Raw genomic sequence first — 60,948 nt, 5'->3', positions numbered from 1 at the left:
GTGTCGGGCAAAATTTTTGGGCAGAAATTGTTTAATATATTTTTTAACAAATTCAAAACATCACCTTTTTATTTCCGCGAAAATATGTTTTTAGCATTTTTGGGTCATCTTAAATAAAAAAGATCTGTCATTTTATTAAAACTTCAAAAGTTCAAAAACTTCAAAAGTTTTCAAGTATCGCAAATGCATATTTTCGCATTTTCAGATTTTAAATCGCTTATAACTCGAAAACTATCAACTTTTCAGAAATATGACAAGAGACCTTTATTGTTTATAATTACCCAAGAAGCCTAAAAATACATTTTTCGAGGCCAAAAAGTAATTTTGAATTTGCTTAAAAAATTGTTTCACCCGGCACCCTTCTGATTTGTTTAAAGGGGACAGTTTTGCACAGGAATACGCAAAGAAATCGAGTCAGAAACATTTTTCATACGAAAGTGGCCTCATACATGGACTAATATGGAAAGGAAAACTAATAATATCTGATTGTTTTTTGGTTACTGTATACTTTTCTGTAAGTTTTCCTGGTACAATAAATAAAATATAAATTCATTGTGTATTGTTTTGATATTCATCATCATTCTCTTTGCCTTATCCCTATGCGGGGTCGGCTTCCCTAATTGCATTTCTCCACACAATTCTATCTTGGGTCATATCAATGTTAATCCCCTTTACCAACATGTCCTGCCTTATCGTCTCCCCCCAGGTCTTCTTTGGTCTTCCTCTCCTACTCCTTCCAGGAATCTGCACTTCAGCTATTCTTCGTATTGGGTGATTAACGTCTAGACGTTGAACATGACCAAACCATCTTAACCTATGCTCTCTCATTTTGGCATCAATTGGTGCCACACCTAGACTTCCCCTAATATACTCATTTCTATAATTTTATCCTTCTTTGTCACTCCACTGATCCATCTAAGCATTCTCATTTCCGCCACATGCATTCGTTGTTCCTCTTTCTTTTTCACTGCCCAACATTCAGTTCCGTACATCATAGCCGGTCTTATGGCTGTTTTATAAAATTTTCCCTTCAGCTTCATTGGAATTTTTCTGTCACACAACACACCACTCGCTTCTTTCCACTTCATCCATCCAGCCCTAATTCTACTGCATGCATCTCCATCTATTTCTCCATTACTCTGTAATACCGATCCTAGGTACTTAAAACTATTGGTTTTCAAAATCATTTCACCATCCAAAGATACCATTTTATTTGTAGTGGCTCCATCTTTAAATGAACATTCCAAATACTCTGTTTTTGTCCTACTGAGTTTTAAACCTTTTTCCTCCAGAGCTTGTCTCCACTGTTCCAGTTTTTCTTCTAAGTCTCTTTCACTATTTCCTACTAACACTACATCATCAGCATATATTAAGCACCATATGGAATGTTACCCTGTAGTTTCGCTGTTATCTGGTCCAAAACTAATGAGAATAAATACGGACTAAGCACAGAGCTTTGGTGCAATCCTACTTTCACATGAAATTTATCAGTCTCTCCCACACCTGTCCTAACACTAGTCGTGTAGTCGTTACTCCCTCATACATATCCCTCACAATCTTTACATATTCACCAGGGACTCCTTTCTTATTGAGTGCCCACCACAGAATCTCTCGAGGAACTCTATCATATGCTTTCTCAAGATCAATACCATATGAGCGTTTGTTTCTTTACTCCTACTCCTGTATTTTTCCATCAACTGCCTTATAATGAAAATTGCATCTGTTGTTGATCTACCCTGCATCCTGCATAAAGCCAAATTGATTCTCGGATATTTCGGTCTCTTCACGTATCCGTCTATTAATTACTCTTTCCCATATTTTCATGGTGTGGCTAAGCAGTTTTATAGCCCTGTAGTTTGTACATTGTGTATTGTTTTGATTGTGTACTGTGTATTGTTTTATATTATTATCAGTATATTTTGAAAACGGCAGTATTGTAAATTGTTACTGAGAATATTTTAAAAATTAGGAATTTATATTTTGAATGCTAATGAAGTTTTTGGACATCTTCAATTTTGTAGAAAAGAAACCGAGGAATTTAAAATAAATAATCGTAGTAAAAATGCTAATTAACATGTTATCTTGTCTACATTAGTTTCGATGCAAGGTGTTTGTTGCAAACTTATTAAATCAGAGAATTATTTTAATTAAATGCACATCTGAAAAGTACTCACTCCTACTTAATATCGTAGAGGGGAAAGGAATATAAAAAAATGCACATGATAATTTTATATTACAGCTTATTTAATTTCAAAATTAATGATTAGTAATAGAGTAAGTATAACAATAAGGGGGAAAAAAACTCTTTACAAAATTAAATTATCAGAGAAAAAAATGACATTTTTTTATGTACAACCTGTCTGAAGTGAGTTTAGTGCAACCGAGTCTCATTAGGGAGTCGAGATATTCAATCAACTGTTAAGTGAGATCTCTACCGATTTTTAATTCATGTAAGTTCATTCTTGATAAAGCGGCTTCGTACACATAAATTGAGCCAAACATGGTACACAATTTCATGGCCAAACGCCAAACATTTTCAAAATTGCGAAACACTACTACTAATATAGTCCATAGTATTCCAGGTATATTCTGATTTTATTAACGGTCCGCACAAAACTAGCTCACGGTCCGGACGCGGACCGCGGTCCGTTATGATTGGTGACCCCTGATTTAGGCAACAAGGCAACCCAAACCAAAATTACACGGCACAACACAAAGTATGGGGCATGGGGCAGGATTTAGATAAAAATTAAGGGATTTTGTTTAGTTATTTTTGGTGGGCCGCCCTTCCAAACTCGGCGGCGGCCCTTTGTTAGGGTAGGGGTTAGGGTCTACTTTTTCCTCGTCCAACAGTCCAGGAAATTCACTAGCAAAAAATCTACCCTGCCCTACTCCTTTGTTGAAGTAAAATGTAGATTAATCTACATTTTACTTGTATTAGAGGATCAAACCAATACGACATTCTTCCAATCAGTTATCGGAGATTGTGATATTAGTCTTAAGTCCATACATAGCGTTTAACATACCAGTGTGCGGTACGCTACTAGCGACCTCTAGTAAATGCGAAGGCAACCTTGATAAAACCCTGCACACAGAATAGGAAACCCCTTGATGTAGTATGTTTATTTAAAAAACATAAATTGCTTATTAACTATTTATAATTAGATTGTATTGGTAAGAAAATCATGTTTGATATACCTAATCTAAAAAAACCTATCAAAGTGTTAAGAAGCTTCAATAAAAAAATCATCTGAAAAATTAAAATAAAAATTTCAAATTACCACATATTTTTATAAAGTTGGTAGTACTGACAGGTAGGAATGACAGAATATGACAATTTTGAAGGGTTCAATTTTTTATAAAACCCATTGACATTGCCGAGTTCTGAATTTGATTCATAAACATCTCGCATTAAAAAAGAAACGTAGTTAAGAAAAAAATGTTCGTTACAAGAATACTTAGACCAGCTGTTGTGCAGTAAGTATAATTTGAGTTTAAAGACATACCTAAGTACAAGAATTAAGTCCGATAATATAAATGGTGACATACACCTGTAAAAATTACGTAATTTTTTCTTTTTTTTCTTCTAATTTTGTTACGTATTTTAGGAATGTCCGCTTCATGTCACAATTAGGAGACCTAGGAAGCGGTGCCGGCAAAGGAGGCGGTGGAGGTGGTTCCATTAGGGAAGCCGGTGGTGCCTTCGGCAAACAAGAAGCCGCAAGAGAGGAGGAATACTTCTACAAAAAGGTTAGATATACTTTATGTTTTACTAATTCTATAGAGTTTGAGGGCACTTTATTATCATAATCTTGACTCTAAAACTGTTGAAAGCTCATACAACTACTTATAGACCATTTCCATTTTTGTGTCATTTTCCTTGTTAAGTTTTGGCCTACCAGGCTTAATACTCCTCATAAATATCATTTGCTTACCTAACCATTTACCTATTAATGACCACAACTTTGAAGTAGTAAAAGAGTTTAAATATCTGGGAGCAGTAATCACAGAGGACAATCACATAGAAAAAGAGGTCTCAGCAAGAATAGCTGCGGGAAATAGAGCATTATACTCCCTATCATTGTTATTAAGATCTAAGCTGCTGAAAAGACAATCTAAATTAAGACTGTACATGTCAATTATTCGCCCAGTTGTTACATATGGGAGTGAAACATGGACTATACATCAGCGAGAAATAAATAAATTGCTGATATTTGAAAGGAAAGTCCTCAGAATGATATTTGGTCCTCAAATAGATGAATTGACAGGAGAGTGGAGAAGGCGCCGCAATGCTGAATTGGTGACTCTATATGGTACGGAAAACATCGTCAGACATATAAAAGCTAATCGGATAAGATGGGCAGGTCATGTAGTAAGATCAGAGGAAGACAGAGTGCTAAAGACAGTGTTCTTCGAGAGACCAGACGGTAGAAGATCAGTGGGCCGTCCCAGAAAAAGATGGAAGGAGGATGTTGAAACCGATCTATCTAGGATTGGGGTACAACAATGGCAAATCGAAGCGCAAGATCGCAGACGATGGAGGGCCATAGTGGATGCGGCGAGGACTCACCCCGAGTTGTAAAGCCAGTCAAGAAGAAGAAGAACATTTAGCCAATGATAATATATATTGCTCTATACACATCCTGGACACACCTTATCAGTTATCAAAAATGTATTAGTAGTTCGGCTGCCCCAAGTAAAAACACTGTATATCCCATTTTTTCAAAATCGCTTTTATTGTATTTGTTGATTTAGGGTGTTGTTATCTATCATTTACCAAGGAAGAAAAAAATAAAAAATGAGTAGAACCACAATTTAACATTGCTATGAAACACATTATATCACATTCCATCTTCACTTCACCAATTTAAAACACATTATATCCATATCCCCAAGTGTGAAGAAGAAGAAAACTAGACAAACAAAAAAGAACTACGGAGAAAATGATAACACTACCGACTTAGGAGTTCAACAAAAGGCTTGGCTTTACCTTTCTAGAGTTAAACGAAGTGTCACAACAGAAACTATTTTTGATTATCTAAAAGATCAGGAAGTGTTTAAGACGTTCGCACCTAACCTATTGATACTAGACGTTCCTCAGAAACGGATATGGGTTTTTAGGTAAAAAACAAGAATATCGGATTAAAAATCGGACACTGGATTAGTATATAGATATTTAAACATTTTTTTTTGGTTTACTTAGCCTGTCAGTATACCGGTAGTCAGGATATAGATGTACGTTTTTAACTATATACTGAATACCAGTATACTGGCAGGCTAATCTAGACAAAATAAACAACAATAATCGCTGTATAATTGGGAAAAAAATTGGTCTTTTTTTCCCAATTTTATCATTTTTTTATTACAAAAGAAACATAATTATCATTCTAAACTTAGAACTATAAGAAATAAATTTATTAACTAACTACTAACGAAAGTTTTACTTTTAATATTAATAATATTAGAACTAATCTTCTGGTTAAACTATTCGTGGCTTCTAAAAATTTGCAAGCCAACGAATCGCCAGAGCAAAGAAAGCCGAGGGAGATCTATCAAGTTGTATCTCACTACTCTCCTCTAGCACGGTAAAATTCCAACAAAGATTAGTTCCCAATACCACCCAATACTCAGAATAGGAGTAAGACTAATAAAAATAATAAATAATCATTTCGTTGTGAATCTAAACAAGAGCAGTCTTATTTTAGTTAGTTCAGAGAGCGCCAAAAGTGCTCTAACTAGTTTCAACTCTTGTTAGAGTTTCTTCAGAGAGCACATATTTGATTCTCTCTGAACCACCAAAATTCTGGTCGTCAGCCTCGATCAGGTGGTTCAGAGAGAATCAATTATATTTTTCACATTGGTCCACATTTTTCATATTGGGCTGGTTTCTGAGTCTGTGTACCTTCATACACTGTCCCACAAGCCCGCTGGCTCCAGTGTAGTTTAGAGATAGTTATTTGTAAACTACATTGGTGTCAGCAGATTTGTGCAGTGGTGTATGAAGGTACACAGACACAGAAACCAGCCCAATATCACTAAGAGTGAAAAATGGAGTTAGCAGGTTAACACTCTTAGCCGACAATGCTCTGAAGAAACTCTAACAAAAGTTAAAACTATTTAGAGGACTTTTGGCGCTTTCTGAACTAACTAAAATAAGACTGTTCTTGTTTCGACTCACAACGAAATGATTATTTATTATTTTTATTAGTTTTACTCCTTAGGAACGAACTACCAGTATACTGGCAAAGATTACAATATTAGAGACTACATACATACACAGCGTCTACATCTCATTCCTTTTCTCCTGGTCTGTGTAAACATATAAAGCATTGAAATTAGTAGAGCTGGGAGCCAGTAAAGTGGTAGTCAGTATATTATGGAAAACTCGAACTACCAGTATATTGGTAGTCAGGTGCGAACGTGTTAAAGAGGCTGATATTATTATTAGAGAACTACCAACTAACGAAAACCAAAACAAATGTTTTATGTGTGGTGTCAACTTTGAATTAAAAGACGAAATCTATAAACCATCTACTTGGCCAAGATCTATCGCTTACAAGCGTTTCGATTTTCGGAAATACCAACAATATAATCGTCGCTCCGAGGATTTTTAAATAATTTCTTCGTTAGGGACTCTCAAACCCAAAGTAAATGTCAAACTTCCATAGTTCACCAAAATATCCGAAGTATTAATGCAAGTAAACCGACGAACTTATATTTCCCTATTTTACACTGCAATATACAGGGAGGACTTGCACGTAAATCTCACGATATAAATTTGATACTTCAAAGTAATAATGTGAATGTTTTATGCCTTAGTGAACACTGGTTGAAAGAAGATAAAATTAGGGTAACCAATATTGAAAACTTTAATTTAGTGTCTTATTTCGCAAGAAATGATAAAGAAATTGGAGGCGTATGTATATTTGTAAATAATAAGTTCAGTTGTGAACAGCTAAATTTCGGTCAATGGTGTATTGAAAGCAAAGTTGAAATATGTGGAGTAAAATTTAAAGTTCATGGAAGTAAAAAATATTTATTTATTGTAACTATATACAGACCTCCTTATAGTGTGAATTTTAATGCTTTTATTGCGAAGTTAGAACTGTTGTTGCAGAGTATTTATAATAATAATGATTTTTACATTATATGTGGAAATTTTAATATCAATTTTTTAGAAAACAGCAATCAGAAAAATATTTTAATAAACTTATTATTAGAATACAACATTAAATTTCACATAAATGTACCTACTAGAGTTACTAAAAATTCTTCAACATGTATTGACAATTTTTTTCCAATTTAGATGTTTAAAAGGTGAGTGTATGTGACACATTTCTATCAGATCATACTTATCAATTATGTGCTTTTGATATGAAACTTACTGGACAAAATCCTCAAACTATTTTTACCAGAAACTTATGTGATGCCAACTTAATAACTTTTCAAAATATTTTAGCTAATATTGATTGGAGTGATCTATATGTGGCTAGTAGTTTTGAAGAAAAATTTTCAATATTTTATGATACTTTCTTATATTATTATAATACTACTTTCTTAAAACGTAGAGTAACTACCAAACCAAAACAAAAAACGTGGTTTGCACCTCATATTAAGGGTTTGCATGATCAATTGTGTCAGATGAATCGATTAAGAAAACAACTCAATAATCCACAGTATTCGAAACGATACAAGAAATTTAAACAAGAATATCAAAAAATTGTTAAAAAACATAGAAGGGAACAATAGGATAATCAATTTAGAAATAGCAATAATGTAATGAAGGAAAGTTGGAAAATAATTAATAAAAATAGAGGTAAAAACTGTCAATCAAATCAAAATTTAATATCTTTTAGTAACAACGGCGACTTACAAAATATCATAAAGCTGATCAAATCAACAATTATTTTATTAATGCTGTAAAAAATAATGAACTATCAGTTGTTAACGGTACTATACAAATTGACCAATTCAATTCAAGTTTCTTTTCATCACCAACCACTGAAAAAGAAGTTATATCTATTGTGTTAAAAACTGCTTCTAAAACAGCTGCAGGGGTTGACGAAATTGATGGAAAAGCTTTGAAACAAATTGCCGCTTATTTAGCTCTACCACTATCTTATCTCATAAATGAATCATTTACATGCGGAATATTTCCAGATATAAAGGAATCCCTATTTTTAAAAATAAAGGATCTGCAACGGATATTGCAAACTATAGGCTGATTTGTGTGTCAAGTCAGTTCTCTAAAATATTTGAAGCAGCCTATGCAAATAAATTAACAGATTATTTAGAACATTTTAAAATTCTTCCTGTTATTCAAAACGGGTTTAGAAAAAAGAAATCTACAAATACTGCTATTTCTGACTGTCTTCAATTTATTTATAAAGCATTAAATGATAAATTAAATGTATTGGGTCTTTTTTATGACCTTAGTCGTGCATTTGATACGGTTGATCGTGAACTCTTATTACAAAAATTGCTGGGTATGGGTATTGGAGTACGTGGTATACCGTACAATTGGGCCCTATCTTATCTAAGTAATAGAACTCAAGTAGTCATAGTCATACTTTATTGATCCTTTAAGACATTCAAAATAAATGTATAGGATACGTCAATGCGGAATTCAGTATAAAAAAAAAACATCAATGTGTATAATACAATATTCACAGTGTAACAAAATTGACAAAACATAAAATATATAAAATAACATTCTTACAAGTAAAATATGAAGCTACTGCAGTTTGTCCTCCAGATATTCATTTATAGAATAATATGCTTTTTTTATGAGTAAATCTTTAACATTTTTTTTTAAATTTAGTGGAGAGTGGTATTTCTTTCACAGCTGTTGGCAAATGGTTGTATAAGGTCAGACCCATATATCTGAAGCTATTTTGAAATTTGGATATTCTGTGTTTAGGAACTCGTAAAGATTCAGCACTTCTTGTATTGTAATAGTGATTGTCTGCATTTACTGGAAATGTATTTATTTCCTCTTTTACATAGAGTAAACATTTATAGATATATAGGCAGTAGAAAGTTAAAATTTGATGTTTAATAAAAATTGGTTTACAAGATTGTTGATAATCCAAATTAAAAATTTTACGGATAATTTTTTTTGGGTAATGAACACTTTGGCACTATCTACTGAGTTCCCCCATAAAATTACATTATAGCACATGTGGCTGTAAGCAAGGCTATAATAAACGTTTATTAATGCCAATATGGGTAGTGTGTTTTTAATTCTAGATATAGCATAAAAAGCTTTATTCAATTTCATGTTCACTGAATTCACTTGCTCTGACCATTTCAGATTACAATCAATGAACACACCCAAAAACTTTGTAGAGTGAGTGGAAGATAACATATTGTTTCTATCATGGATGGTTAAGTTATAGTCATTGGTAGATGAGTTGTATGAATGAAAATAAATAATTTCTGTCTTGTCAATGTTTAATATTAGTCTGTTGGTATTACACCAGCATCTAAAGCAGTCAACAACAGTCTTCATTGCCATTTTTAATTCCTCGAGTGTATGTTCAGAGACTATTAACAAGGTATCGTCAGCAAACATTGATATTATAAGTGCCCTTATGTGATCTGGTAGATCGTTAATAAAAATTAGGAATAATAATGGTCCCAGCACGGATCCCTGTGGTACTCCTTTGTTTGTCGTGTATGGTTCTGAGCTTGATTCTTTAATTTTCACAACACTCTTCCTGTCACTTAAGAAATTTATTACCCATTCTAGAAATATCCCTCTAAAACCAGTGTTATATAATTTATTGCGAATAAATGTTATGTCTAAGCAGTCAAAAGCTCGTGATAGATCAAAAAATAGTCCTGCCACATGGTTTCTACTATCTAAATCATCATAAATACGCTCAAACAAGTTGCATGCGGCCGTGAGTGTCGACTTTTTTGGTCTAAATCCGTGTTGGTTTGGAGTTAATAAATTGAATTCTTCTATAAAATTTAACATTCTGTTGTATACAACCTTCTCTATTACTTTGGAAATTATGCTAGGGACAGATACTGGTCTATAATTTGAAATATCATGAGGGTCATTCTTTTTGAAGATTGGAATAACTTTTGCCATTTTAAATATGGATGGAAATTGGCTGGTTGTTATTGAGAGATTAACTAAATGGGTTAAAGGATTCGATATATGCTCACTAATCAGTTTTATTATTTTTACAGATATGTTATCAATACCAGTACTAGGCTTATTTTTTAATTGATCGATTGTATTTTTTATTTCAATTGGAGTTACGGGTAAAAAGAAAAATGTTTGGTTACACATTTTTGAGGTAGTACAAGAAGAAGGCAACGATGTGCCAAAATGAGTTTGAAGATTGTATTCTGTAATTGTAGCAAAATATGAGGAACGAATTAGCAATATCACAAGACTTGGTAATAATTTTATTATCATAATGTAGAATAATATCAGACCTGTTCTTTTGCCTACCAGTTTCCCTGTTTACTAAATTCCAAATTGTTTTTGGTATATTGTAAGATTGATTAATTAAGTCACTATGAAAGTTTTTTTAGTATTTATTAATAGATAATTATATTCTTTTTTTGCCTGTTTATAGGTATCTTGAGACTCGAGACTCCCTATATTTTTTGCTATCCAGTGTAGATTTTTTAGCTTTTCACTAGCATGTCTTACCTCATTTGTTACCCATGTAGCCTTATTCATTTTGAGTGTTTTATACCGTGTTTTTATTGGACAATATAAATTTAGATTGTAATCTAAAATGCCAACAAATGAATTTGTGGCATATTCAGCATTCAATTGGGAATAAACTTCATCAAAAGCTGTAGAAGAAATCCCTGCTTTAAACATCATCATATTTTCATCTGACATATCCCTGTAACTGATGGGTTTTTTATCTTTTTTCGATACTTTATTGGCTTGCAAATTTACACTAAGTGAAAATGCTTTATGGTCACTGAAGTGCCCCTCGAAAACATTTGACTTATAAAGATGTGGTTCGATATTTGTCAATATGTAGTCCAATTTAGAAGATGATGTTTTACCCACTTTATCTACGAAAACTCTTGTAGGAACCTCAGACGTGACTCTCAGATTATAACTTACTAAAAACTCGTTAAAAGATTGCTTATTATTAGACATGACAAGATAATCGATGTTTAGATCCCCCAAATATAAATATCATGATGTGACTTACTGCATAGCTCCAATATATTATGTAATTTATACAGAAAACTCTGAACTTCTCCTGATGGCGAACGATAAACACTAATAACACAAATTTTCCTATTGGCTATAAACAGAGAAATTGCACAGCACTCACACACCATTTCTTCACTAAAGTTGGAGACATCTAATGTTTTGAATTTAGTAATATCAGCTTTGATGTAGATGATGGATCCTCCATGGATATGGAATTTTCGACAGAAATAAGAGGCGATGTTGTATCCATTCAGGGTCATAAATTGGATGTTTTCTTCAGTGCACCAATGTTCTGATAGACAAATTATATCAGGTGTTTCTTGCAATGTTAAGACTTCAAGTTTGAGTAACTTATTTGTCAAAGATTGAGCATTTAGTTGCAATATTTTTAAACAACTGTCTGGTGATGATAAAAGTAACCCTATATAAGGTGCAATTTTTAGTTTTTTTGATTATTTATATTATTTTTGTTGACAATTGTGGGTCTATTGTTAATGTATTTAGTAGTTTTGCTATGGTCACCTGAATCGATCAGATTCTGTAGTTCATTTTGTACTTTTTTATAATACTCACGTTGTTGGTTGGTTTGATCTGCAAAGATCTTGATACCTGCTTCCTTAATCAGTTGTTTATTTTTCAGCACAGACATAACCTTTTCTTTAGATGGTAGTATAACTTTAATCGGTCTAGTTTTCATTGGTGTAAACTTACCAAGTCTAAAAACTTTAATGCTTTCTGTCTATATCAAAATTTTCCAATATCTTGTTTACCGTCAAGTCTTCAGCATTTCTGTCCTGTTGGGTCTTCATTTTGGACTCATTTACATTAAAAACTACAATATTAGAAGCTCTCCTCTATCCATAATTTCACTGATTAAATCTTCCTTAACACTCAATGACATTTCACCACTTCTCTTGTAACCTTCAACACATTTTTTTACTTCTTGCAACTCGTTTTGTAAATCACCAATTTTTTGTAGTAATGTAGGAATTAATTTAACTCCGGCTTCACACTCTTCACAGTAATACTTCAATAATCTGGTTCCCTTAAGATCAATAACTTTTAATTCACTAGCAGTAAGATTCGAACAATCCCTGTGTGTAGCCCTCTGGCAGCTATCACATGTTATATATGGTCTATTATTTATAATTTTACAAACACACTCCATAATTATAGTCAAATTAAAAATTAAAGAATTAGGAAAGTAACTGGTAATTATTCCAAAACAAACAGTGCTTATCATTAATTAATTTTTAATGGTAATTGCTTTTGAGCAAAAAAAAAACGAAAAAGAGAACTGCAAAACTGCACTAATTTTCACAGATTTTTTAGATCAGAACACTTCAATTTCAAAAACACAACTTTAGGAAGAAACTGCAGACCTTTCTCAACATGTAGGTATGACTTTCAACAATTAAATTGAAGGTTTTACCACTAAATTTTGATAAAAACAATCACAAGACAATATACACGTTAAGTCACAGTGGATAATGTAACGTCGATGCCACTTCAATGTACGATGGGTGTACCTCAAGGCTCAATACTGGGGCCTTTATTTTTCATTATATTTGTAAGTGACCTAAACACGTTTTGTTCAATGCCAGATAAAATTGTTCAGTATGCTGATGATACCAATATTCTCATGTCTCACAGTGAACCCATACAACTGGTGGAAAATACCAATTTTGCGTCTGCTGAATTTAGCACATATTGTAAAAATAATGGACTCAAGCTCAACGTAACAAAAACACGTTTTATGCGTTTCTTACCAAAAAACCTATATATTATATAATATGTTTTTTTATATGTGTATCCTTATATTTTGACCTGCTGAATTCGAATTTCAAACTTGCATTTGCGTCGGAAGTGACGATAATTTATTATAAACAATTTAATTGTTTAAGTTATTATAATTCGTAAACTAAAAAATATAGATCATATTTACAAAATGCATTTTGTTCTTTTAAAAAACCCTACAAAATGATGTCTGGTAAACCTTGACCAATAATTAGACCACAGATGCTGCAAAATGAGTGTCAAAACATTGCAAAATTACAGAATTTAGTCGATTTTTCACTTGTAACTCTGCTGAATTTTGAGTAAGACAACTTTATAATAGCCCAAATAAATAAAAAACTACAAGCTGTAAAATTAAACCTTAATCTAATATAATATGTATATTATAAATTATTATATGTATATAACAAAGTTATAAAAATAAACGGAAATTTTTTATTAAAAAAGGCATAATATAATTTGTTTATATAGAGAATTTAATATACAGTAGAGCGTCGATAATCAGAACTAATTGGTACAGGGGTAGTTCGGATTATCAAATTGTTCGGATTATCGAACATATGTTCAAAATATACATACAAAGCTCATAAACATAGTACATATTATTAGGTACATACGTTTTAGTTACAAGGCATAAAACACCTGCATAATAAACAAATATATTGTATGTATTTCTGCATGAACAAAACAAAAATCCGCGGTCATATTTTGTCCATATTGTCATATTAAATCCAAAAATTCGGTCCGTGATCATATTTTTTTAATTTTATAATTTTTTTTGCGTTCGGATTAGCGAACGTTCGGATTACCAGGGTTCGGATTATCGACGCTCTACTGTAATTTGTACAGTAATACCCCGCACTTACGCGATAGATGGGACCGAGCGATAACCACGTAAGTCAAATTCGCGTAAGTCGGGGTGTAATTTCGCATGTATGTATATAAATTATTTTTAATTGGGACCGGAAGCTAAGAAAAATAGCATATAGAAATATAAAATTGTCAATTTAATTTATTTTGATGTAGAAGGCTACATAAAATCTGACAAAGAGACAACTCAAAAGATTTGTTTTCTCCCGCAAAATTTCTTCATAGCAGGCTAATAATTTTTTTATCCCTTGTTTGGTAGAAGAAATGCGATTTTTGTTATAGTTTATATTTTCTAAAATTTGTAAGCCCTTTTCAATTAAACTGAGACCTTCAGTCAAGTTTCCAACCGTTATTTGATCTTCAGTTTAAACTGGATCCAAACAATCAAGCTCTTCAATGTCTTGTTCTTCTTCGTGCATTTCTATGAGGTCATCAATAGTTAGCTCCCGATTGTGGGAATTCAACGTCATCACTATCAACAACTTCTTTAATCGCATTACTAATTTCATCAAAAAAAAAAACAAACACCCACTCGCAGACAAAACTGTGGATAAGAAGTACCTAATATATACAAAATAAATTCTAGTGATGTACTGATTTCGTGCGAAAAGTCCAAATATCTACATTGGATGAGCAATAATATGTGGGCGGTAATTCTATTTCATCGATCATCGAGCGATTGTGTGGCGCTCAAATTACTAATTATTGACAAGATTTGAAAATCACGTAACTCTGGGTTCGCGTAAGTCGGGGTAGCGTAAGTCGAGGTATTACTGTATATGTATACAGAAATAATAGAGAAACTTATTTCTTTGATCTCTGAAAACGGTGTCAAAGGTCGTTTTGGTGTACTTGGTCAGTCTCTGAGACACTAGTGGACAAGCTTTTTCATAACCCTGGATGGCAGCAATTACATGACTCAGACATTGACCATTAAATTGTTGCAATTTGTTATATATTTGTTAAAGGAACTTGAATAAAGTATCAGTTGTAGTACTCATTGTCTTTAAAAAGTGGGATATTTAATGCTATATTTTCAGGTTTCCCAAATAGAAACACTGTATGTGTTCCAAACCTAGTCAGGAAATAAAATGTAGACATAAAAATATTTACTAAAAAATAAGAGTATTTTTTGCTAAATTAATGTGTGTTCACTTTTATTTCAAACAAAACAGACATTTGAAAAGTTAAGTCCTTTACGTTTTCTACTCTGGTGCACATTTTTCGAATTGGCGCTTACAGTGTTTCTACTTGGGACAGCCGATATGCTTAGTCTCTGTATCTATCTTGATCCATCCAGAAACGAGTTGATCTTTCCCCATATAAAATGTTTGGTAGTCTTTATTAAGATGTATTTAGCAAGGGTCCCTCTATAATTATTACAAGTGAGTGCCTATTTATGCTAGTAACCCATTTTTTTAAGAGGTGAAAAGTTTATTTAACACCTTGGCTGTATTACGAGATAAATAGAACTCGTATTACACTATTGGTTGGCTGCCTAGATTGTGCGGTAATGCACTGTGGCAAAGGTTCACTATGGGACATATATGCCTCGCACTCAATGTAAATTAATAAATATCTGTAAACGTAGCCAAGGTGTTAACCCTTAAGTTTTTTTCTAACAAATAATTCACTAATTTGTTTTTTATACTGAATTTTGTAATGACGTATCCTATACATTTTTAATGTCTTAAAGGATCGATAAAACATGAGTATGACTAATAATCTCCCAAATCCCCATGATTTAACCAATTCTCCCTAGATGAGCTTACGGATATACACTCCTGGCCAAAAAAATCCGGACACCTTAAAAATGGGTCATTTTTGATGTCTCGAATCTCCTAAACCTGTTGTCCGATTTTAGTGCTTTTTTCAGTATGTTTTTCAGCCTTATTCATTAAGAATCACGATGTAGTAATACTGCTGATGAACAGGTAAATGTCATTGTATACCGGGTGTAACAACAATACTGTGTTTTTTTCTTAAAGTTCAGAACACCCTGTGGAATATTCTAACATTTAAAAAATATTGAAATTAAAACTCAATGGTAGCCTTAGGCTTTTTTAACATTCTGCTTTTTGACTCATTCACTTATGTTGGATAATGAAAAAGTTAAGTACTTTGACAACTAGCCAAGTTCTTCATCAATACGGGGTGATTCTAAATAAGTGCGACAAACTTTAAGGATTAATTCTGCATGAAAAAATAATTAGAGTTTGCTTTATAAACATATGTCCGCAAATGCTTCGTTTCCGATATACAGGATGTTGAATTTTTTTTTACAAACTGACAATTTATTTATTGCGCTAAAACCGGTTGAAATATGCAAATGGAATTTGGTAGGTTTTAAGAGGTAGTTATTTCACATTTTTTGACGTACAACTAAAAATTTTATATTCACCATTGGCGTGTATACAGGTAATATGACCGGGTAATATGACCCGTATGGACGCCAAAGGTGAATATTAAATACATAATTGTATGACAAAAAATGCGCAATAACTACCTCTTAAAACCCACCAAATGTCATTTGCATATCTCAACCGGTTTTAAAGAAATAAATAAATTGTCAGTGGGTAAGAAAAAATTCAACATCCTCTATCTCGGAAACGAAGCATTTGCAGGCATATGTTTATAAATTAAACGGTCATTATTTTTTCATGCAGAATTACCCCTTAAAGTTTGTCGCACTTATTTAGAAACACCCTGTATTGATGAAGAACTTGGCTAGTTGTCAAAGTACTTAACTATTTCATTATCCAACATAAGTGAATGAGTCAAAAAGCAGAATGTTAAGAAAGGCTAAGGCTACAATTGAGTTTTAATTTCAATATTTTTTAAATGCTAGAATATTCCACAGGGTGTTAGGAACTTTCAGGAAAAAACACAGTATTATGGTTACACCCGGTATACAATGACATTTACCTGTTCAGCAACACTATTACTACATCGATATTCTTAGAGAATAAGGCTATAACATATTAAAAAAATCACTAAAACCGGACAACAGGTTTAGGATATTCGAGACATCAAAAATAACCCATTTTTAAGGTGTCCCGATTTTTTTGGCCAGGAGTGTATTTTATTCATTTGAATCGAGAAAATTTTCGTTTTGGAAATAAGGACATGTATAGACCAACTGGGTGCCTGGGTCCTTGCCTAAGAAAATCTTGGATTTCATATAAAATTTGAATATTTTTCTGCAAAAATCAAGTAAATAATTATAAGTAAACAAGTATTCATTTTAATGATTTATTTATTAATTTAAAATGATTGACGATATTCTAAACATTTTGTTATTTTTGCGGTATGCTCATCTCAGGCTTGCTTGTGGCATTTATCACAGCACTTTTTTCATTTGAGGAGTTGATTGTATTGCAATCCTCTTTGTAATAAGTTTCAATCGTGACATTTGTTGAATAGTGTCACATGATCTGCTGATATGAAGCTTGCACTTAATTCAATAGCATAGCCGATTCTTCATCAAGCTCGTGCAAGTTTTGTTTCTTTTTTTTTGGTAGATAATAATACAGTAGACTCACAACTATCCGAGGTAATTGGGACCGTGACCACCTCGGATACACAAAAAACTCTGTTAACACCGAGATTGGTTGTACTGATAGAAAAACACGTAAATAACGATAACTGTGTAACAATCCATCCCTCACTACCACAAAAGTTTTCTCCTCCATCCATGAACTACTTGTGGAATTCAATAGCTTTTGTTTGGAGTATTTGAACACTTATCAGGCTTAGTGTTGGAAAATTCTCGAGAATCGGAGAATATTCTCGATATGGAGAATTTTATGACGTGCTTAGGGATATTGTTAAAGATGAAATAGGGTATTAAAAATCATGAAATTAAATATAAGATTATGAGACGAAACAACAGTGTTCTTTATACAGTACGTAAATTGTACAGCTGGACACTGGACATAGGGAATATACATTGAGACAGTTATGGCAACTGCTCTCTGTCGATGACAATATGGTTGTTATCATTAGGGATATTGTTAAAGATAAAATAGGGTATTAAAAATCATGAAATTAAATATAAGATTATGAGACGAAACAACAGTGTTCTTTATACAGTACGTAAATTGTACAGCTGGACACTGGACACAGGGAATATACATTGAGACAGTTATGGCAACTGCTCTCTCTCGATGACAATATGGTTGTTATCATTAAGAGGCATTAACCTCAAAATTGACAATTCATTTCGGCTGACATAAATAAACGTCAAAACATGACAATGTTTTAACTATATATTTTTGGCCTGAGGGAATGGCAAAACTGTGTCCGTTTAATTTTAAAATTAGTTTTAAAATAAAAAATATTTTAAAAATTAAAATAAAATTATTAAGTTATTAATCATAATCTTTGTTTTTGATTTATTTATGCCTTGCTTCCAAACTCACTCATTCTATTCGTTCTAACAGCTCTATTGCACCAAAACTCGTACTCGAATAGAAGCTTCAAATAACACAGGTTAGCGCAGTTGCCACAATTATCTCATTGTATATTCCCTATGTCCAGCCGGACGATTTACGTACTGTATATAAAAAAATACAAAAACAACAGAAAACACAAAATTTATTTCATAAAAAAAATTAAATTTTCTTATCTGCAAATAATGGATGTGGTGATCTAATCTGAAAAAGATGAGGTCTCAGATTCAGAATCTATTTCTATCATTAGCTCATCCTGGTCATCTACATTCAGCATTTTAATGTACTGATGAGAATCTGTGGGATTTTGTTTTTCACGATTCTCCAGCTCAGTCATGGATTGAATGAATGAATGTAGAAAATGGGGCGGCCAATAGAGCCTGATACACTGCGACCTTAGTAGATCTATTGTGTTTCCCCTTTCTTTTAAAGCACTTCATCTAATCTATATAAAAATAAACAGTTACTTGTACCACTAGAACACACATACGATACCAGAAGTAGATCTCAGTCCTTTATTAAAACAAACTTAACGAAGAAAGTAGTTGGAGAAAGAAACTTTGAATACCTTCAAATAAAAATATATAATTTGCTTCCTCAAACATACAAAACCTACTTAATTACTATAAATTCCTTTAAATTAATAAAGTGCATATTTCAGACGTATTTAAAAATAAATAATAGAAAAATGTTTAACCATCTTTTTGAATAAATAAATAATATAAACCTGTAAACCTATAATTAAACACAAAAAAAAAATAAATAAAAAATAAACGCTCAAAAATTGATGAACTTCACTTCATACCATGTTCTTTTTGTTTATATTAATTTGTATTGTTCTTGCATGTAAAAATTTTACTTCTTAAAAATAATTATTATTATATCCAACACAATAAAATAATTGTTATGTTGTATATCTAACACAACTATACTAAAATGGCCCATGCACAACTTAATTGTTTTAATGGGTTCTATGGTTTGTTTGCGTTGAATACATAACAACATATCTAAAACACATAGATATTATATTGCATCATAATAATTATATATTTTTTATATGTATATTTTTCAAGTGAATAAACGTTATTATTATTATTATTATCTAGCTTAGTCCTCTTAATGAGACTTAACAGCCTTGATAGTGGCCTTTTCATGTAGCCTGGTGCTTCCGGTTTTTCCCTCACCGAGTTCTAGAAACCGCACTCGTGCGAGACCTTCGCAATGACACAGAACGTGTAGAGCGGTTTCCTCTTTTTCCAGACAGAACCGACAGGTGTCCTCTTCTGTCAGGCCTATGAGACTCAAGTGTCTATTGAGTCTACAGTGTCCAGTCAGCAGACCCACTATCATTCTGACAGTGCTTCGACTGCGCGAAAGTAAGTCTGTTGTAAATTTAGCCGAATGTCCTTTGATGAACTGTTTGGCCTGCCTCTGTCCTGGGGAGTTGTTCCACCATTCAAGAGACTTATGTTGTGCCCATTTTTGTATAGCTGCTCTTTTTATCGTATTTGCGATTCCAAAGACGGGTTCCGGACCAACCAGTGGCGTAGATGCGCCTTCTCGGGCCAATTCATCGGCCTTCTCGTTGCCACGATGACCCTTATGTCCCGGCACCCAGGCAAGTGTCAATCTGTTTCGACTTCCCACCTGAGAGAGGACATTCAAACAGTTCCATACCAGCCATGAATCGACCTGTACCGAACTGAGAGCCTTCAGAGCCGATTGACTATCCGAATAGATAACGATGGAGTCGTTATCTAGATTTCGACTGATTAGTTCCATAGCGCACCTTTGTATAGCAGCTACTTCGGCTTGAAATACGGTCGCATATGTCCCTAGACATACCCGGACTTCCGTCCTTGGTTTTAAGCCATATATTCCAGCCCCTGTACCTATATCGGTTTTGGAGCCGTCCGTATACCATATTGAGTTTGCCGTTATCGGCGGACCAGCTTCCCAGTCCTCTCTTTTTGGTATTGTGACTTGAAAATTTTTGTTAAACCATTCGGTCTACAGGCATTCCTAGAACGGGGTCTGCCTTTATGTCCTGGTATAGCCTTAAGTTATCAGTTCCCTGCATCATACTTATTGGAGCTTGGCCCTGGATCAACCGATGTACTGTTGATCTGGCTTCACTCTGTATGTATATATGTAGAGGTGGTAGGTTTAGTAGAACTTCTAGCGCGTCCGTTGGGGCTGTTCTCATGGCTCCTGTAACACTCAAGCATGCAAGTCTTCGTGTGCTACTGAGCAATCGAATCGCCCCGGACTGTTGCGTTTTGTTCCACCACGCCACTGAACCGTAAGTTATCATGGGCCTTATAACCCTTGTGTATAACCAGAGGTTCATTTTAGGATTTAACCCCCAATTCTTACCACACATTCGTCTACATCTGTTCAGGGCCATAATGGCCTTCTGTGTGACTTTTTGAATGTGTGAATTCCATGTCAGCCTCTGGTCGAATATTACACCTAAGTACTTGGCCTGACTTGTGAATGGGATTTCTACTCCCTTGAGCGCTAGTGGTTGTAAGCCTCTTAAGTAAGTAAGACTCTGCAGTGCTCTTTTCCTGGTGAAGGGAACAACGGATGTTTTTTGAGGGTCAACCTTCAGGCCTTCTTCCTCACACCAGCTGTCCACCATCCTCAGAGCGACTTTAAGTCTCTCTGAAATTACTTTGGTAAAGCGTCCTCGAACTACAATTACCAAGTCGTCCGAATATCCCAGACAGTAAAAACCCTCCCTGGACAGCGTGTTAAGTAGGTCGTCCATAAGCGTAGCCCACAGTAATTGGGATAGAACTCCTCCTTGTGGGCAGCCGCTTACTGCTTTCGCTTCAATGGTGGCTTCACCTAATGAGGACGCCATGATCCTGTTTGCTAACGTCGCCTTTGTCCACTCGCATATGAAGGCAGGAACTCCTCTCCTTTTAAGCGCTTCCGTTACAGACTCGGAGACGTTATTAAACGCTCCCTCCACGTCCAGAAACGTCGCCACCGCTATATCTTTGTCATCTAGCGACTTTGAGAGCAGTCTGTTAAGATCATCCAGTGCCAAGTCAGTTGACTTTCCTGGCTGGTATGCATATTGACGATCGCTAAGTGGTTTTTCCATCAGCACATCGTCCCTAATATACCTGTCTTATCAATCTTTCCAGCGTTTTTGCTAGGAAATAGGATAGACTTATTGGTCTGTATGACTTGGGGGTCTGGTCCATTACCATACTAACCTTGGGGATATATGTGACTTTCACCCTTCGCCATGCAGTTGGAATATATCTCCATGCCAAACTAGCTTTAAAGATCTTTGTTAGATGCGGGATAATCACATCCTGTCCCTTCTGTAGGAAGGCTGGATAGATCCCGTCCATTCCAGGTGATTTATATGGCTGGAATTTATTGATCGCCCACCTGACTTTTTCCGGTCTCGTGATGTCGGTAGCTAATTTCCAGTCCGCCTTAGTAGGCCTTCTGGGATAAGCTACCTCTACCGGAGGATTATTGTTAATAGATGAGCCGGGGAAATGTGCCTTGGTGAGCATTATTAAGCTTTCCTCCAGGGTTTGCACATATGTTTCGTCTTTTTTCTTCAAGAGGCGTACCTGATTCACAATACCATCCTTAGCCAGCACCTTATGGATTCTGGAGCATGCGGGAGCCTGTTCGACTTCCTCGCAGAACTTTCGCCACGAGTCTCTTTTGGCTTTTCGGATCTCCTTATTATATTGCGTCAGTTTTTCTCTATAAATGGACCACTCCTGGTTGAATTTGGCTTTATTGAATAGCCTTCTTACATCTGCCCTAAGCTTTTGTAAGTGTTCATTCCACCAGGGTGTGTTTTTCTTTCCTTTCTTTTCTCTCTCTGGACAATTCTCCTGGTAAGAAGCCTGAACAGCTCCGCTCACCGTTTCAACTGCCAGTTCGAGATCTTCCCTATCTCTTATGGTGCCGATTCCTCCCTCGAGAGACTTCTCGAGTGAGCCTCTATAGCCTTCCCAATCCGTCTCTCTCGGGTTCCTGAATCTTGCCACCATTCGAATCGAAGTAGTCAAATCGAATCGAATGTGCCTATGGTCGGAACATGAAGGTTCCTTTGACACATGCCAATTATTTATAGTATCGTACGTTTTTTCACTGCAAAGTGTTACATCTAAGACTTCTATGCGCGTGGCCGTAGCGAAGGTAGGTTTATTTCCTATATTGGCTATTTCTAAACCCATGCTTAAGATGAACTGTAGTAAAGACTCACCTCGACTATTGATGTTCGTACTCCCCCATGCCAGATGGTGGGTATTGGCATCACATCCCAGTATTAGATGAAGGTTCTCCCTTCGACTGTAGGTTATAACGTCCTCTACTATGCCTGGGCGGAAGACCTTCTCTCCAGCGAAGTAGGCAGAACAGACCAACCATCTTTTACTACCTTCCTCGGTGGAAGCGGTTAGAATACCTGCGGTTTACTTCGCGGCCTGTTTAGCAGCCTGATTTGCGGCCCTCCTTCTGGCGTTCTCTCCAAAGCCTCCAAGATGGATGTTTGCACTGCCTTAAGCTTTGTGGGTTCCATTTTGACTTCGGGGAAGCCATCACATACTACCGCCACCTTTGCCGAGCAAAGGGCTTGTGTAAAAGTCATGTCTGACTTTCTCGGCCTCTTTTTGACTTCCGCTGGCGGCGTACTGTGGTCCGACCTTTGTCGTTTCTTTGTAGGCTTTTGCGTAGCCATTTCCAGCTTTTGCTCCGCCTTCTCTTTAGACTTAGGGGGACTGTCCTCCTGTCGTCCAAGGACCTTGGTGAAATTGGCCTTGATCACCGAGCGTTTGGCTTCAATGTAATCCTGGCCTTTTTCCACCAGATCCTTTACCTTCTTCTTGGAGGCCCCAGCCAGCCTGGCCTGAATGACCTCCTCGTCTGTCATCAGATCCACCTCCTCTAAGGAGGTGACTCTGACTGCCTTCCTTGTGGTCGGCTTCGCTATCTGCGTAGTAGTGCCTTCAGGGCTTTCTACTACGGGTTGTTCGGGAATATTGGTTTCCAAATTTTTGTCCATATTGTTCCCACGAGTAGCTAGGGAATTGCAGTTCACTCCACCAGAGCCCCGCATGCCGGAGTAAGGCTAATTACTGTGAGGTGTCGCCTGGTTCCTCGCAGGAATCGCTCTCGACCAACTACGCATGGCCATTCATCCTTCGCCGCGATGTCTTCCAGCTTAGATTGCGGATTTTTTTAAAGCTGATTTTCTCCATCTGGACTGTTCTGTCTGGGTTACCATTCCATAGCCAAAGGTCCCCGTTTTGTGGCGCCGGGAATTCGCCATTCATCCCCCCTGAGGGTAAGGGGTAAGACCCCATTTTAACAGTCCCCGTTTCAGCGGTTCTCGGTTCCACCGACCCTTTTCAGCAGTCCCCGGTTCAGCGGTACCCATTTCAGCAGTCCCCGTTTCGGCGGTTCTCGATTCCACCGACCCGTTTCAGCGGCGTTTGGTTCTGCAGCATGCCGTTTGAGAGGCATCGTTCAGGAAAATGAGTAAAAACAGGACCCTCTTGGGGACAGTACTTTTAACAATAAAAAATGAATTTTATAAAATAAACAATAAATTGTCCCAAAATCACCCTATATATAGCTTTGCAATTGCATAAAATGTAGGGTAATATGGTAAATAATTTGCAAAAAATTTGATGTTTTATTTACGTATTTTCAAAATAATACTACATTATGCAACGAGCATTTTTAATGATGGTCATTTATGATGCCAGTACGACAAATCCGACAAGCCTGGAAGAAGAAGAGAAAAAAATGTTTCAATCGCGCTGCAGTCATTCTTGACAAAGTTGAGTTAGATGATTTATTTAAAGAAATAAATACACTTTGTAAAAGATGAACTATAACTTGCAAAGAAGCAATTTGTAAGTTGTAGACGTTGACTAGAATAATCAAATTAAAATTCATGAACATTCTTTTATTTTTAATTTTTGTACTTAATTATATAAATCTACTCAAATAAATTACTATTAAAACGAATACAGAAATTTAATTCTAATTATTGAACTTACACATACATCATTAAATAATGCAAAAATATAATTTATACTTATTAGATGCTTACCTAGACAAATATTAATAGATTCATCGAATAAAATTATAATAAAACAAATATTACTTTATTAAGGCAGTATCAAATTAAAAAAAATTATGTATTGCATTAATTTATAATTATTATAGAATTTATCTAACCAATATACTTTATTTAATAAAATTTACAGAATCCTTACAAAATAATAATAATTGTAAAATTCAATAACTTTTATAATAAATTTAATCAATTTACTTTTCAGGGATTTTCCATTATTTTAAAGGGTCCTTACTTTTTAAACGCTTTTATTTAGTTCAATAGATTGCGTCAAATCTTTGGATGTTAATTTGACTACCTTTTCTTCCATGCAAATGAATGAAAATTTGCAGACATATGCATTCGCGGTGACAATACACGAATAGACAACAAAAAATTTTTGTTTATGTTTATTAATTGTTTAAATAAAAAAAAAACGATTTTAATGGAAAAAGGCCTAAATTCTCTTGTTTTTTACAATGTAGAAACTTGAAACTTTTACGGATGGTAGCTAATGATATAACCTATACATAATTTCACTTTTTACGTTAATTGTTTACGTTATGCGTCATAAATAAACAATAAAGTTTTAAATTTTTCAACACTCATATATTTGTTTTTACAGTACGATGCAAGTGAAAGGAATCAATTCGTTATTTCGTAAAAAGGCGACTTGAACCCTGGAATGCTACCTGGGGTACACTTGTACCCCAACCTTGTTTGTAAGTTACACCAATTTGCAGTAGTGGGTGTAGAAAATATGAAAATAAACTTGTGAATAATAATATAATAAAATATTTTTGTATACAAAATAAATTCTTAGCATGTTATCTTAAGATTGTTTTTGTCATAAGTTCTTAAAACATACATATATAAATATTTTAGGTCGATTTTATTTGGGGTACCACTGTACCTCGATGTAGCAGATTGAGTTTAGAAAATAAGTGTAGCAATCCAGGGTTAAGGAAAAATCCCGAAAGAGGTCGATTTTATTTTTAAATTAAGATATTTTGGCATATATGTCATACTAGTGACGTCATCCTTCTGGGCGCGATGACGTAATCGATGATTTTTAAACGCTTTTATTTAGTTCAATAGATTGCGTCAAATCTTTGGATGTTAATTTGACTACCTTTTCTTCCATTCAAATGAATGAAAATTTGCAGACATATGCATTCGCGGGAACAATACACGAATAGACAACAAAAAATTTTTGTTTATGTTTATTAATTGTTTAAATAAAAAAAAAACGATTTTAATGGAAAAATGCCTAAATTCTCTTGTTTTTTTACAATGTAGAAACTTGAAACTTTTACGGATTGTAGCTAATGATATAACCTATACATAATTTCACTTTTTACGTTAATTTTTTACGTTATGCGTCATAAATAAACAATAAAGTTTTAAATTTTGAACACTCATATTATGTTTGTTTATACAGTATGATGCAAATGAAAGGAATAAATTCGTTATTTCGTAAAATGGCGACTTTAAGGAAAAATCTCGAAAGAGGTCGATTTTTATTTTGAAATTACGATATTTTGGCATATATGTCATACTAGTGACGTCATCCATCTGGGCGCGATGACGTAATCGATGATTTTTTTTAAATGAGAATAGGGGACATGCGATAGCTCATTTGAAAGGCAATTCAATTCTTTATTCAGTAATGTAAAAATTTATATAATTATTTGTACAGGGTGTCCAAAAATAATTTTTTAATTAAATTATTTGACAAAAAGAAGAATGTATGTAATTTATTTAACTCAGAATACATTTTACAGTTGCCCGTAAACAGAAAAAATGTGTATTACAGAAATAAACATTGCTTTTCGATTAAATTAAATATTCAAGCCAGCTCCCGCCAGCCACCTGCCTCTTGGAAGTTTTAACATTCAATTTAAGCAAAAGGCAATGATTATTTGTGATATAAACATTTTTGTCTGGTTTATGACAGCAGTACAATGTATTTTAATTTAAATTTAATAAGCCATTCTTCTTTTTTTTAAACTCTTTTCTTTAGTTCAATAGTTTGCGTCAAATCTTTAGAGGTCAATTTGCCTGCCTTTTCATCAATGCAAATGAATGAAAATTTGCAGACATATGCATTCGCGGGAACAATACACGAATAGTCAATAAAGAAAATTTGTTTATGTTTAATAATTGTTAAAAAATGATTTTAATGGAAAATGCTTAAATTCTCTTGTTTTTTACAATCTAGAAATTTGAAATTTTTACGGATTGTAGCTAATGATATGAACTATACATAATTTCACTTTTTACGTTAATTGTTTACGTTATGCTTCACAAATAAATAATGAAGTTTCAAATTTTTTGCCGATTCCGACTACTTTTTATGTTTGTATATCATATGTTTTATATACATATTTTAATAAACATGACGATATATTTTAATGTTTGAAAAGTGTAAGACTAAAAAGTAAAAAATAAAAAAATATGAAAAAAGTTTTTAGGAAACGCTTTTCTTTAGTTCCGGGTGACTAAAATTATAAATATTAAAAAATCAACTAAAAAGCAAAAAATAAAAAAAATTGAAAAAATCCAACACATTCGTTAAAGAAAAGCGTGGGGCGAAAACCGTTTATTTGATGAAGACGCCCCACGCTTTTCTTTGACGAATGTGTTGGATTTTTTCAATTTTTTTTATTTTTTGCTTTTTAGTTGATTTTTTAATATTTATAATTTTAGTCACCCGGAACTAAAGAAAAGCGTTTCCTAAAAACTTTTTTCATATTTTTTTATTATTATTTCACTGCATATACAATCCATAAATTGGATTATAAAATGTAGATTCTTATATAAAATCTGTTCAATTTTCACCTATTAATATTTGTAAACAATTGAAATATGATTTATTAAAAAACAAATGTTAACTTGATTTCTACTGGTCATATAAAACTATTTTTTTCTTTTTTAATGTATATTTTTTATTATATATTTATCTTAATAATATACTTTATTTAATAAAATTTACAGAACTCTTACGAAATAATTGTAAAATTCAATAATTAAAAAAAATGTAATCAATTGATTTTTCCATGATTTTCCATCATTTTAAAGGGTCACAACTTTTTATTATTTCACTGCATAGGCAGTTCATAAACTGGATCATAAAATGTAGATTCTCATATACAATCTGTTCAATTTTCAGCTCTTAGTTTGTATGAACAACGGAAATATGATTTATTAAAAAATAAATGCTAACTTGATTTCTGTTTGTCATATAAAATTATTTTTTCTTTTTTGATATGAATTTTTTCATCAGCTTTTCATTGAGCCTACATGCAAGCCCGGAACATAAAAAATATCTAAGTTATTCTAATTGTTTATAAGCTAAAAAGTCAGGTCTTTTTCAAACAGTTTTTTTAATAACAATTTCAATAAAATGTTAAAATTTTTTTAATACGTCGTAAAATTAAAGTCTCAAATAATCGACTGCGATCTGCTAAATATCTCACAGAGTCACTGTAGGGCAAGAACAGTTGTATAAACAATTGCTCTCTGGGAAAAACGAATTGAATAACTTATAAACTATTTGGTCGATCTGGTTGAAATTTAGCACACTTAAATAACTCATTAATTGACATAATTTAAAGTCATTAAATTTTACGTCATTGTGCAAAAAATAAAGTTATTAATATTTATAATTTACTGCAAACATGAGGGTTTTTTGCAATTATCTCGGTCAATTGTTTATATATTACAATATGCTTACCACCAAATTAAAGAACTTTTTAATATCTACATTTATTTGAAACATTTTTCTCTAAAATGTACAAGAAACGTTTTATAGTCAAAAAACTGCTTTTTCATTCTTTACAATTGTTAAAAAAAAGCAAAATCAGCTGTACGTCTTCACGGAATTATCATCAATTATCCCTCATCTACCGTTTAAAACTTTGAAAACCCTGTAGAACATCTTTACGTGAAATCGATGATTTTTTTCCCTATTAACTGGGGTATATACCAGATACTTAGATATTACCTGTATATTTTCAAACAAGAATTAGTTAAAATAATATCCTACAATAAAACTAATTACTTATCATTGTCATATTATTATTTTCTTATTGAGACCGCTCTATTGGGGACCGCGTTTATGGGGACCGCTGAATTGGGCACCGCTGAATCGGGGTACCGCTGAAACGGGGACCGCTGTATTGAGACCGCTCAATCGGGGACCGCGCTTATGGGGACCGCTGAATAGGGGTGAAACCGGGTAAGGACTAGTCGGTGATGCATGCTGATATGCAGTTGGGCTGGTCTTCTCTTCTACTGGTATTTATCGGGGTCACTTATTTGGCGTCAGTGATCCCACCAGTGCCCCGCCGCAGTCATGGATTAGTCTACGTCTAACAATTTTAAATTGTAAGCAATAAAAGTTACCTTACCAGCCTGTTCAGCAGTAAGCCGGTTTCTTTTAGAGGAGTGGATAAAAAAACCATTAGTACTGATACTTCTTTCAGTCGCTGCACTGGATGAAGGCATGCTTAATTATCAAGTGCTATTTTAATTAATTTTGTTCCGAAACATGTAGCTTTCCCCAATATGATTGGGTCTATTTTTTCAATGGATTTTACAACGTGTTGTTTTCCAACAAATCCCTCCTTAGACTGATAAAGTGCAAAATATGCCATTGTTTCAGCCCAGTCATCACCATATTTTAAAGTTGCTAAATTATCTATAAACTTAGTTCCCTCAACTTGTTCTTCTCGCTTAAATGAACACCATTCTAAATATTTGCACTTTAATATAGTACCAAAACAATAAATACTGATACTGCAAACACCCTAGCTAGTGGTTCATGGGATTCCCCAGCCCCGGCTACTTCGATTTTCAGGGATTTTATCTAAAATCGCGTGATTCCTCGGCCGGCCATAATGTTTGAGATGCAAAAAATATACTGGTGAATTGGCAAAAACAGTATACACATTTTTTAAATTATAATAATTTGACTGGCATCTAATTTTTATTTTTATTTCGGTTTTTTTAAATATAGAAAATTTTCGCCGAGAATTTTCTGGCCAAGAATATTCTCTTCTTACATCACTAATCGGGCTGCATAATCCTCCAATTTGTGAAAACCATAAGAACAACGCCTGAGAAGTTTGTTCATGGTGTCCTTTCTTCATGGTCTTTTTGACCCACTGTTAAATTTCACTCCGCTTACGGTTCCAATCTCCAACAGTTACTTTTCCAACACCTAAATCTGAAGTAACCTTCTTTTTTGATTAGACCTTTGTCCTTTTGACCTTTGTTTCCAAAGATACAACTACTCTCTTCCGCTTTCCACTCATATTGCACAGTAAGATGCTCTCTTACACTCACAAAAATCATCTTATGAAAAATTTGACTTAATTTGATGATCTGAAAGACAATAAACAGAACGGTAGCTCAACTCATACTGATTAACATAGCTGAACATAGGAACAACTGGAGACAAAACACGACACAAAAATTTCTGGAAATAAGGTAGTGACCAAGTTCTGAGAATACTGGCTTGACCTCAGCAGCCGATGTAACTGAGTTGTGACTCATCAGCTACAACTTTAGCCTCGGTTAACCAGGGGCTTGGATAACATAGATAGTCACCAATAGTCTAAGAGCTAGTGAACCCTCCGACTAACGGTCTTCCTGTAAGGCTAGAAATTTGTATAGTGATAATTCATAGCACACCAAGGCTAAAAACCATGACCTGGCAGTCATCAGCCCTGCACGTGTATCTACCAGGTGAATCTAAAAATGCATAGTTTAGGGGAAAAATAAACTTTCTCCTGTAAAGCTTAAATTTAAGTATATGTGTTTGAGTAAGTCATTTAGAAGAAATGTGTACAATGACAGGCGATTCTGAACAGCACAAGACCTTGCCAGGCGAGGGGAAATATTAGGGGTTTTTCCTAAAATAATTTTTTTTGCATCGAACAAAGTTTTTTTTAGGTTTTTTGAATCATTCCAAACAGAAAAGGTCTTTAGTGATTTTTCTCTTAGGTTAATAGTTTTTGTTACATAGGCGATTAAAAATTTTTAAAATTGCGAAATCGGCCATTTTTAACCCTAAATCGGACATTTAACTAAAAATTTCAATGTTGCCAAGGTAGGTAGATATTCTTTAAAATATTGATTGATGAAATCCCGAATAGTTTTTTGCAATACAATATCGAAAACCCCTTTGTTTTTTAATTGCTAATCAAGCGGGCGCGACACTGTAGTATAAGTGAGGCCGTTTGAGTTTGCATAAATTCATTATCTCGAGAAAGGGCAAATTTGAAGAGAAATCCTCAAACAGGTCGATTTTTATTCTTAAATTAGGACTTTTTGGCATATATATATATATATATATATATATATATATATATATATATATATATATATATATATATATATATATATATTGCATTTGCGTCCCTCGTGGCTTCTGTATAGTTTTGACTCTTCGTGACTTCCGATCAATATACAGCGTGTATATTAACAAGAATTATTTCATACAGTTAGCGCTCGCTTTGGCATCCGTTATACTGGCAACAATGTACTTATGGTATCAAGTAAAATATTTAACCTTGGTCGTGTTTATGTGAGAATTTAGTTGAAGAACCCAGACAAATTCTATTTATAACTTTTGCCAACTAGATGGTTTTGCTCGGATATACGATAAGGATTTGCTGTAAATTGTTTGTTTTCGTTTTTATACTCTTAAATCAGGTTAGAAAAACTTATTTCTTGGGTGTAGTTATGGATAATGTATTTTCTAAACTTTTAAATTCTCTATTTTATTTCGATGGAAGAAGATTATGGATCTCGGAAGATTTGATGGAATAAGTTATAATGTAATATACTTAACAATACCACTATATACCCTTGACAAATGACAAATGTTTATTTTTTAAAGTTAATAATTGTTTGATGAGCCTTTCGATAGGTTAGGTTTATTATTAAATTTTATTTTGATAAATAATCGGTATTGTTTCTCTCTCTCTCTCTCTCTCTCTCTCTCTCTCTCTCTCTCTCTCTCTCTCTCTCTCTCCTCAGCGCATCCTTTTCTGTTTTATTCTTTCGATATTTTCTATACAAGTATTTTCCATTGCTCTCTGTTTCTCGCTCTCTGTTTGACTTCTCTCCATCTCAACGCCAATTTTTTCATGATCTCTTGTTACAGTTCTTCTCCAGCTATTATCAGGTCTTCCTCATCTTCTTATTTCGTCTGGTTGGTATTCGAGTGCTTGTTTGGGTATATTATTTCGATCCTTCCTCAGAGTATGTATAATCCATTTTCATTTCCTTCTTTTAATCGTGACTGTTATTTTCTCTTGTTTTGTTCTTCTCCGTAGATCTATGTTTTTTATTTTATCTGGCCAGTATATTTTTAGGATTTTCCTCAACTATTTATTTATAAAGGTTTGTAATTTTTTGCTAGTTGTCTCTTCCTGTCTCTAAGATTCTGCTCCATACAACAATATAGTCTTAAAACAGCTGTTAAAGATTTTGATTTTGGTTAATTCTGATATATCGCGTGTGTTCCAGATTTTCCTTAATGCATTATATGATTATATAATGAGTGCATATTTTGCCTTTACTATCCTTTTTTCTACATCTGATCTACTAGCGCCTTTTTTTCCATGATTGATCCCAGATATGTAAAGTTATCTACCTCCCGTATTTGTCTTCCTTGTATTTTAATTTTAGTTTATTGGTTACTGTTTTTTTTTAGTTTTGTTTTTTGTCTTTATCTTCAGGTCCATTACCTTGGAGTATTTTGCAAGCGTGTCGATCTATTTTTGCTTATGGCTGCTATGTTCGGTTAGGGGACAAATGTCATCTGCGAACTACAAATCCTCCAACTAGTTATGCAATTTCCATCTAATACCTGTTTTATTATCGCTTAGTTTCTGCATGATCCAGTCCGTTATTATTAGAAATAATGTCGGGGATAGCACACATCCTTGTTTAACTCCGCTTTGTATAGCTATATCTACATACTACCATTTTTCCCGCATGTTCTAGTCTGGCTCTATATTTCTTGTAAAATAGTCTGATTAAGTTGATGTATTTTATCGGTAGTCCATATAGTTTTAGAATCTTCCACATTTGTTCTCTGTTTATACTATCGAAGGCATTTTCAAAGTCAAAGTCAAAGTAAACATGTTTATATTTTTTTGCCATTCACTAGCTTGTTCCAAGATAATTATAGAGTACAAGAGATACAGCGGTACAGGTACAATATACAGAGGTACAGATAGAGTACAAATGTGGTCGATAGTGGAGCGTTTTGCACGAAAACCTTCTTGGTTGCTTCTTAGTCTTAGTTTCTTGTCTAGTTCTGGCTTCAGTCTATTCAATATGATATTTGACATTATTTTGAATGTGGCACTTAGCAGTGTTATTGCTCGCCAATTATAGCATTTATTTAAATCGTCCTTTTTTGGTATCTTAATGGTTACACCCTCGTTCCATTTCTGTGGGAGCTCCTGGTCGGCCCATATCTTGTTAAAGAGTTTGTGTAACATTTCTACTGATTCGTTTGCGTCCGCCTTTATTAAATCTATCGGTAGGTTGTAGCTTTCAGCGGCTTTGCCATTTTTTTAGTTGATTCAGTGTGTTTTGTATTTCTTCTTTCGTAATTTCAACTGTTCTAATGTTTATTTCCTGTATTACATTATCTTGGTTTATATCTGATGTTTGGAGTATATTTCCTCGCAGTGTTCTTTTCATCTTTGTATTATTTTATGTTCTGATTTAATTATATTTCCTTATTTATCTTTGATTTATTTATTATTTATTGTTTTCCCTGTCAAATTTCGGATGATATTGTACTGTATTTTCAGGTCGTTTTCTTGCGCAGCTTTTTCTGACATTTTTACCATATGATTTACATAGTATCTTGTCTTTTCTGGGTTGCTTTTTAACCGCTATATTTTTTCTTTGTATTTCCTTTCTACTGCTTTTCCTTCTTCGGTTGCTTCTTCGGTTGCTTCTTTTTGTAACATTTCTTCTTTAAGTTTCTTTCTTTAAGTTTCTTTCTTTCTTCTTTTAGTTAGTTATACCTATTACATTATAAATACAACAATGCCCGTCACACTTTGGACGAGAATTTTAGTTATTAACAAATAAGTGTCAAATATAAAAGTTTTTTCGTTTAAATCGCTACAGGTAAAAATAAGGTAGGTAATTAAATATCTTATTTAGATTATTCATCTTTTAGTAGATAAGCAAAGGTTTAAAAGGGAAGTTTTTGAATTTTGATCCGATTATTTGTTACTTGGGAAATTGCAAAATAAAACTAAATTTTGAAAATAAAAAATTGCTATAACTTTTGCAAAAATGAACTTAAGACTTTGATATTGCATGAAATGTTGAGTCAAATAGTCCACATAACGCACAAAAAATTTCCAGACGATTTGTCAATTAGTTTAAATTTCATTCGATTTGTTTATCACAAAGAGCTTTTTTTGTAATGTTGTTGTTTAGAAAATAATAATGATACAGCAATTCTATGAAAACCACAGGAAAGAAGAATACTTATATTTTCAACTTATTTAAAAAATCAATAAGAAGTCATTTTCACCATTCTGGAAACATTTTACGAAAGTAGAATCATTTTTGGCTTATAAACAATTTGAATAACCGTATTAACATATTGACTAAATCTGCGTTGGGATTTGAAAAGCTGATATTTTTACACGAATTTTCAAAAAAAAAACCTTTCGCCTAGGTTAATTACGAGCAAAGTTAGCCACGTTATTTTTAAAGATATATTAACCACTATGTTCAAGTTTACTCAAACTTTTACACATAAACTATATACATACATACATTGAACTTCAAAATAGCGATAGTTAGGCATAGGCGTAACCAGGATGATCCTAAGGGGGGGTTACAACTACCTGAAAGGGGGGGTTACAACTACTGGAAGGTCTCTGAGGGCTATGGTGTTAAGCTTATAGAGCTCAAAGTACATCCCAATGGGGGGGTTATAACCCCCAAAACCCCCCTGGTTACGCCTATGTAGTTAGGTTTCTTAATTGTTATGAACAAACTAGCTGTGAATTAAATAAAAAAAAAGTGGCTAACTTTGACCGTAATTAACCAAGGTAAAATTTTTGTAAAACATTTATGTAAAAATACACATCGAAAACAATGTGATAACTATAGGGATATTTCCGTTACACCAACAATCAGCAAAATATACGGAAGGATCTTAAAAACCGAATAGAAGACGAATACAAGGAAATGGAAGCAGAAGAACAAGCAGGATTTAGAGCCGGAAGATTTACAATTGATCACATTTTTGCAATCGCACAAGTCATGGAAAAGAAACCAGCGATTAACCAAGAGATTTATTTCGTATATTATATTGATCTGAAAAAGGCATACGACAGTGTACCTTTGGCAAAGTTATGGGAGGCAATGGAGAATACAAATATTAACATAGAAATGTGAAAAGTGAAAACTACCCCTAATTGTAAAAAATGATAGAACAACATTTTAAACTTTAATATTGTCAACATTTGGTTTGTATTAGGTACATAATGATTGTTTTATGCTTTAAGATATACTATCATAATATTTCAACCCTTAAAACCACCCTTCTTGGAGCTATATATAAAAAATTTATTTATTCTAAAAGAATCATTTCGGCCTGCATCGATTTACATAAAAATTTGGGATTAGGATCATCTCACCCTGTACTTCATATTCTATATCATGCTTAAGGGCGTTGATTATTTTAGGGGTGTAACCTACCCCTTATTAACAAAAATTATATAAAAACATTGTAAATTTTAATATGGGTAAAATTTGGTTTTGATTGGTTAAATAATGATTGTTTTATACTTTAGGACAAAATATCATAATATTTCAACCCTTAAAAACCACCCTTAATAACATCAAAATTTTTATAAGTAGATAATTTAATAGATCTATACAGAAAAAAAAAGTAGAATTAAAGAATTACAAAAACATTTATTTACACAAAAATACAAATTTACAAATATGTACAAATACAAATACAAATAGTTTTTCAGTCATCTTCTAGTATACGAACCGGTTCTGTGGTATTATACACACATTGAAAATGATCCATAAGTGGACTATTCCAATTTTTCAAAAAAATATTGGTTTTCTAAACATAGCTCCTTCACTTTTGGCGATAAAAAGTTTTTTCAAAAATAATTTTGTAGGATTTTTAAAGAGTTTAAGACTGTGAAAACTAAATTGTGTAAGAGCCCTTAGTTTTTAATTGGGGTGGGTTTAAAAAAATAAGGGTGTGTTTGCTCGAAAATAGAGGTTTTAAATAGCTATAGTATCTCGCTAACTGTTCACTGTAATGAAAATCTATGCAGAAGGGAATTTTACTTATTAAATAATAAGCTACAATTTAGTAGTCCATAATTTTTTTCGTATCTCCAGTATTCGTAACTCCAATTTTTCTAAAATTAGGACTTTTAAATAGGTCAAACTTCTTGGGTGTATTGATAATACGAATATAAAGGGAATGACAGAAAGGTGAAGACCAATTTTTAATTAGTAGGGTAGTTAGGGGGTTGTTTTCACTGATTTTTTCATAGAGAACAGCAGGTACCGACTGTTTTGATCATAAGTCGCTTAATTTTCATGCTAGAGGAGCTTCGTATTATTATTTTTTGAAAGGTCTAACAGTATACTTGAAAAAAGATTATTTAAGTTTAATTTAATTTGTGTTACTAAAAGATACATTTTTGATATCTACAGTTTTTTTGATTAAATGCATATTTTTCGAGGTATTCTCAAAAAACCCTATAAAAAAGGCGACTTTTTCGTCGAAAAACTGTTACTTTCAAGCGCGAATAACTCGAAAAATATTAGTTTTACGAAGAAAATTTAAAAAACATTCTTTTCTTAGAATTACTTTTTACATCGATTTACATGGTTAAAATGTAATAAAAAATTCCCGTCCCCGAGATGGGGTGGCAACCACCCCAAGCTTTTAGCGTAGAGCGGCATGATATAGAAAATGTTCCTTGGACTATTCCCTACCTTCTGTGAAAATTTCAAGTAAATCCATGTTGGACGAAAAAATTGCGAGCCAAAATGCTTCACTACCTCGACTATAGAAGGAGGAGAAACAATCAGTAAATATAACGAATATAAATACCTGGGTATGAAAATCACGAATGATGGAACACTGCACGGAGCCATTAAAGAACGAAATACTCAGGGCAGGAAAGCAATTAGGCTCCTAAACTTAGTACTCTGGGACAAGCAGGTAAACAACCAAAACAAGAAAAAGATCTATAACGCTGTGGTGAAAAGCATTATAACATAAAGCTGAGAAGTATGGCATATGAAGGAAAAATCAAAACGAATGTTAGATGTCACCGAAATGGATTTCTGGAGAAGAGCTGCAGGAAGATCAAGAAGAGAACATGTCACTAATGAACGGATACGAGAAATAATGAAGGTCACACATACAATAAATGACGAAATCAACGAAATACAACTACGATGGTTTGGTCACGTACAAAGAATGCATGAAGACAGAATCACAAAACAAGTGCAAAACTATAAACCGCAAGGTAGAAGAAGAAGAGGTAGACCGAGGAAAAGTTGGCAGGCAGGAATAAACAAAGCCATGGATGAAAGAGGTCTGAAAGTAGATCAATGTGCGGACGGAGACGGGTATCGGAAGACAGAGAACGTTATAAACCGATAATACAATAATAATGTAAAAGTACCAGCCTTTTAAATCCTAAAGTCTAGGGATGGCGGTTGTTGAACAAAACGGTTTTTTTTTCTTACGGTTTAACCTGGCGGTTATAACCGGTCAAGAACCCGGTTGTTCCAAAAACCGGTTTTCGTTTTTTTAATCAAAAGCAAATACTCAATAGGTTATAATGTTACATTTATATTGCACTTTAGTTTGCTAAATTTTCCTCCCGAAAAATTCCCCAACCAATTCAACCTATAAAAATTTTCCCAGGCGCTTTCAAATTACCCTAAAAATGAGCGAAAGTACCCCAATCTCTGATTCGTCGCTCGTTGTAGACGGCGTCGGCGTATATTGCGTTGTCAATAATTGGGATATTCCCAAAAGTGATGATCCTACCGATCTATCGAAATGTCCCTTGGATCTATCAAGTTTAAAAAAATATCCAAATGACTTATATTTTACTTAAAAATAAATTCGATAAACCAATTCATTATTTACTTCTCTATTGCCATCAAAAAATTTCAGTAGGTAATATTTTTTAATACGTTCGTATAATACACCTTTTATACCCTAAGAATTATTTATTGTTTAAAAATTACATAATGGAAGTTCCTAATCGGTTTTCGGTATTCAAATTACAAACAAGAGTCTCAAGTCTCAAGTACTCAAGTATAAACAATTTTTTAGATGATGGTTGGAATATCAATTTCAAGCAGATCACTTACTTTTTTATGTAAATATATTATCATCTAAATCTAAAAATAACTATTCCCAAAATTGTTTCATAAAAGCTGATGTGACACTTTCGTCCATTCTCTATTAGTAAATAAAAGTTGAATTATGGTTGTTTGGGTTAATTACTTCGCGTATTATTTATAATACATATGATTGAGATCGAAAATAGATATAGTCCCGGGCGCATTTGTTTTGAGATGGACGTTGAGAGGTGACTCAATTTTTTTTGCAGAAATTGCTTGAAAATAAATCAAATAATAATATTTGAGTTATTCTCCCTCTCAAAAAGGTCCGGAACATTGTTTAAATAATCAAAATGTCAAAAATTGAAGGAAAAATTCGATTTTTTTCTTGGTTTTTTGATTATAACTTTAAAAGTATTCATTTCCGAGAAAAGTTGTAATAACATAAAAGTTGCGTAATTAAATTTTATACAATATAGAATTGGTTACAAATTTAAAAAATAGTCACCCTAGTTGCAAAATAGCAATAATTGCGAAAAAACCATACAAAAACAAGTATTCGCATTTTACGTTTTTCAACCATTTATACTACACTTAGGACCTTCATATTTCACCCAGAAAAACATTATGACACAGTAAAACAATACTGTAAATTTCATTGAGATCGGTTCAATAGATTTTGCAAAATAAATTTTGCAATCCAGCATTCGCATAAAAAATTAATTTTTTCAAAATGTTACAGGACTGAAAATAAAGCAGATAGCAAGTTGAATTTTTTTTGCTTATAGAAGTGTACTGTATCTTTCATTTGCAATTTTCAAAATTAAAATCGATTAATTACCACGGCGTCAGAAAATTTTTGAAACAAACAATAATTTTTGGTGCTACGCGCAGGACAGCGGTGTTCGATTTACACAAGTTGATTTCCACCAAAATGTCTTCCAATCTTTATCTAATATATTATTTTCTTACTCTATATTTTGTTGTATTTTAATATTTTAGTTCCACAAAAATCAAACTAATTTTATTATTATTTGTGAAATAGTGTTTAAACAATTGCATATGTTTAAAAATAATAAACTTTTATTATTTAAGTTAAAATATATGAACAAAGAAAGTTTTTGCTAATAACAGTGTTATTTCAAAGGATAGAGTATGTGTTTTTATTTTGCAATAAACAAATTTATTTATTTATATCGAAATGTAATAAAAATTAAAATTTATCAATCATTATCAAAGGTCATTGGAATGCCCAATCAGAGCAAACTATCCACTGTCCTGCGCGTAGCACCAATAATTAATGTTTATTTAAAAAAATTTCTGACGCCGTGGTGTTAATCGATTTGAATTTTGCAAAATTACAAATGAAAGGTACAGTACACTTCTATACGCAAAAAAAAATTTCAACTTGCTATCTGCTTTATTTTCAGTCCTGTAACATTTTGAAAAAATGAATTTTTTTTACGAAAGCTGGATTGCAAAATTTATTTTGCAAAATCTATTAAACCGATCTTAATGAAATTTACAGTATTGTTTTATTACAGCCGGTTTCCGAAACGTTATTCAAATCTCCGATCATCTAATCGGATGTCAGATTTGATCAACTGTTAACCTGTGATGGGTTTCTCAAACGCCAATTATTGTAAAATTGCATAATCATAGATCATGTAATCGATGATCTGACATACGATTTGGTAGCGATACTGTCACAATTGGCTGTTATCCTTCAAAATTTCAATTATATTAACCTCTAAATCCAAACTTGTATCTTTAGATTCTAAAGGTGCATTCTCTCTTACGTACTGTCATTTTTGTTTGGGGCAAGAATTGAACGAGAGCATTTTAAAAATGAGGCTAGGTAATGTGACGAGAGTTGGAGATATAAAACAGTTTATTTATGATCTACAATATTTTATAATCGTATTTTTATTTTTGGTCTATATATTTACTTTTTATATTTATTTTTAATTTATTTACAGGCTGTTTTATTGTCTTCAAAGTTAGGTGCTATAATTTCTCACACGTTTTCCTTCTTATTTACATCGCTATAATCATTTAGGTCCTGCTTTTTAGAGCTCTGGCCTCTCAAAAAATAGCTCTATGAGTCTAGCATCCTTGTTATCTTACATTTTTAAAAGAAAAAAATATAAATTATATAATCAAATATAAAAAATGTCCGAGATATCCATGTTCTGCAAGTTAAATAAATATTTTAAATTATTTCTTCCATAAAAAAATCTTATTTTTATTGAATAATATGATTTATATCATTTATATATGTGTTATTTGACAATTTTTTCCCATTATTTGTTAATTACAGTAATTAAAAAACTAAAAAAAACTCTTAACAGCCCGTTAATCGACGGATAGTCGCAGATTAGGTAACAGTCCATTTTTACCGCCGTTTGACAAGCGAAACTGGTTAATCGACCTTTCGGAGATTCAAAACACTCATGATCGGCTGTTAACTAACGATTAATCTTATGTCAGGTGATCGACTGTTGTTAAAACTAGTTTGGTTGACGTTTCTGACGCATTTAATCTATTGTTAATCGTCGATTACATAATTTTTGAGATGATCGTCCTTTCGGAAACCGGGCGCTACTGTATCATAAAGTTTTTCAGGGTGAAATATGAAGGTCCTAAGTGTAGCATAAATGGTTGAAAAACGTAGAATGCGAATACTTGTTTTTGTATGTTTTTTTCACAATTATTGCTATTTTGCAACAAGGGTGACTATTTTTTAAATTTTTAATCAATTCTATATTGTAGGAAATGTAATTAGGCAACTTTTATGTCAGTACAACCTTTCTCGGAAATGAATACTTTTAAAGTTATAATAAAAAAACCAAGAACAAAATCGAATTTTTCCTTAATTTTTTGACATTTTGATTATTTAAACAATGTTCCGGACTTTTTGAGAGGGAGGATAACTCAAATATTGTTATTTGATTTATTTTCAAGCAATTTCTGCAAAAAAATTTGAGTCACCTCTCAACGTCCAAATGTACTAATATTTTTACAGATGCGCCCTGGTCTAATAGAAATTTCTTCATTTTTCTCTAAATAAATTTTTTTTCCACAGGTAACTTATTCGGTTTTTCACCGGTAATTACTTTAAAAAGAAAAAACCGTTTATAACCGGGACAAAAAAACAACCGGTAAAACCGGTTGTTTCGAATTAAAAAAACCGGTTTTAGGTTATAACCGGTAGGTCTTTAGCATCCCTAAGTCGATTAATTTAGTTTGCAGTGAATACTAACAAAGTTATTCAAATTGTTTATAAGCCAAAAATGACTCTATTTTACTAAAATATTTTCGGAATGATAAAAATGACTTATTCTTTTTTTAAAAACTTTGAAAACATAAGTATTCTGTTTTCATGTGGTTTCCACAGAATTGCTGTATCATTATTATTTTATGAAGAAAAGCATGCTTCATCATTGCAAAGAAAAGGCTTTTTTTGTAAACAAATTGAATAAAATGTAAACTAATTGACTAATCGCCTTGAAATTTTTTGTGTATTATCTGGACTGGACATGGACTGCTTGACCCAATATTTCATGTAATATCAGTCTTAAGTTTATTTTTGCAAAAGTTATAGCAAATTTTTTATTTTCGAAATTTAAGTTTTATTTTGCAATTTCCGAAGCAAGAAATAATCGTACGAAAATTCAAAAACTGCCATTTTAAACCTTTGTTCATCTACTAAAAATGAATACTCTATCTGATATAAGATATTTAATTACTTATTTTTACCTGTAGCGATTTAAACGAAAAAACTGCCATTTTTGACCCTTATTTGTTAATAACTAAAATTATCGTCCGAACTGTAACGGACATTTTTGTATTTATAATGTAATAGGTATATAGTGTCCAAAAAATCCATTTGAAACCTGGCCGGTCAAGTGTATATTTTTGATATATTTCCCTGGAGTACAATGTGTCTCCAGTTATCCATTTCTTTTCTCTTTTTTTCATCCCTATAATTTCGTTTGCAGTTTTTGCATAATGTCCTTGAAGTTCTTCCATATTTCTTCCACTGTTTCCTCATGTTGGGACAGTGCTGTTCGGTTTAATTTCAGTCTTTTTGTGAATTCGACTCTTGTGTTTTCTTGTTTAAGAGCTTCGACATTGTATCTTCTTCTTGTGTTTACTTTCCGGTTTTTGTCTTTGACTAATTTCATCTTTATTTTGGCCCTTACTCGCATGTAATATTTAGTATTCGCCATAAGTGTCTCCACTTGACCTTGTCGAACGCCTTACGATAATCTATAAAGCATATGTACAGTGGAATATTGAATTCCCTAGATTTTTCGATTATCTGTCTTATATTCAACAGGTGTTCTCGAGTACCTCTACCTTTGGTAAATCCAGTTTGCTCTTGTGGAATTTCTCTTTGAAAGAATGTTTTTATTCTCTCATTGATTATATGTAGCATTATCTTAATTTTAATGACATGTGATATAAGAGAAATAGTTCTATAATTGTCGCATTTATGGAAGCTGCATTTTTTATGAATTGTTGTTATTGTAGATTTTGTCCAGTCTTTAGGCCATTGTTTAGAATGCCATATTTGGTTACAGAGTCGATGAAGTAATTTTACGTCAGTTTCTTCTGCGGCTTTGAGTATTTCTGCTGTTATCATATCTCGACCTGGTGCTTTATTATATTTGAGCTAAATGATCGCTAGTCTTACTTCATTTTCAAGTATATCAGGTTCTTCTTCTACCTCGTCAAAGATTTGGTTAACAGGTTCTTGGCGTTGATCATCTTTATATAGGTCCCTGCAATACGATCTCCATGTCTCTGCTATATCTTCTCTGATTGTCCTCAGAGTTCCAGTGTTGTCTTCAATGGCCCAAGTTCTGGCTTTGAAGTATCTTGTAAGTAGCGTATTTTTCTAAATAGATCTCTCGGCTGATTATTCTGATCATGTCTCTCAATTTCTTTGCATATACTTTGATAGTACAGTTTTTTATCTGCCTTGCATCTTCGCTTTACTTCTTTATTGAGGTTTCTTAAACTAGCTTTTTCCCTTTCACTATGCATACCACTTTGACAAAGATTTCTTCTATTCTCAATGATTTGAAAGGTTTCATCTGTTATCCAGTGTTTTCGTTGCACAGGATTATTTATATTTGGATGATCAATTGGTGTTGTTACACAATGTTTAAAAGTCTCCCATATTTCTTGTGATGTTCCGTTACGAATAGAGGGCATTATTTTATGTACTTCCTGGAGAAGGTCGTCCTGCTTTCTTAGTTATATCTAATGATCTATCTGATTCTATCTATGATAAAGGTGGTGACATCATAATTGAGAATAGAAAAATTATATAATTAAAAATATTGTAATAAAGAATTATATCTATATATCTATAAGCGAGGTTCCTATAGCCTCTGCTGCTTCTCGCATTTCGACCGCCATCTTTTTCTGTCCATCCATTCGTCTTCTTTGATGGCTCTATCTCTCATGATGTGCTGTACATGTTCTTCCCAGGTAACTCAAGGCCTTCCCCTTCTTCTTCTTCTTTGTTGTGGTATATAACACTGGTAAACACACAATTTGCTGCCGGAAATTTTTTTACTGTTTCTAGTTAATTTGGGTCTGCTGAATCAAAAAATGCCACCAGATTTGCTCCATAAGATTGTTTTCAGAAAATTCGAAAACAGATCACATATCTAACATATAGGGTAATTTAACGCAGCACCACCTACTTATATGTAGTGCTGCTACCCATCAAATAAACAAAACACGAATAAAAAGTAAGATATTTATTGTATAACAGTATACTTACAAAAATCATTACATATATCTGCAAAAAAAATTAACTTTTCATCTAACCTAACCGGCATCGCAGCTCAAATCTGTTATTCGTCGTCACCTAAAAACTTCCTTTTCTATGATTTTCTTTGCAATGGCTTTAAAAGGGCGGTCCCTTTGAAGACTCCAGCAGTAATCCTCCATCATGCGAGTGTCCCATCTCCCCTGATATTCCTCTTCCATCGTTTTGAGTTTTGATATCTTGGTGGAAGCGTTCCCCTTGTTCCTCAATAAGGTCACCAAGATTTTCTGGGAAACGATCTAAGTGGCTGTGGAGGTAATGAATTTTAATACTCATATGACAACCGTGTTTGTTAAATTTTTTGAGCATTTCTTCCACTATATCCCGGTAATTTTCCAATTTATTGTTTCCAAGAAAATTTTTCACAACTTTCGCACAAAAACATCATGCATTACATTAAATTTCAGTCATCGATTCTGTAAAATGCGAATATTTTATAAGTTGTCGCATCTGACGCCCATCAAATATTCCGGCTTCATTGTTTCATTCATCAAATTGTTTCATCAGCCCTTGTTTAATATGTAACGGAGGTAATATTATTTTCTTTCGGTAGACCAATGCTTCGTTACCTACGGTAGCTTTTCCTTAAACTAAAGCATCTCTAGAACTCCATTTTCTTCTACTTCATTGTTGGTCCTTAGCCCTGCTATCCCAAAGACACAGGAAACAAGGATATTCTTTATAGCCACCTTGTTATCCCAGGATCAAGTTCTTCTTCTTCTTCTTCTACGGCACTACAGCCCAAATTGAGCCTTGGCCTCCTTTATTTTTTGCCTCCACCCTTGCTTGTCTGTGGCTGCTCTTCTCCATACACGGATTCCTAAAAGGGCTTGTGCGTCGCTGTTTACTGTGTCTTCCCAGCGTTTTCTTCGCTTTCCAACCGGTCTCCTTCCCTGCATTCTAGCATTCAGTGCTCTTTTTGGTAGCCAGGAAAAGTTCACCATCTTAAAATCAACACAGATCGTCCACTGATGTTGATCATAATTGATGTTTTTTAGCACCAGCAATATTGTTTTATATTTTTCTTTCATTTTTGTACATAGAATGCCCAATTGGTATACTTCCATATTTGTTGCCATTATGTAGGACACACTTTAAACTTCGTTTGTAACTGTCGATAAAAAGACGCCAGTGATCTGGTGTATAATCCGATACACCCATTTTTTCTATAACAGTCGTTTAATATTGTTACAAAATACCATATCATCTTGCTGAGAAAAAAAGGCAAAAGATATAGTGCAGCTATAGTGGTGGAATATACAGAAATGTAAGAATATTTAAGTATTTGATGAGTATGTTATATCTCGAAAACTAGAGCTGATACAAAGAAAAGGTGTGTATTTTTGGAATCAGCACAGATGAATTAACCAAAATCAGTTGATTTTTTTTCGGCAGCAAGACAAAAAATTTTTTTGTTGGGCTGTGTAATTTAAAGCTTTCTTTGGCCATGTATCTTCATTCATTCGTTTGACGTGACCATACCACACTAGTTGTCTCGTTTCAGTTCTATCTACTCTGGAATATACAGTTCTTGTCCTCCTTCTAATATCTTCATTCCTGATGCGATCTTTTTTGGATATACCACACGCTCTCCTTAGATAATCCATTTTTACTACCTACTTCTATTCTCTTTCTATCTTTTTTCGTGATCTGCCAAACTTCTACCCCATAATTCATAATAGGCTCTACCAAGGTACGATAGATTGTCGTTTTTTGTCTTATCTTTTTAGACCATAGCTGAGAGCTTAGAATGTTTACCGCTATTTTGCCCTGCTGTGTTCTGTTTTCGATGTCTCTTTTGCCTTCTTTAGATATTGTAGATCCGAGATATTTATATTCTTTAAATGTGTTTGTGGTTCTAATTTCTAAATCTGGATCTTCTAATCAAGAATTAAGAATTAAATTCTAACACTTCTATAATATGTTACAATTGAGCAATTAGACCACCAGTTTCAACTGGTTATGATAAATTCATCAATTTTAATGAACATACTTTTTAATTTTTTTTATTTTTGTAATAAAAAAATACATTGTTAATTATACAAAGGAAACATCATTAATCTGTCACAACAATAATTGTTTTAACATACTACAATAATCACTTATAAAAATATCCGAAGTCTAAATACCAACATTTGAGGTGGCAACAGCGTAGTAGAAGCCATGAGGACATAAACTGAAATATACGGATTCCGCGACAAACTTAAACTGAATAAATGTATATTTGGACGTCACCAAAACCGTTAAAGTGATTTTAGATATACAGCAAGCGAACGTGGCGCGCCTGACGGCAACTGCTCCAAGTAATGTGTATATTATTATACGGATAACGTGTCTGAGGACATCCGGCCAATATTTTGTTCAGGCATTGTAGGAAGTGGTACCTTTCACCTGCGATAAATTTTAGAGAAAATCCTCGTGGCAACCGTATATCGGAGTCCACGAAGACCTGGACGCCACGAGAGACTACAGTTTAACATGGGGGGACGTCATGAAAGGCTAAAAATAAATATATATATATATATATATATATATATATATATATATATATATATATATATATAGTTTGAATATGATTCTTGAACCTTAATATATTTTTTAATTTGGGTTTCTTGGGCAGATTGCGATGGGGTATACATTGGACAAACCAGCCAGCTACTCAACTCAAGAATACGTTCTCACAAATATGATAAAAAAAACTCAACGGCCCTCACAAAACATGAAAACGAGAAAAAACATAAATTCGATTTTGACAACACCAAAATCTTAAAAACTGAACACAACAAGAAAAAGAGGGAGCTCCTAGAGTCTATAGAAATAAAAAAGAACAACCATGCTATTAATGACAAAAGGGACATCAAACATCTGAACAAATTATATTATAATCTAATTTAAAATATAATACAAAAGAAATTTCAGCACGCCTATGATGCGGAAGCAACTAGGTATTTAATTGATTGATATTTGAAACATCGATATAACATCACAATAATTCGACACAGTACCTAAATTTTAAATGTATCTACTAGTGGGTCTGTCCCTATGTTTTTAACATTGTTTTATTTTGTGACGTCTATTATTGTTATTGTTCACTGCCAACTTTACATGCAGGGTAAGTCAAAATGTTTTCTTAAATTTTGGTATTGTATCTTTGACGAAATGTTTTTTAGTCACGTAATGATCTTGAAAAAGGCAAGGATATTCCTGTCGAAACGTCGATTAAATGATATGACATAACATCATAGCCATCTCTTTTTCTTTGTGAACCTAAGCCCAAGAAACCCAAATTAAAATATATATATATATATATATATATATATATATATATATATATATATATATATATAATACTAGTGACGTCATCCATCTGGGCGTGATGACGTAATCGATGATTTTTTTAAATGAGAGTAGGAGATGTGTGATAGCTCATTTGAAAGGTTATTTAATTCTCTATTCAGTAATATAAACATTAACATAATTATTTATACAGGGTGTACAAAATTTTTTTTTATTAAATTAATTTAGACAAAAAGAAGAAAACATTTTTTTGTACACCCTGTATAAATAATTATGTTAATGTTTATATTACTGAATAGAGAATTAAATAACCTTTCAAATGAGCTATCACACAACCCCTACTCTCATTTAAAAAAATCATTGATTACGTCATCACGCCCAGATCGATGACGTCACTAGTATTATATATATACCAAAAAGTCTTATTTAAAAATAAAAATCAACGTGTCTGAGGATTTCTCTTCAAATTTGCCTGTTCTCGAGATAATGAATTTATGCAAACTCAAACCTCCTCACTTATACTACAGTGTCGCGCCCGCTTGATTAGCAATTAAAAACAAAGGGGCTTTCGATATTGTATTGCAAAAAACTCCTCGGGATTTCATCAATCAATGTTTAAAGAATATCTACCTACCTTGGCAACATTTAAATTTTTAGTTAAATGTCCGATTTAGAATTAAAAATGGCCGATTTCGCAATTTTAAAAATTTTTATCGCTTATATAACAAACACTATTAACCTAAGAGAAAAGTCACTAAAGACGTTTTCTGTTTGGAATGATTCAAAAAACCTAAAAAAAACTTTGTTCGATGCAAAAAAATAATTTTAGTAAAAACCCCTAATCTTTCCCCTCGCTTAGCAAGGTCTTGTTCTGTTCAGAATCGCCTGTCATTGTACACATTTCTTCTAAATGACTTACTCAAACACATACTTAAATTTAAACTTTACAGGAGAAAATTTATTTTTTACCTAAACTATGCACTTTTCGATTCACCTGGTAGATACACGTGCAGGGCTGATGCCTGCCAGGTCATGGTTTTTAGCCTTAGTGTGCTATGAATTATCACTATACAAATTTCTAGCCTTACAGGAAGACCTTTATACGGAGGGTTCACTAGCGCTTAGACTAAGACTCGGATAACCGCGAGTCTACTGTATATACAGTAGGTGATCAAATTCTTAGAGCCACCCCATAAAATTTTACTTTTTGTTTAATAATGGTATGTAATTGAGCTATAAAACAGGTTTTTTTGCTTAATTCTATTTAACTATAATTTAGAACCTTATTAGATCGGGCTGTATCGTCGCCCCCGCTAGCGAAATTATTTCGATTAGATTTTTTTGCACAAACTTACTCAAAAAGAGGTCCTTATAACATATCCACAGGGTGCCAGGCGGTAACCGTGGTCAAAATATTGTTTAAACAATTTTTTCGAAACAAATTCACAAAAATAATTTTTTCATTTGATTCAGAGCCATATTAGATTCAGATCTGGTGAATTGCCAGGCCAGTTGAGCACCTTTATCTGGTTGTCAGCAAGGAATTTTGTAACAGTGTTTGCCTTATGACAAGGTGCCGAGTCATGCATAAACATGAAACTCTTATTAGGTAACCATTCCTGGACCTATGGAAGCATTCTTGTTTGCAGTACTCTCAAGTACTGGTCCTGTCGCATTGTTCCTTCGACAATGTAGAGTCTACCAGTTCGTTGACTGCTTATAATAGACCACACCATGATGCTCAGGGGTGCTTGACCGTTCTTACAATTCCGCTTTGTACCAATCCGGTCTTCTCACAAATTCAGATCTATCCATGAGAATCAAAACGGTAGATTCGTCCGAAAAACAAACCTGGAATATTATTATTTAGAGTCGTGGACAGATTGATAAACTGTAAACTAGATAAAACAAAAACAATGTTAAGTAAGGTTACTTACCTGATTCCAATCATCAATGGTCCAATATTTATGATCTTTAGCCCATTGAAGCCTTTTTTCTTCATGGCTGGTGTGAGTAGCGGCTTTTGTGCAGGGCACCAGGTTGAAAACACCAAATCCTTTATTCGCTGACGAGCTGTCATTGGTGAAATATTGATGCCTCCTGCATTATTTTCGTTAGAATCCTTCGAGGTTGTTTTCTGTTTGTCAAGACAATATCTCGAATTTTTCTTTCATCTCGTGGTGTAATTTTTTTTTCAACCACATTTTTGGGCCGTGGGGTCAAATCCAAATTTTTCTCAATTTTATTCTTTTTACGATCCACAGTTGCCCTTGAAACTTTGGAAATTGATGCTATCTTTCTGTTGGATTGATCAGTGTTTAATAATAAGTTTTTATTTCCGCTTTTTCCTTGGTGAGATGTCTGGCTTTTCCCATGATGTTTTGGTACCACTGGTGTAACGAACATGCAATACTTGCTAAATTCACAAAAAATAGTATACTGTTGTCAAAATGTCACTAGAGAGCAATATAAACTATTTATTATAATTCTACACACCAAGAATACAAAATAATATGCACACAAGTTGCAAGCTAGGCTGTACAGCACTGATAAACATCGCTTTGGGCTTTGAGTCACGTATTGCCACGCCCTCTGTGTTGCCACTGTTGCCAAACTATTTACTGTACTTTCATAAAGTGTTATAAGATAACCAAATAATAAGCCACAAAATTGGCTTATTCCCAACTAAAATAGTAAAAGGATTGTTTGTAAAATTAAAATAATAATTCTTCTTATACTATAGTAGCACCATATGTTTAACCTCAACTATGAACTATATACTTGATATTCTGTGTTTATATCTCTTGTGTACTGGTAAAAACTTAGATACATTAATAGTATATTTGAATTTGATACTGAATTATATAGAAAATATGTATATTAATTGAGGTTATGTACACTCAACCTATGCTGCCGTCCTCAAATATAACGCGGTATGTGCAGCCAACTTAAAACCGAGAAATCGGCTCTCAAAGTTTTTTCTTAGGACTCTATATGCACATACGGCATATTCCGATTTGTTTATTTTGGTAGTAAATAAAGTGATATGGCTTTCAGACATTGCAGAAGCATAAATAAGGTCACAAGGAAACCACATATAGCAAAAACTCGATTTTCAATTTTTTTTGCAGATACCGCGTTTTAGATAGACGGGATGACCAAAATATTTATTTCTTTAAAATATGTTTGTGTCGTGGCGGGCAGTCAGCGGGGGCAGGACCCTTTACATCCAAACCACACCTACTTATTTATTTATTTTATCGTAGTTTATTTATTTATTTATTTACTTAATTTTATCTATACAAGTCATCGTTCTTTGAACAATTTTATCTTTCTATTTCCTGTTTATGTTCTCTATTTTTACTTTTTCTTTTCCTTTTTTGCTTCTTTCCTATTCTTTCTTTTCTCTTCCTTCTCTCTTCTCTAATTCTATCTCTGCTTTCTCTTTTCATCTCCTTTTACTCTAGTTCTTTCCTTTACGTTATAGCATGTTTTTTATCGTTTTTGGGCAGTCAGTGGGGAATAGAGCTGCATTTGATATTACTAACTCACAATGAATAAATGATCCTGATACAATTATTAATTTGTCAGCTAAATAATCATTTTAAATTATTCCACTTAAAATATTTATTTTTCAATTATACAGGGTGTCCAGAAACTCTACCGACAAACGAAGACAGGAGATTCCTCAGATAATTTTAAGACAATTTAACCAAATTAACCTAGTCCGAAAATGCTTCCTAAGGGAGCTAGTCTAGCTAGCACAGATAATTTTAAGATATTTTAACCCATTTCACCTAGTCCGAAAGTGCTTCCTAAGGGAGCTAGAGCTCTTTGAAGATGGCGTCTTTTAAATAGTTTTTCTTAAAAATACCTCCAGAACGCTTCTAGTTAGAAAATCAAAAATTGGTGCACACATTTATTTTCCAAAGCTAAATCGATATCATATATTGTGAATTTCTAGCACCAGTCATAGGCGTCCGTTTTGGGTGGGGCAACGGGTATTTTATCGCATAACTGTTTTGTCTTTAATTTTTAAGCATTTTTGATACTGGATTATTAAATTGTGAGGTATTCTATTAGTACTAAAAGTTGCTCTTGCTTTAAATCAGTAGGACACACCGTTTTCTAGAAAAATCGATTTGAAAATTTTTCGTGTCCTGAATTTGGAAAAAAAATTAAAAAAAAAGCGGTGTATTTTAACAACTTAAAGCAACTTTTAGTGCTAGAATACCTCATAATTTAATATTCTAGTGTCAAAAATTCTTCAAAAGACAAAAAAGGTACGCGATAAAATAACCGTTGACCTACTCAAAACGGACGCATATGACCGGCACTAGAAATTCGCAATTAATCAAATCGATTCATCTCTGGAATATAAATAAACGTAGCAGTTTTCGTTTTTCTAAATAGTTTTTTTTTAAATTTTTTTTTGATATTCAAAAAACGAAAAATTTTCAAATCGATTTTTCTAGAAAACGGTGTATTCTATCGACTTAAAGTAAGAGTACCTTTTAGTACTATAATACCTTACGTTTTAATAATCCAGACTCACAAATGCTTAAAAATTAAAAACAAAAAAGTTATGCGATGATATAACTGTTGCCCTACCCAAAACGGACGCCTATGACCGGTACTAGAAATTTGCAATAGATCGAATCAATTTATCTTTGGAAGAAAAATAAGTGTACCAATTTTCGTTTTTCTAAATACACTGCGCGTCATGAAAACGGCCACCCTAAAAAATGGATCATTTTTGATGTCGCTTATCTCCTAAACCTGTTTAGGAGATAAGTGATTTTTTGAATATGTTATAGACTTGTTCCTTGTCAATGTCCCTGTAATAATATTTTTGCTAAACAGGTAAATTTTCATTATATACCGGGTGTACGAATCAAACTGTGTTTTTTCTCAAAGTTCGCAACACCCTGTGGAATATCCTAGCACTTATAAAATACTGAAATTAAAACCCAACTATAGCTTCAAGTTTTCTTAACATTATGTTTTTTGATGCATTCGCTTATGTCGGATAATACAAAAGTTAGGTACTTTAACAACTAGCCATGTTCTTTTTCAGTACAGGGTGTTTTTAAACAAGTGCGACAAACTTTAAGGGGCAATTCTGCATGAAAAAATAATGACCGTTTGCTTTATAAACTTATGTCCGCAAATGCTTCGATTACGAGATACGGGATATTGAATTTTTTTTAACCGGTTCAGATATGCAAATGAAATTTGGTAGGTTTTAAGAGATGGTTATTGCGAATTTTTTGACTTGCAACTAAGAATTTTATATTCACTATTGGCGTGCATACGGGTAATATGACCGATCATATTACCCGTATGCACGCCAATGGTGAATATAAAATTCTCAATTGTATGTCAAAAAATGTGCAATAACTACGTCTTAAATTCCACCAAATTTCATTTGCGTATCTCAACCGGTTTTAAAGCAATAAATAAATCGTCAGTTTGTAAGAAAAAATTCAACGTCCCCTATTTCGGAAACCAAGCATTTGCGGACATACGATTATAAAGCAAACTGTCATTATTTTTTAATGCATAATTACCCCTTAAAGTTTGTCGCACTTGTTTAGAAACACCCTGTACTGAAAAAGAACATGGCTAGTTGTTAAAGTACCTAACTTTTGTATTATCCGACATAAGCGAATGAATCAGAAAACATAATGTTGAAAAAAACTGAGGCTATAGTTGGGTTTTAATTTCAGTATTTTATAAGTGCTAGGATATTTCACAGGGTGTTGCGAACTTTCAGAAAAAACACAGTTTGATTCGTACACCCGGTATACAATGAAAATTTACCTGTTTAGCAAAAATATTATTACAGGGATATTGACAAAGAATAAGGCTATAACATATTCAAAAAATCACGTAAATCGGACGACAGGTTTAGGAGATACGCGACCTCAAAAATTACCAATTTTTTAGGGTGCCCGTTTTCTATGACGCGCAGTGTAGAATCGTTCTAGAGATATTTAAGAAAAACTAATTACCAGACGCCATCTTTAAATAGCTCTAGCTCCCTTAGGAAGCATTTTCGGTCCAGGTGAATTTGGTTAAATTGTCTTAAAATTATCTGAGGAATATCCTGTCTTCGTTTGTCGGCAGAGTTTCTGGACACCCTGTATATTAAACCTTCCAATTTTGGCGTTAAGTCAGAATGTATCTCATCCGTTAACAAAAACATTCTTTTGTTTATGCGATGATCTGATTAATTTTGAAACATCCAGAATTATATACATACATATAACATAAATATTATTTATTTTCAATTAAAATTATGTTTATGGAAAATTAGTACATAGACAATTTAATACGTTATTGTTATTATATCGGTGCAAATCAGCTGACCGGACGTTTAAAAAAATTACTCACTGCACTAAAAAACATCAGACCTACATCAACAGAAAGTGAACACTCAGTGTGAAAGTGAATCAACAGAACGAAAATTCAGATAAAACACAAATTTACAATTTTTCTAGTTTTAAATTTCCTTTAAAATTTTGAATTTTCTTTTAAATATTTGAATTTTTTTAATTTGTAATTTTTACAAATGTAAAATAACTATTATATAATTTGTAATATTTTTAATTTGTTAACAAATTTACACGTTTTTATACTAATTGCATTGAAAAATTAAAACAAAAACAATTTCTTCTTTTTTTTTTTTAATTTGCCAATTCCCGGGAAATTCAAATTACCGACTCTCGATTCCCGGGAAATCAAAAGGGGCCGGGAAAATGGAGCTCTAGTGGGGAAGGACCTTCTACATCCGACCTACACAGACTGCCCCATCTAAATGTCAGCATGAATAGGTGGACGAGTATAGATGAAAGTAAGGAATGTTTGGAGTTAAATGAAAGAAAGTATGAATGGGTGGATGAGAAAGCGTGCATAGATGAAAGTATGAATGACTGGAGTTGCTCGTAACTGCCAACTGACATTCTCTGGTTAGTTCCATCCTGGGTTGGGGGGCACCCCGGTCTACCTACCCGCGCACGGGTTGCTATGAGTAAGGCCGACGGGTCAGATATGCTCCCTTAGAGCGGTTCCAGACCCGTCGGTCGAAGAAAGAGGAGGTGGGTTTAGTCGGTAGGCGGCTCCTGATATAGATAGGGATAGATAGAATCTGACACACCTGGGACACCTTCCCAGACGGTCTTAAAAATATTCCCACCTCCCAAAAAAAACCGCGTTTTAATTGAGGACGGCAGTATGGGTCTAAAAAATAGACATGTGTGAATTTTTGAAATTTTAAAATTGGTTGCATCCCACCTAAAAAAAATAAAAACGAAAAATGACATTTTTAATCGCAGGGGAGGAAGAAGGGGTGTGGTGGTTAAAAATTGTGCTGAGTCTTATTTTTTAATCACAATGTAATAAAATTTAATTCTGGGAGTGAGGGCATTTTGCCTGTTTTAACGGGGTATCCTTTAATTTATTTATCCTGTCCATAAGTGGAAAGTTTGATTTTCCACTGTTGACGCATGTGCCACTGAAAATTAATGGCATAGTACTCATACGTTTTTTTTAGGCTCTACTACTATTTAAGTTATAGACTCTTAAAGGTGTCTAAAATGATTAGCAAACTTTTCGTATCCGGCTCCTTAGCCCATACAAATTTCTTTGTCTCTCTTCTAGAAGCATATTTATGTTTTTTTTTTGTTTTGTTTTAGCAAAGGGAACAGTTGCAAAAGCTGAAAACTGATCTTAAAGATGAAATCAGCTTCCATGAAGAACAAATTAAGAGACACCAAGAAGCTATTTCTCGCCATAAGAACCGAGTCACTGAATTAGACAAGAAGGAATAGTGAGTTCCTATGAATCCTCAAATTTAGTTACTCTTTATTTTCATTCATGTATGTTCTAAGATAGTGTATTGCTTAAAATTTTGATTTCTTAATAAACAATAACTTGTTATGGTGTTTTTTTTTTTAGATTTATCTGCTGTCCTAAGCATTTCTGGCTTGCTATCTATGCTATCTTGAAGTTATCAGTAAGATGTGAGGAAGAAATAATAAGCTGAGATGTTCTACTATTCCATAAATTACTTAACAAATTAATGGTCATCAAAATCAATGAATAGTAGTAAAATGTAAATAAAATTTATTGTATGCACGAAAAAATGCACATGACAAATTTCTTTTTTTGGGGAGCTCCAAAATCTGACAAGAAAAAAGGAAAGTTGTGGAATGAGTGGATGACACAAATGGACTTGGTGGTCTTAAATAATAATAATAAACCCAACGAGGTAAATCGAAGTCGCATATCACGATACACTCCAGGGTAATAAGCTAGAAATAGACCATGTTCGGTCCACTCAAAGATTCAGGTACTTTTTTAGTTATTGTAGCCCTATATGAAGAAAACCTACCTGTTTCCTGCCTAGAGTTCGCGTCCGTTTTTTAATTATTAACAATTTAGTGCAAAAATCGCAATTTTTTCGATTTTTTGCACCCCATTCAAAAGCTAAATAGCTGACATAAAATTACAAAATTTAATTTTTTAGAACAATAAAAACCTTCAAAATGCCGTTTTTTGAAATTAAAAAGTTAATTTGTTGCTACGCAAACTGCAAAATAAGTGAAGATCGTTATTTGTTAATAACTTTTACTAAAACTACCTTAGAACTTTAGTGTTTCACCCAAAGTTGGGTATTGGGGTACTTAACAAAGCCTCACAATTTGAGACCGATCCACTAATTAGTTTAAGAGTTATTCTATTTGTTTATCCCAGAGACCTTTATTTTGCAATAACATAAGACAGAAAATAATGAACATAGGGCAACTCTGCGTATGCCAAATGAAAGTAGAAAACTGATGCTATCAAAATGTACTAAAAAAAGATAAAAAATTATCTAATATAGTCAAAAATCCTAATGTCAAATTTGTGAAATTTTGTAGTTTATAAACATTTAGAATAACTTTAAAAATATTGTCCGTAGAAAAAAACATTTTACATATTATAAAAGCTGGTATTTTACACGGATTTTTAAAAATGTAGTTCAATTGGTGACTAGTCGTGGTAAGTGAAGGGGGAGCTGGGAGCCGACAAATGCATGAGTTCAAAAACTAAAAAATGCAACTTAAAACTACTATAATTTTCTATATCTCGGGATCTACTGAATATATTTTGATCGTTCTTTTTTAATTTACATGTAATTTTTCTGTACATTACAAATATGTAATTTGTCTAGACATTTATTAATTAATAAACAGTCTAATTTGTTTAAACTCACTAAAAGAGAGGAAACATTGCTAGCCACCTTTGAAAGAAAAATCTTGCGACACATATAAGGGCACAAAAGAAAATGGAATTTGGCGAAGAAAGTACAACTTTGAACTATACGAAATATACCAGATTCCGGATATCATAATATTCATTAAAATAGGACGGCTGCGTTGGATGGGACATAGAAAGAATGGAAGAAGGCGAAATACCAAACAAAATATTCAAACAGATGCCAGTAGGAAAAAGAACAAGAGGAAGACCGAAGCTGAGATATTTAGAACAAATAGAAAACGATATAAAAACCTTAAAAATAAAAAACTGGAGAAAAAAAGCATGAAACAGATCAGAGTGGAGAAGAATCCTGGAACAGGCCAAGACCCAGAAAGGGCTGTCGAGCCAATGATGATGATGATGAATTTGTTTAAACAATTTTTGAAAAAAAAAAATTTCCCCAAAAATCCATGATTTTAATCATACTATCGTTATTAATCGTAGAAAAAATTAAGGTATACTTTCATAAATAAATTATCTTCAATAAATAATTATCTAATAAAAATCATTTATTTATTAAAGTGTACTTTAACTTTTTCTATGATCATTAATGATACTATTATTAAAAAAATAGATTTTTGTAAAAAATATTTTTTTAAGAATTGTTTAAACAAGTTAAACTGTTTATTAATTAATAAATTTATAAACAAATTGCATATTTGTAATCTACGTAGAAATTACATGCAAATTAAAAAAAAGAAAGATCAAAATCCATTAAGTTGATCCGGAAATACTGAAAATTATATTCGTTTGAAATTGCTTATTCGGTATTTTAACTCGGTGGATTTGTAGGTTCCCCCTAGTAATCGTTTAAACTACATTTTTGAAAAATCGTAGAGGGTGCTGTGAATGTACAATGTTTGTGCAATTTTTTTTAAGAAAAAATGCAAATCCCATTCTTTAAAATGGCATTCATGAGATTCCTTAATTATTATAAACAAATTAGCTGTGAATTAAAAAAAAAACGTATGGCTAATCTTTTTTTAATACGTCTTGATACTATCACTCTTCTACTTTCATTTGGCATACTCAGAATTGCCCATCTTCATTATTTTCTGTCTTATTTTAATGCAAAATAAAGGTCTCTGGGATAAACAAATAGAATAACTCTTAAACTAATTAATGGATCGGTCTCAAATTTCGAAGGTTTGTTAAGTACGCCAATACCCAACTTTGGGTGAAACACTAAAGTTCTAAGGTAGTTTTAGTAAAAGTTATTAACAAATAGCGATTTTCACTTATTTTGCAGTTTGCGTAGCAACAAATTAACTTTTTAACTTTCAAAAATCGACATTTTGAAGGTTTTCAATGTTCTAAAAAACTGAATTTTGTAATTTTATGTCAACTATTTAGCTTTTGAATGGAGTGCAAAAAAACGAAAAAATCGCGATTTTTGCACTAAATTGTTAATAATTAAAAAACGGACGCGAACTCTAGGCAGGAAACAGGTAGGTTTTCTTCCTATAGGTCTACAATAACCAAAAAAGTAGTCGGCTACCTGGATCTTTGAGTGTCCCGAGAAAATCCTTATTACTCTGGACTAATAGCTATATAGCCAGCAGATATCAGGAAAATTGTAGAACGGGACATGCTGGACGAAGAAGTTTTTACATTCCACAAATAGATAAAATACAATATAAATATAAAAACGTACAAAAAATGGGTAAAATTAGAGGAGTAAACTGGCTGGAGGCTCAAAAAAGAATAAGAGTTAAAGGAGGAAGATATAGAAATAACAGGATAGTTGCAAAAAACATTAATACAAGTAGGGAGGAAAAGTGAATTTTGTAAAAGTGACTGAAGACAAAATACTCTGCAATATTGGTGGAATCAATAGACACCTTAAGAACAAAAAGCATAGAAGCAATGACACAAAGATTTCAAAGTTGAGAAGCAAAAGATGAATACAAAGAAAATAAAAAGATTCTAAAGAAGAACATAAACAAGACCAAAAAAAAATGCTGGAAAACTTTATGCGAATCACTAGAACATGAGATTTTGGGAACGCCTACAAAATACTAAAAAGGCGGAAATGCCTTATAGTTTGGAGGAAAATAGAAGATGAGAGGTGGCAATAAACCTATTTCTGCTCAGGACAAAGTGGAACTAAAACAAACTACGTTAGAAGGGAGAAGGGACACCAATATACACGCATCGGAAAAGTCTAGGGATATTTTTATAACAATAAAATTAACAAGCTGAAAATGCGAGCATTATCATAACGAAAACTTTGTTTATTTACGTATTTTAATTTATAATATGGAAAATTGCTATTATGAAAACTAGTTTAGAATTAATAATTATGTTTTAACGTGCAATTATATCATTCTAATTTAAATGTTATGAACTATAAAGGTAGTTTACTCTTGATCTAAATTCATATTTTTGAAGTTATACTTCTTTAGGCGCGATAGAGGGTGAATTTTTATTATTCTGCGCGCATGCGCACAGAGACAGTATGTTGTTCATTGCTCAATCTTTTAAGTTATACGTATCAGTCCAAAAAAGGTGTGGAAAAATATATTAGTGTTTTTAGTAAATACATTTATTATAATTTTTGTGTCTTTGGATTTGTCTTCCTCGGGAGTAAGGTAATACGTTCAAAACAACAAACACATTGAGATCTATTCTACCTAAAACTAAACCTAACAATGATCAAGAAAGAACAAAGAATTGCATTTATAAAATACCTTGTGAATGCGAACAATTTTATTTAGGTGAGACATCAAGACCATTAGACGTTAGAATAAGTGAACATCAATCTTATATTAAAAATAGAGAATTTGAGAGATCTCAAATATGTCAACACGCATGGGATAATGAACATAGAGTTCAGTGGAGAGATTCAAGTATAATCCTGAAAGAATAAGATAGTAAAAAGAGAAAAATCAAAGAAGCGGCTCTAATTATGCTAAATGAAACCAATTGTGTCGCAAATTCCTCGGTAGAATGCAGTAGGATGTGGTTACCCATACTGAAAGAGGAAGTCAATAGAAAGAAAATACCAAGATTAGTAAGTCAATAATATCGAGCTAGTACATATTTTATATTTTAGTATTACTTATATATCTAGTATTATTAATATTATTTATAATTTAAACATGTTACAAGTCAGAATTTGGTATTATTTTTTGAGAGTAAATTAATGTAAGACCAAATACTTACGATGTCGGGATAGTATCACAGGGTTTTTCCTGGTTTTCCCTTGTGATTTACTATGAAGTCTCTAACGCGAGAATTTTACTGTCGTTGCATTTGGTTGTCTTTTTAAAGACATATCAATGCTATAATTTTTTATGACGGATATTCTTGAGTTGGGGTTAATTTCATGTAATCGAATGAACTATCTTTCAGTAAGTCGTCCCAGGAACGCAACTCATAAATATTGGCAATATCATTTTAAAGTCTTCTACTTTAAACTGTATAATATATGTCTGAATTGCCAATATAAATGAGTGAGATTAAATAAATTATTAGAAGAATTTTTTTGCTTAGCAACAACACTTTTATTTATTTTAGTAATATTTTGTATTTTGACAACGGCACCCGATTTGGGCGTCGAAACGTTAATAAAATTATTTTTTTCATTTTAATTGTGGCTTATTTCCCATATAAATAATTAATCATAAAAATTCCACAAGGAAATAGCTTCAGAACAACATTAAGGTAATACGTACTTTTAAAATATTTTTATTTAATACTTCACTTCGTCAATTTGTTACCGTGGTTTGTCATAATGTCCGAGAAACCGTCAAAACAATGCCTTCGTAGCCTCGTTGGTACAGCATTCGACTACGAATCGAGAGATCCCGGGTTCAAATGCGGACAATTGCTGTCTTTTTTTTAATTTTTGGAAAGTGGTAAGTAACTATTAAACTCAATTTAATATTTAATAAAATAAAAATACATTGTTAAAAATATTTTATTTCGCTGAAATCATATAATAGAAGTATAACTTCTTACGTGCGTACAAGGTTCACACACATTCTTTTTTTATATACCTCGTATAAAATTAATAAAATTTTATATATGATGGTTGCATCATAAATCTTAGAACATGAAGAGCTTTTTATGAAGAATAACTTTTCTTCGTCAAATTAAAAATAACAGAGTTATAAATGAAAATGTTGTTGGTATCCATAATTTGAGAAAAATCTTCAATTTTTTTTTCCGTTAGAAGGATGTAATTGCACATATCACACCATAATTTTTTATACCAAACAATATTATTTCATATACTGTCGGTTCGCTAAACTCAGACACAACTGGCTAGTGATTTTAGTCAATAATTTTGCCAATTTGGCAAAAAAAAATGATTACTAATTAGTTAATAATTACTAAGTAATTAGTAATTTTGGCAAAAAAACAAAAAAATTACCTACTAAAATCACTAGCCAGTTGTGTCGAGTTTAGCGAACCGACTATATTTTAATTTCATAGCATAGCAAATGTAACAGTCCATTTATCATAAAGGGGAGGCTGTATACTCCTATAAACCTTTTTAAAGCTGTTAATAAATTATTGCTTTTAAAATATACTCAAATTGTATTTTTGAACATCTTATTTATTTTATGTAATAATTAAATTCACTATCAAACGTCATTGATGTTTTATTAATACTTAATTTAAAATTTAGTTTGACATTCACGAAGTGTCAAACTCGAATGTAAATAAC

General features: G+C 32.9%; 1 protein-coding gene across 1 annotated transcript; it reads left to right on the top strand.

Moving 5' to 3' along the window:
* Positions 1–3,223: 3,223 nt before the first annotated feature.
* Positions 3,224–54,911, top strand: LOC126893352 (ATPase inhibitor mai-2, mitochondrial-like). Its single transcript, XM_050663436.1, has 3 exons — positions 3,224–3,477; positions 3,609–3,750; positions 54,668–54,911. The coding sequence occupies exons 1-3, from the start codon at positions 3,440–3,442 to the stop codon at positions 54,800–54,802; spliced, it is 315 nt and encodes a 104-aa protein (XP_050519393.1). The 5' UTR covers positions 3,224–3,439; the 3' UTR covers positions 54,803–54,911.
* The last annotated feature ends 6,037 nt before the right edge of the window (positions 54,912–60,948 follow it).

This window comes from Diabrotica virgifera, chromosome 10, assembly GCF_917563875.1.
Source record: "Diabrotica virgifera virgifera chromosome 10, PGI_DIABVI_V3a".
NCBI classification, from domain to species: Eukaryota; Metazoa; Arthropoda; class Insecta; order Coleoptera; family Chrysomelidae; genus Diabrotica; species Diabrotica virgifera.
This window is presented reverse-complemented; position numbering and strand designations above follow the sequence as displayed.

Bases quoted from the DNA above. Each gene is read 5' to 3' on its own strand.
- LOC126893352 (XM_050663436.1), top strand. From the start codon at position 3,440: ATGTTCGTTACAAGAATACTTAGACCAGCTGTTGTGCA. The intron at 3,478-3,608 runs GTAAGTATAATT...TACGTATTTTAG, and splicing joins CTTAGACCAGCTGTTGTGCA to GAATGTCCGCTTCATGTCAC. The intron at 3,751-54,667 runs GTTAGATATACT...GTTTTGTTTTAG, and splicing joins AGGAATACTTCTACAAAAAG to CAAAGGGAACAGTTGCAAAA.